Source organism: Cibotium barometz, chromosome 16 (genome assembly GCF_041138505.1).
Source record: "Cibotium barometz isolate CiBa-2024 chromosome 16, ASM4113850v1, whole genome shotgun sequence".
NCBI lineage: Eukaryota > Viridiplantae > Streptophyta > Polypodiopsida > Cyatheales > Cibotiaceae > Cibotium > Cibotium barometz.
The window spans coordinates 16230635-16302723 of NC_141061.1; the positions used below are offsets into that span (position 1 = coordinate 16230635).

Genomic DNA, 72089 nt, shown 5'->3' on the forward strand with positions numbered 1-72089 from the left:
GTATGCACATTGAGGTCACTGGGGTTGTGACATTTGAGTGTAGTACAGTACTACTACACTCAAATGTCACTGGTTGTGACATTTGAGTGTAGTACAGTACCGCTACAGAAAAAATACAGCAGTTTGTGCAGGACAAACCAGAGTGTTGTTCCTGGTAAATTTGTGTGTCTGGCAAGATAACAAATGATGGCATAAACTAGATTGTTGCTGAGAAGCTTGACAAGAACAACTTCCATGCTTGGAGGTTCAGGTTGAAAAATTTCCTGATGGTGGGGAAAGGGTTACTGGGACTACATAGAAGGTGAGCATGAAGAGGCACCGGAGATACCAGAGATCAATCCAACTACTGTAGATGTGAAAGAGTTCAAGGATTGGAACCAAGGAGCCAAAAAAGTTATGTATTGGCTCTCTATCACTATACAGGACACCATGATTGGGCACATACAGGATGTCAAGTCCCCTAAGGAGGCATGGGACACCTTAGTAAAACTCTATGAAACGAATACCAAGGCACGAAAGATACAGTTGAAGAATGAACTTCATACTGTGGAGAAAAAGAGTATGTTTGTGAATGACTATGCATTGAAGATTAAGGGTATTGTGGAATCCCTTGCATCTATTGGTGTTTCAGTAGGTGATGATGATAAGATGGAAGTCTGTCTACGTGGTCTCAGGCCACAATACAAGGCGTTCAAGACGTCTATTCAGACTTGGGAAAACATTCCCAATTTCACAGATTTGGTGTCTATGTTGACTATAGAAGAGGAGCTTGGGTGAAGACCAACAGTCTTCACAAAACAAAAACAGTTTCAGAGCAACAGGCCTTCTACACAAGTTCAAGAAGAGGACGAGGTAGAGGAGGCCGTGGACGCGGCCAAGGAGGTGGCCGAACAGGTAATCAAAATTATGGCCAGTAGAGCAGCAACAACAACAGTCCCAGAATTCACAACAACAACAACACGTAGGTGGAAGAGGCCAATTCAGAGGCAAGGGGAGTCAAAGAGGTCATGGAAATTGGCAAAGGCAGTATAATGATACACGTGGATGCTTTTATTGTGGTAAGCATGGACATGTGTAGGCATATTGTTATAAGAAGCAGGCCGACATGCAAAATGGGAAATTGTAGCAAAACAACTATGCATCCTCGAGTAGAAACATTGAGGATAATGAAAGGTTGTTTGTTATGCAACATGTCGTTAATGCCATATCTGAAAATGTTGAAGCAGCACATATAGATGATGTATGGTACGTTGATTCAGGTGCTTCGAACCACATGACAAGTCATGGGGAGTGGTTCAAGGAGATGAAAAACCTTGAAAGACCAGGTTTTGTGGAAACATGGGATGACACTGCTCATCCAATTGCCCATGTTGGAGATGTGCCATTGTCTATGCAGGATGGCAAAGTGAAGTACCTTGCAGATGTACTTCATGTTCCGAACATAACAAAGAATCTGGTTTCAGTTGGCCAGATGATTGAGCAGGGTTTGTAGGTTTGGTTTAACCCTAATGGTTGTTATGTTGAAGACTTTAAAGACAAGTGCAGGTTGGTTGCAAAAGGCAACAGAGTGGGCAGAATGTTTACATTGAATGTAAACATGCCTAAAGTGAGTGTTGCGATATTTGCAAATGGTTCAGGAATTGTTGCAGACACATACATTTGGCATAAAAGAATTGGACATGTGAATGTGCAGAGAATGAAATCTATGCAAACTAAAGGAATTGTGACAGGGCTGTTAAAGTTTAAAGTTGAAGGCATGCAGAAAATATGTGAAGCATGCCAATTTGGAAAGCAAACAAAGCATGTATTTCCACGTAACAGAAATGTGAGTAGAAATGCACTAGATGTTGTGCATTGAGATGTATGGGGTCCTACAAAGACCATGTCTATGGGAGGCTACATGTATTATATGTGACATTTATTGATGACCACACAAGGAAAGTGTGGGTATACTTCATGAAGGAGAAGAGTGAGGTGTTCACTCATTTTCAGAATTTCAGAGTTATGGTTGAAAAGCAAACAGGGAAACATGTAAAGTGCCTAAGGTTAGATGGAGGGGGAGAGTACTTCTCCAATGAGTTCTCTAAATTTTTGTAGAAGAATGGTATTCAGAGACAGTTTACATGCAAATACACTTCGTAGCAAAATGGAGTTGCTGAGCTGAAAAACAGGCACATTGCTGAGATTGCGCGAGCATTGATGGGAGAGAAGAATATGCCGCATAGCTATTGGGCTAAGGCTATTTCTACGGTAGTTTACATCATGAACATGACTCCAACTGCAACCATACATGATGTAACTCCAGAGGAGAGAAGAATATGCCACATAGCTATTGGGCTAAGGCTGTTTCTACAGTAGTTTACATCATGAACAGGACTCCAACTGCAACCATACATGATGTAGCTCCAGAGGAGAGGTTTACTGGCAGAAAACTTGATTTGTCTCATCTGAAAGTCTTTGGATGCATTGCATATGTGCATGTGCCAGATGAGCTGAGAACTAAGCTGGATCAAAAAGTTGAAAAATGTGTGTTTATTGGATATTCCCTTGAGCAAAAGGGATACATGTGTTATAACCCTACTACACGTGAGTTGAGGGTAAGCAGGGATGTTGTTTTTAATGAAATGAGCAGCTGGTATGCTACTGAAAAAGAAGCTGTTGGGACTGGTGTGAGTGGAAATGTGGTTGCACAGAATGCAAGAAGTCAACAATCACAGTCTTTGAGTGGACCAGGAGAGTCCTCATCTAGTGGTTCAGTTTGATAGACCATGGAGTGGCAGGCTGCGTCATAATACCGGTCTTGCAAATGTGATTAGTACATCACATAAAGGCAAAGAGAAAGTGGTTGAGCCCCTTAGTATGCCTGACATTTCTGCAGGGCATTCTCATGTTGATGGAGAGTCTAGTGGCTCAGAGATGAGTCTTGATGAGGATCTTGGGATACTAGCTATGAGCACACCTCTGGTGTAAAGAAGGCTATGGAAGCCCATGAATGCAAAGCTACGAAGATCTCGGAGAGTGAAGAATCCTATGCAGAGGTTTACCTATGATGGTTATGTGGCACATCACTATGCATACATGGCAAAAGTTGTGCAGGTTGTAGAGCCCACATGCATTGATGAGGCTATTGGAAATGTGTGTTGGGAGAAAGCTATGGATGAGGAGATGGATGCACTATATGGAAATGAGACTTGGGATTTAGTGCAATTGCTTGCAGGCAAGAAAGCCATTGGATGCAAGTGGGTGTACAAAGTAAAACATAACAGTGATGGAAGCATAAGCACGTACAAGGCTAGATTGGTAGCCAAAGGATATGCGCACATATGGCATTGATTATGAGGAAACTTTCAGCCCAGTTGCCAAGATGGCAACAGTAAGAGTTGTGATAACAGTGGCTGCCTCAAAGCAATGGTCTTTACATCAGATTGATGTAAAGAATGCATTCTTGCATGGGGATTTACAAGAAGAGGTGTATATCTTAAAACAAGCACCAAGAGCATGGTCAGACAAGATTCCTAAATATCTTGTCACTATTGGCTTTCATGTAGCCAATGCAGATTTCTCACTGTATGTGAGACACAGAGAGGTTGTGCTTGTTGTCATCTATGTAGATGACCTGATCATAACGGGGGACCATGATGTAGAGATCTTCGATGTAAAGATCTTGCTTAGATAGAAGTTTGAGATGAAGGATCTGGGGGAGCAAAGTTTTTTGGGCATTGAGGTGATTAGGTCACCACATGGTATTTGATTACTGCAGAGACAGTATGGCTTGGACATGTTGTCCAAGTATGGTATGATAGGCTGTAAGCCTATTTCAGTGCCATTGGATCAGAATGGCAAGTTGAGAGCAGATTCAGTAGAGATTTTGGAGGATCCTACTATGTATAGGCGCATAGTAGGAAGCTTGATCTATATGACAATCACTAGGCTAGATTTGAGCTATGCTGTTGGGTTGGTGAGTCAATTTATGCAGGTTCCTCAGAAGCCGCATTTGGATGCATTGAGACACATACTGAGGTATGTGAGGTCTACTTTGCATTGTGGACTATTTTATGAAACTGGGATAGAGATATGTGTACATGGGTACACAAATGCTGATTGGGCTGGTAGTATCTCAGATAGAAGATCTACTAGTGGCTTCATGTTTTCTTCGGGGAGTGCTGCTGTGACTTGGAGCAGCAAGAAGCAGCCTATGGTTGCTCTATCCACAGTATAGAGCCGAGTATAGAGGTGCTGCTATAGCAGCATGTGAGGTAGCTTGGTTGAGAAAGCTACTTTGTAGATTTGGGTCTATCAGTGGATAGAAAAGTTATCATTTTCTGTGACAACATTAGCAGTATACAGTTGGCTAGAACTCAGTTTTTCATGCTCACACGAAGCATATAGAGGTCCACTACCATTCTGTCAGAGAGAAGGTTTTGGCAAGAGACGTTGACCTTGTTTATGTCAGCACACAGGATCAGGTCGTTGACATCTTCACCAAAGCATTGGGTACAAAGAAGCTCCGCAGATTCAGGGCTTCGCTTGGTGTATATGAGATGGAGTTGAGCTTGAGGAGTGTTGAGATATCAAGCTCATCTAGTGAGGCGGTAGACACTGATCACCCGCTTGGGGGATAGGCCCCACACTTACACTAGTGGCATGGTTGGTGAGATCATGGGTAATATGCGGCCAGCGGGATGATAGGCTATGTGACAGCCATTCTAGAGACTGGCATAGTTATAGTGCCAACTCATTTAATTGGGTTCACACTATAGAGAACCCTAGTATGTATTTGGTTGAGTACCTTTTCATATAGTGTGTACTCTTATCTTTGTATATGGTGTGTTGAGTGTTGTGTGAAGAAGAAGAAGCTTTTCAGCCTCGCACCTTGTGTGTTCTCTTTTAGGGTTTTGTGAGTGTGTGTGTGCTCTTGCAAGAGCTCAAGCTCTCTTCTCCCCTGCATCTTTTCAGAAAGAGAGATAAAAATATCTCATTTTTGAATTAAAAATGCAAGGTAATGATGAAAAAAAGGCACCTCCTACATGATCCCTTTCCCTCCTTACTGAGTTGTAAAAATTTGATTTTTTTTACTAATAAACCTTAATTTTTAACTAGTAAACTCGGTACTTGGTCAACTCTTCATCTTATGGGAGCATTTACTCATTTTTGGGAGATTTTCTTTTATTCTTTGTATTTTTATCATCCCAACACTTGGATTAATCCTATTGGCCCTTTGGAACCTTATTTGGACCTTAATTAAAAATTTCTGAAAATGTGGACCCTTAAGCTGTCTTTTATACACATATTCAATTAAATTCTAATGCACATTGGAAAATTCTTTTTGAACTTTTGTTTCAGGGGAATTCATCTTAGATATTAGAAGAAACTTTGTTTCAAAAATATCTCAATTTTGTATTACCTCTCCCTAGAACATTTTCTCTCTCTAGGCCAAAAACAAGGAAAAACAATATTTTCTTATATTCAAAAAAAGGGGATGATTACAGAAACTGAAGGGGAGTTCTTACAACTTTACATCTCCAAATCTAGAGGGAGGAATTTTACAATAGCTAGCCCACAAGTTAGGGTCTATAGGTATAATCCTTCTGAAATTTAGCTAACATTTAGGTTTCCTCAAGGGAGTTGCCTCTACACAAGACCTTTGAAGAACAACTATAGTTCACTTAGGTCCTTTTAACAAGAAACTGAGCCAACATTTAGGTTTCCTCAAGGGAACTGCCTCTACACAAGACCTTTGTACAGCTATAGTTCACTTATGTCCTTTAACAAAAAGCTCTAATATGACCCTTTTCTTAATCACTGTTAAGGAAACCCTATGCTAATGTGTTGTGGGAAGTTGCCTATCCATCGAGCTTGAAATAGGCTCAAGAGCTCCACCATAGCTGCTTGTCACCCCCATCCTCCCGCACTTGTTTGTCACATCGAGGCGGTTAATCTAATCCGAGTGATGCAAGCTCTCTTGCAAAATTCCTATGGGATCTCCACAAAAGAGGATCGCTTTGGTAGCCTAATCACTCAAGTAAGAGGGAGAGGGAAGCAAGAGGGAAGCATAAGAGAACAAGTGATTAGCACTAATCACTCCCAAAACCAAACCCTAAGAACACCACACATGCTAGATTAGAGTTGCAAGAGAGAGGGACAGAGAGCACTCCACTTCTATTGCACAAATGGGAGAATGAGTTACAAACAAGAGAAATTAGTTTTTCCCACTAGGCTGCCCCCACCAAGAGTAAGTGACCCGAGGCACCCAAAACATAGTTATAAGGCTTTTCTCTATGGTTTGGCCAACTGACCAAGATCATCTTGTCTATCCATTGAAGCTCAATACTTGGGAGCATCTTTAGAGCGTTTCCCTCATTAAATGATGAGATTTACAATATATAGTTCCGGTGCCCATTACATAAGTGTGCGGACATAGTTGTCGTAGGAATGTGTTAACCAATATGTGTTTAACATACTCCCCTTCCTAAAGCCGATCGCATCCTCTCATGATCGGTGATGGGGTTTTCAAGGCACGCAGGGATGTGTCGCACTTGGTTGGTTCTCCTATCTCTTTGGAAATGAGAGGGGGTGGGTGAGTTAGTAAGATGGAAAGAAGTTAGTGGAGTACTGTCGATTAAGTATCCAGCTAGTCTAATGGGTTCTTATGACTGCTTTTTTGTATGTGCCCAATAGTACTCTTTTTGTGTGTTTTTTTTTTTGCCTTTGCGAGACGGGACATCCTCATTAGAGGAGTCAAAGTACTTGAATGAGTAGACTAGCATGGAATACTTAATGACCAATATCCAAGTGGGAGGTGGTATTATTAAGGAAGGGTTAGTAAAACAATGGTGTTAGTAAGCAAGTGGCAAGGGGGGAAAGCCGAAAGGACAAGTAGGCAACACGCATGGAGATTGTTTGCACTTCAAAATGTTGTATGTCAATGGTGATGTACATGAAGCTCTAGCATCTTTGTCAAGACACCGTGATGGTGGGTATCTTGGCTCCCATGGAGGTATCGATTTATGATGTTCTCTCTGTTTATTTTGTGGTTTGTCTTCTTCTATCGTTGAAGCTCTGGGATCCTGTGTTCATAGGAGTGGTAATCGATGGCAAAGATCCATACATGTAGAGCCAAAGAAGAAGTTAAGGATAGGAATGATTAGGCAAAAAGCATAGTTATTTGAGTACAGCAGGGGTGATTAAGACAATCCACGCGATGGGTCATACGATTGACCAAGCTTGCGCCCACCATGGTCCCCCCATCCAGAGATGTACCTGGATGGCTATCAATAATGAACCTTTGTGCGGTGTGCATGCGTAGGACAAGCCAAGTGAGATTTGCAGGTGTTGTGCATGGGCGAGGGCAAAAGGTGTGCATGCATAGGACAAGCCAAGTGAGATTTGCAGGTGTTGTGCATGGGTGAGGGCAAAAGGTGTGCCCGTGGTCCTAATCACCTGGGGACTTTTTTTTAATGTGTTTATTGGTCAAGCCCCCTAAGTAGGGTTTTGTACTGAGTGGCTCATTTGGAGACATGTGTGAACTTACCTTTGAGTGGTTGGGTAAGCTCAACCATTTGTAGCACTGCCCCTTGGTTTGGTGACAAGGTCGAGGGGTGAGGTGGAGCTTCATGGACGAGGCTCCATTGCGGAAAAGGGGTTGGAAATTTGAGCTTTTGAGTGCCCATGGGTGGGTGTGAGCAAGTCCGTAGGATTTTGTCAAGGAGGAGGGGACTTGCCTGCCCCCATTGGTTGCCAAACCATCTTTGTCAATGGGACAGGTACTAGCGTGGGGGGTGTGGTTTGGGTTAATTGTTGAGGGGTTTTCCTTGGGAGCCAAATGATCGAATTGTCATCATGGAAGCCTTGGGTTTCTAAGAGACATTTAGACACCCAATGCTATCTAAAGATGAAGATCCGTGGTTGGCAAGGCTTTCAGCTTTTTTGTCGATGAGGCTTTGAGCTATAATTTGGTTGTCAACATAGAGAATAAGCTTTTGATTGTGGCTTTGGGAGCCACAGGTATGTGTTGCCTTCATGGAAGCCTTGAGCTTTAAGCACATTGGTAGGCACCCAACATTGTTGGCTTCGTTGTGATTGGGGCTACCTAACCAGCAACCACAGGGCCTTTTTGGGGAGTGGCTATGGGGGATGAGCATATGCGACATGCATGGGTAGCCAGAGGCGAGTATTGCCTTCATAGTAGCTTTGTGCTCGTAACAGGTGGTCGACGGGGATGAGCCAACGTTGAAGCTTTAACTTAGGGTTGGTTTTTGTTAGCTTAGTTGGTTTTGTGCGTTTGGGTTTGAGAGATGGCCATTTAGGGATCCATAGTTCTGTGTAGCCATCGTAGAATCCTTGAGCGACAGGAAGATTCTTAGGCACCCACCATTGATTGTCATTATAAAGATTGAGGTCGAGGTGCTTGCAGTGTGGGTGGTCAAGGTTGTAGAGTTGAGGGGAAATGTTGAGGACGAGAAGATTCTTGGGCACCCACCATTGATTGTCAGAGGTTGGGGTGCTTGCAGTGTGGGTGGTCAAGGCTGTAGAGTTGAGGGGCAATGTTGACAAACGAGGCTTGATTGTCATTGGTGGATGGTGTCGACAGTGGCCGATCTACCAACTGTGGTGAGGCATAGGGTGTGGGCCCACCAGGGGAGACTGTCATGGATGAGGATGGGGCATGAGGGGGAAGGGCAGTCAAGGGCGAGGGTGTATCTTCTTAATCCCATTGTTAATCACCCTTTAACCCTCTTCTTTGCCCTCTAATTACTCCTAATTGGTGAGGAGTTTAAGCATGGGGATTTGATGGCTGAATAATCTCACTAATTAGGTCTCTAATTAACCCACTCAAAAGAGAAAAAATTAGGTAAAAGAGACCAAATCAGTACTAATTCTTGCTAATTAAGGCCTAATGGGAGTGGACTAAACATAGATTTAGGTCAAGGCAAGTGTTAAAAACACTAATGTCACTCCAATTAGTCTAATTACAAGCAAATAGGCTCAATTTTTTTGGTTTTTAAGTCCACTAATCACATTAACAAGTAGATTAGTGATAATCAGTAAAAATTAAAAGACAGTTTATGGTTTTTTAAGGCTTTTTGATGGATTAGGGTTCTATCTAACAATGCTTACCTACCTATGCAAAGTAATTAAGCAAAAGAAATAAGATTAAGATAAAAATTAAGAAAAATAATTTAGGTTTAAGCAAAAACCCTCTTGGTTAGGCTCTCTAATAACCCAAATCTCAAGTTTTTTCACTCAAACAAATAGTAATCCTACTCTAAACACAAAGGTTTTTTAAACAAATAGTAATCCTACTCTAAACACAAAGGTATAGACATGAATCACAAAAAAAACCTTGCAAAACATCAAAATATCAAAAAATCGCATGCCAAAGAGCTTACCTATACCAGGCTTTGGAGACTTTGGCGAATTCAAATCAAAGATGGTGTAGACAAGTAGTATATTGGCCGTCCCTAGCAGTGGTGCCAAAGATGTTAAGGAAACCCTACCCCAACATGTCATGGTGGGAAGTTGCCTATCTGTCGAGCTTGAGCTCCACTGTATAGCCGCTCATCTCACAGCCATCCTCCCGCACTCATTATTACACCGAGGCGGTTTCTCTAATCCAAGGGGTGATGCAAACTCTCTCGCAAAGATCGTATGGGATCTCCACACAAGAGGATCTTGTTGGTAGCCTAATCACTCAAGTAAGAGGGAAAGAGAGGAAGCAAGAGGGAAGCATAAGAGAACAAGTGATTAGCACTAATCACTCCCAAACCCTAACCCCTAAGCACTAATCACTCCCAAACCCTAACCCTAAGCACACCACGTGACTGAGAGAACACTCTACTTCTATTGCACAAATGGGAGAATGAGTTACAAACAAGAGAAATTGGCTTTTATCGTTCCAAGTCTTTTCCCACTAGGTCGCCCAACAGTAAGTGACCCCCCTGGGTGCCCAAAACATAGTTACAAGGCTTTTCTCTATGGTTTGGTTAACTGACCAATATCCAGTTGTTTGTCCATCAAAGCTCAATACATAGGAGCATCTTTAGGGCATTTCCCTCATCAAATGATGGGATTTATAATATATAGTGCCGACTCCCATTACATAAGTGTGCGGACATAATTGTCGTAGGAATGTATTAACTAATATGTGATTAACACTCACAACAATAATACTTTTGAAACTGATCCAACATTTAGCTTTCCTCAACAAGGGAGGTGCCTCTACATAAGACCTTTGAATAGCTATAGTTCACTTAGGTCCTTTTAACAAAAAGCTCTAATATGACCCCTCTTTCACACTCACAGTAGGAAATTATAGGGGGTTTTTCCACATTATGGCCTTAGTATAAAACTTCTGAAAATATTTGGACAATAAACTTTGATATATTACATGATTATATTCTGAATGAGTATTTTTTAAGATATCCATCGAAGATTAACCACACTTTATGGTTTCTATCCCAACTTGTACTTACCCAAAAAAAAATCTCTTGTTCAAGGTCCGAACAGAGTTCTATTTTCACATATGGGTTCCTAGGAATAAACATTTTTTCCATTTAGACAAAATTTTAAGGTGTAACTTTCTCTGTGGGCTTTGTAAATGAAGGAATATTTTCTCTTAATTCTTCAATAATTTATGGAATAATTAGAGAACATGTATGGATAAATTACATGACCTTAAAATAATTCAATGTGGACAATTCAGAATCCCACTCCTACTATGTGGTCCCTGTTTATAAGTTAAAATTATTAAAAACCTCATTCATTCAAAGTTCGATTTTGTAAAATTTCCCCTTTGAGTCCTTGGGATCAAAAAAAACTTTCCATTCAAAAAATAAAATAAAATGCAATTCTTTTTCTAGGTTGATTTTCACTCTCTATATTCTTACTTGATAAATGAGAACTTTGACTACAACGAAACGTCTCGGGAGGTATCTTATAGGTTTAGTCATCTACCACCCAACCATGCAAACTAACACCATATTAAATAAAATTAGAAAATCTCATTCCCAAATTGGCCGATTGTTTTAGTTTGTTAAGGTTTTTCTTCTTTCCCAACATGAAATGGGAAATAAGGCCACTCAATCTATAGAATCGTGTAGTAAAAAAATGTTCAAATCAACAATGTTTTTATAGAACTTGTCTCCTAGGATAGTAAGGGAAACATTACCAAACAAGATTTAGTTTCAAACAAGCACTTAAAAAATCCAAGGTTAGATAAGTATAATAATAGGATGTTAAGAATGTCCCAACGATGGCCATTCTACATCTACCATGCGTACCAAATTTTAGAATGACCCTAGGGCCATTCTACCATGCACACTCTTTCTTGAATGTAGCATAAAGGACATGATGGAATGGCTCTAGGGCTATTCTATATCCAATGTAGAAAAAGGGTATAGAATGGTACTAGGGCCATTTTACCATGCGCATTATTTTTCTTGTAAATTGCAAGGGGTTCTAGAATGTCCATAGGGTCATTCTACCATGGGAATTGTGTTCTAGTAAAGCCCAAGATGTGTAGAATGGCCCTAGGGCCATTCTATAATGCTAGAAAACAAGACACGTAAAACATGATCATCATTCACCCAAAATGTTAGAATGTGTCCAACGTTGTACATGGTCTCAAATGAGCAAACAATTATAGAGAATCACGACAGATATAAATTCCTTATGTATATGTACAAATCTCCATCAAGCATCTTTATGTTTCTTGACAAGTAAACATCCATTACACATACTTTGTCTCTCGATCATGAAAAATGCTCAAAATGATGTTACATTACTCTACATAATAAGCTACATTGTTTTATTGTACTTACATTGAACCTTTTGTAAAGAGCTCTTATATTGAAATCAAAGTCACGAGTCTCCTTAGAGTAGGCTGCACACCAACTTAGATTTTAATCCAATAAAATACCACAAAAAGTACACTAAAGTTTAAGAAAATGCTTGCCACAAAGGTTTAAGGTCGTTGGTGATCATAACTTACTTTAATAAACTCATTAAGAGAGATGTTGTCATTGGCATTTGTCATTAAACTATTTATTGCTCTTTTATTTGTGAAATTGTTGACTATGAAGTTTTTTGCCTTGTTATGCTAAGTAGATCGCTCGTAGGATGACATGAGACCCTCACTATGATCGGGGTGGTAGATAGTTACAGATTTGCATGCAATCCTTTTGTGGATGATAGTGCTATAGAGGATTAGTGGAACCATGACTTTACTTTCTTGGCCATTTGATATTTTGCACGTAGGATTTTTTTGCCTATGAAAAGCATTTATGAGACTTTTTTGTCCTCATACTCTATGGCTACGTGCCATATACTACCTATCTATAGCGAGTTCTTTCATGACACGTTTCTTTATATCTTTCTTGTAAGTGGACATGATTTAATGGTTGTGATTTGGACGTCTTTATGATGCTTCATGGCTTTTGAAAACCAATTTGTGGAAGTGTTTTATTTGTTGAGTTGCTAGTGTTTGTACCATATGCTACGTATCTATGGAACATTCCTCTATGGCTTTGTTACAAGAGAACATACTTTTGTGGTTGTGATTTAGATCCCTTTTTGATGCTTCATGGCTATTAAAAACCAATTTGTTGTATTGGAAATTGGTTTCAACTTGTTTAAAAAAGTCACTTTTGTGGATCACTTATTAGTGACCTAAATTCAGTATTATGGGTTTCTTGCATGGGAAGCAAAATTTGAAGCCAATGGTTCATCCATCAATGTCTTGTCCATAGCAAAATCCTTGTTTTCACAAAAATCAAGCATAGGATTACTAGTTTATTGGAACTTAGATTTCACAAAGCATCAAGCCTAGGATAATTAGAGGATAATTAGTTAATTAGAAAACTAGTTTGGAAATATTGCTCATGGAAAATTCACAAAGCATCAAGCCTAGGATAGTTAGTTAATTAGAAAACTAGTTTGGAAATATTGCTCATGGAAGTTTCTTGGAGAACTAGGTGAAAGTTTGGATTAGAAATTGATAGGTGACTTCGTAGCGAACACCATCTCCACCCATGTACATGTTACCCTGGTCATTGACTAGAGGTGCTCTATCAAGCTCTAAGAAAAAGTCTGCAATCTTAACAAGATACCGTTGTTGTGGATTCCTAAAGATCTCAGCTCCTTGAGCATTCGTGTAGACATATTGAAGTCTCACATTGAGTGGTAACCCCATGATGTCGGCTTCAAATGGATTAAAAGATCTTGTGGGTGTCCTATTTGGGGCTAAGGGATGACTATTTGACAACCCTAGATTGTCCATAGACAATGAGCTAGTTGTCCTTGAAAGGGTATCAGATTGGGATTCGAAAAAGGTTTCAGCAATATCTGCCAAATTTCCTACCGATTGGGTCTCACTTTCCTGCGTAGGCACTCTAGAAGGTGTCCTAGACCCTATGGCAGTGTCTATATGACGTCCCGCAACAAGTGCATAAGGTCAAATTTTAAGGTTTTTTTTTGAAAAAAAATCCAAAAATTTTCAAGTCGGCTCAAACTTTACTAGAACCCATTTTAAACCCCCTTGAACACATTAGGCCAAAAAAATAGCGTATTTTTCAGGATCAAAAATCGCCTAAAATTTACCAGTTTTCCATACTGAACTCACTATGGGAAAATGGTTCCGGGATCAAAATTTCGACGATGGGTGTTTTCTAACTCCTCTCGAAAAGTTAGAAAACCTCCCAATTTTTCGCGGGCAGAAAATGAAAAATTTTCCGGACTTTTTTTTTTTGCACCTCTTTATCCGGTGCGGTGGCGATCTTTATGGTGCGGTGTGTGGGTCTCTCCGCACGGTGCGCTATTCACGCCACATAGCCGCCTTCTTTTATTATTATTATTATTTTCTTTTTTGAAGTGCGTGTGGAGTGAATTCAATGCGTGTGCAGCTGTGAGATTTGCAGCAAATTTGAAATGTTCAATCTTCATGTGTGTGTACAGATTTCAGTTTCTCTACAGGTGCAGATTTAACAGAGAACTAAAACGCACAAAATTAAAGATGCAAAAAACTAAACTAAGCTAAGAACAGAAAATAAAATGAACATGCAAAAAATTGAAACTGTAAAAATTAACCTCAGACAGCAAAAATTATCCTCAAACAGAATGACAGAAATGCAAATCAGGCCTCTCTCTTTCGCACACAAATTGAAATTGGTAGGTTTAGCGCCTACCTCCAATCCTTCCCGTGTGTTGAATCCTTGTCCTGACCTTAAGGGAGAGGCGTAGCTAGCCAATCGCACTCAAATTGCAAGACAATAAAGAGAATTTAACAAAAGATTAGTCTTAAATAAGTACCAAAGTTAGTCCCAAAACCTGCTCTCCTATCCAATGGTTTTGCAACCGATTGGAGCTTAACAAGGAGTGGTAGTGTGTGTATGGTGCTCAACTAATGTAGGCACTCGCTCCCTGGCGCAACGGCGAAGAAACAAAACCTTCTTCACATTAGTGTATGAAGTAAGATCCTTGAGAGCAAAGAGTATATTCTTTTCAACGTTTTCCACATGAGAGGATGGGTATAGGTTGAGAGAAAAGAGTGTTACCATATTATAGTAGTGATGTGTGTGAACACACTTAGGACCGCCGGGGCACTTTTTCCCTCACTAGGAGGTTTTTTCCCCCGTGCATTGTATATACGCCCATTATCTTCTAGGGCTTGTGATCTTTCATTTTTGGCACTCATAATACACTACTGTGTTGTGCTCAAGCTTTCTCATCTTCTTGAAGTTGTGTGTGCATTCCTGCAACCCTAATTCCAACAATTGGTATCAGAGCAGGCTTCCTCCTCCCGGGCAGCATCACCGGCACCTGCCGCTTCATCTCCTCCGATTGCGACGAGGTTTCACGAGCGACTGCAGGTTAGTATATGCCGTGGGAGGGCCCGTAGGGCTCGGTCATTTCAGAATTTTGATCTGAGGTCATTTCGCCCTCCGTTTTTGCATTCCAAGTACTGCGCAGGCAAAATCGTCCTACTGTGCAGATTTTCTGTCAAGATTAAAATCTGCAGGACAGGTGCCCATTCGTCTGTTTTGGGCTGTGCTACATAGCACAGGTCGATTTTATACAGGTTTACCTCTTACAGACAGCATTTACATCTAGTAGTACAGTCATTGGCCATGGCTGACAACAATGATGTATTCCGCATGTTGGCTGCTGAGGATAAGTTGGATGGCACCAACTATCCATTGTGGGCATATATGATGCGACATGTATTGGTAGCAAAGGGGTTATGGAACATTGTGCAGGGTATTGATGCACGTCCTATTGTGGCTGGGAATGCTGCAAACACATCAGAAACAGGTACTGTTGATGATGGTGCAGGCACAAGTGCTGTAGCAGCTGTTCGAGAACCACCACTTTCAGCAGAGCAGATTCGTTGGGATGGTAGAGATGCGCAGGCTCATGCCTTGATTGCGCTGTCTGTCAAACGTACCATTATCCCACATATTCGCTCCTGCAGGACTTCTAAGGATGCTTGGGATGTACTTGCCACATTGTATCAGGCAAGAAATGAGGCTCGTGTTGCTTATCTCCGAAAACAGTTGGAGAGTGAGCATATGAATGAAGGTGATTCTATGGATAGCTTTTTGACAAAGATCAAGGATTTCAAAGAGCAGCTCATTTCTGCAGATGAAATCCTGTCAGACAGTTCACTTGTGCAGACTGTTTTGAATGGTCTACCAGATTCTTATCAGGGTTTTGCTTCCACTCTTCGCTTGATGATGAAAGGCAATCCCAATGCCTTATCATTTGAGGAGTTAGTTTCTGTTTTGCTGCAAGAAGACCAGTCAAGGCAAAACAGGAATATTATGCGTGTCGCAGATCAAGCTTTCGTTGCTAGTCAGAGAAGCGGGAAAGGTAAAGCTGGCTTTTCTTCTAGTAAGCAGAAATCTGCAAATGCTGCGCAACCAAAGAAGGAAGACAAAGATGAGAAGAAGGGTGACAAACAGAAAACATTTTGCAAGTACTGTAAGGGAAATGATCATGTCATCAAAGCGTGTCCTAAGCTGGCTGCGAAAGAGGCTAAGAAGAAAGAGGCTGGTATGGCTGTTGCAGATGCCTCTCCTTCTAACAATGAATCTGCTAATGTTGTGCTAGATACAGAATGGGCATTCAATGCGCAGTGCAGTTATGACCCATCTTTGCATGACACATGTATGTCTGCAGTAGATTCAGATGTATGGTACTTTGACAGTGGTGCCACTAAGCATATCACCTCGCAGCGCAGTTTATTCACTTTCCTTGAGTCTGCTCCCACAGGGAATACTGTCACTTGTGCCAATAACTCCTCTTATCCCGTTAAAGGAGTTGGACAGATTGTGCTGAATGTTGCAAATGGCAACACCTTTACACTTTTTGATGCATTGTATGTGCCAGGGATCAAAAAGAATCTGCTGTCAGTCTTCGCATTTGCCAAAACAGGTTTGGTTGTAAAATTTGTGGATGACAGATGTACTGTTCATGATCTCTCTTGTGGTGACATCATTGTAGCATCTGGTTCACTATGTCGAGGGCTGTATAAGCTCAATATGGATGGCAAATGTGTAAAGGATTCAGCATGTGCTATTATGGATACGCAGGCTATTTCAAATGCAAAACTGTGGCATGCACGTTTTGGTCATCTGAATTTTGCAAGTTTGCTGCACCTGCAGAAATCTGAAATGGTGTCTTCTTTGCCTAAGCTTGAGGCACCTGTCAAGCATGTTTGTGAGGGCTGCATATTGGGTAAAATGCAGCGTGCTTCCTTTCCCAAAGATGGATCAGTGAGAGCTGAACGCAGATTGCAGCTTGTTCACAGTGATGTTTGTGGTCCCATGCAAACTCCATCATTTGGAAACTACCTTTACTTCGTGACTTTCATTGATGATTTTACCAGGCATGCATGGGTATATCCTTTGAAGGCAAAGTCCGAAGTGTTTTTGTGCTTCAAACAGTTTTTGGTTATGGCTGAAAATGTGTCAGAAAGTAAGATGGGCACCCTTCGTTCAGATCGAGGGGGGGAGTATATGTCTTCAGAATTTAATGCATTTCTGGCTGAGCGTGGGATAAAACACCAATGTACAGTGCCGTATACACCACAGCAAAATGGTGTGGCTGAGAGAAAAAACAGGTCTCTCATGGAAATGGCAAGATGTATGGTTAAGAGTCAAAGTCTACCACATGGTTTTTGGCTTGAGGCTGTCATGTGTGCCACTTATGTACTAAACAGGTGTCCCACCAAAGCATTACAGGTTGTCACTCCATATGAGGCTTGGCATGGCCGCAAGCCATCTGTTGGCCATTTACGTGTTTTTGGTTGCCTGGCATATGCATTAGTGCCTGTGCAACATCGCAGAAAATTGGATGACAAAGCTGTCAAATGTATTTTTGTTGGATATAGTGCTGAGAGCAAAGGCTATCGTTTGTATCATCCACAGACAAAGCGCATTTTGGTTAGCCGTGATGTTGTATTTGTGGAAGATGCAGTTCAGCCCTTGGTTTCATGTACTAAGGAGACAGATATCAGCTCACGTGATGTCTATGATACATTGTTGCCTCTTTTCAGTGGTGCACAGTCAAGTGCAATACCTCATGAGGCAGTTTTTCAGCCTATGCAGGTTTTAAATGATGGCACAGATCAGCCTATATCTGATGCAGATGTGCATGATGCACTTGAGGATGAGAGACAAGAGATTGAGGGATCTAGGAATATGCCTAGATGGCTGGTGCAGACTTTGCGTGACAGCAAGTTGGATGCCCCTTTGTCTAGTCGCACTCGTTCTGGCTCTCATGGTGCCTCTTATGCGTCAGATTGTTATGCATTGGCTGTTTCTAGTATGTGCGATGAAAGTGAGCCTGTTTCATTTGATGAGGCACAAAGTTCAGAAAATTGGATGGCTGCTATGCAAGCAGAATACGATGCTATTATGAAGAATGGTACATGGTCTTTATGTGACTTGCCCCCTGGCAAGAAGGCCATTGGCACTAAGTGGGTTTACAAATTGAAGCGTAAGCCTGATGGCACAGTGGATCGCCATAAGGCTAGGCTTGTTGCAAAAGGTTATGCTCAAGAGAAGGGCATTGATTTTGATGAGACTTTTGCTCCCACATGTCGTATGACCACTGTTCGTAGCATCTGTGCATTAGCAGCTCATAATGGTTGGAATGTACATCAGCTGGACATAAAGACTGCGTTCTTAAATGGAGATTTGCATGAGGAGGTGTATGTATCGCAGCCTCGTGGTTTTGTTCAAAGAGGGCAGGAAAACAAAGTGTGCAGATTAAAAAAGGCTTTATATGGTTTAAAGCAAGCTCCACGAGCTTGGTATGAAAAAATACATGCATATTTGACTGCACATGGGTTTCAGAATAGTCCAACAGAAAGCACTTTGTATGCTAAACGTGTGGATGGTGTACATCTAATCATTGCTCTCTATGTCGATCCATATTATAGTAGTGATGTGTGTGAACACACTTAGGACCGCCGGGGCACTTTTTCCCTCACTAGGAGGTTTTTTCCCCCGTGCATTGTATATACGCCCATTATCTTCTAGGGCTTGTGATCTTTCATTTTTGGCACTCATAATACACTACTGTGTTGTGCTCAAGCTTTCTCATCTTCTTGAAGTTGTGTGTGCATTCCTGCAACCCTAATTCCAACAAAGAGCATATTCTTTTTAACGTGTTCCACATGAAAGGATGGGTATAGGTTGAGGTGTACAAGTAGAAGCATCTATTTCCCTTTCCTAGCTTGTGCATGGGTTTTCTAGTTGTACTCATGACTTTGTGTCTCTAGATTCGGGTAGACTTAGTTTAATAATCCTCTTAATAATATGTTGTGATAGGCATGTTACAATGCATACACGTTGATGAAATCTTCTTTTCTCTGAAAATGTTCCTTTTAGGTACTTCAAGGATGCTCATGGTCTTGGTAGTAGAGAACTGGAATGCTACTAGTGATGGTCTCGAAGAAGAAAGAGAAGATGAAGAAAACTATGTGGCTATGGTAGAAAAGACAACCCAATATCCTTGGATAGTAATGATGAAGAAGATTCTTGTCTCCACTACATCGTCAAATTTTATACCATCTGGAAGAAAATCCACCTATAAAGCCTATTGTCGAGTCTCATGATTTTGTGCATTTCCCATCTAGTTGAAAAGATAAGAGGAGGTCGTTTTTATGTAATGTGTTGTATTCTGTCATTTGACATTGCTTTTGGGCTTTGGTCTAAGGACATCTGTACATAGTATATAAGGTTTTCCATGTTCATCTCCAAAAATTAGGTATTATATTCTTTGTTGAATTTAATTTTCTTTCATATTTGCTAAATTTAATGTTGTAGACTTTAATTTCAGAAGTTTTTATAATTTAAAGAATTCTGAATGTGAGATTTTTTAATTAAACAAAAAAAATATTAGACCTTACCAATAAAACCTCTGGCTTTAATTAGGACCTTACACTAAGTGTGAATAGGAGACCGTCACAAAATTAATTAATTCCTAAGAGTGAATAGGATATACCATATGGAGAGATCAGGCCTATGCTGGCATATACACACAAGCCTTATGTAGCCACCCATAAGTCAAGCTTGCAAGAATTATAATTTCATTTCTAGGTGCCTTTTGTTTCATTTAAAGAAAGATCTTTAACTCTACTTTGCTTTTTGTACAATGATGGTGCAAATTTGAAATGAAATTGCCTTTTCTTTAACTCTACTTTACTTTTTGTACAATGATGGAGGCAATTTTTCAAAGTAAGACAAGAACATCTCACTTGTTTTGTATGGAATGGGATGGAGTCAAAGGTGGTAGGTAGTGCAAAGTCAAAACCCACATTATGTTGTTGACTTTAACATGTGTTCCTAAAAGCACCTCTAGTGTATTTTCCTTGGGTTGAGATTCAAATTGGCATTAGAAAACATATTTTTCAACCAATCAAAATAAGGACAACTCTTAAATCTATCTGGTATGCTAGTTTATAACTAGAATAAATGAAAAAATCATTCCTTAAAATAAGGGCTACGTAATACTCACTCCGTTACAAATACACTAGTTTGCCATTTTTCTCCACCATTGATAAATAAAAGAATCATTCCTGAAAATAAGGACTACTTAATATATATTCATTCGGTAAGAAATACACTAGTTTGCCATTGTTTTTCCAGCACTGAAGTTGCTTGAAGTTAAAGGGAAACGGCTAGATTTTGGACCGAAGGCCTCTCACCCCTTTGACTATAAGTAGGCCTATATATAACGAGTGAAGAAATGGCAAACCTCATCTTAGGGCTCGAGCAAAAGATGAACATGGCAGAGCTCCGTGCGATCGTTCTCCTCGTGATGCTTCTCTTGTTTTCAGCCTCTCCAGCAGGTGGGCTGTGCTTTTACAATGCTTTTCTACCCTCCTCTCTCCATATCCATTGATTAATTGTTAAGCTACTTAATCTGTGTGTGTTTTGTTTGCGCGTTCAGGGAAAGCACTGTTTTGCCCAGACTATTGCCTCGAAGTGGCCTACAGCACGTGCGACTCCTCGGGCTCTACGCACTTGGCGGCAGCATGCAATTGCTGCTTTCTCCGGGAGGCTAAGCCCAACGCATCAGGATGCGAACTCCATCTCACCGATGGAAGCGTCCATACGTGCGACTTCTAGCGCGTAATGATTGTCGGCATGTAGTGCCCCCCCCGGCCGTGTCCCCATGGGTGTGGACAAATGTGCATGTATTGCTCTATGTGAATAAAGACACATCAAAGTTTATCATTTTTAAATCCTAAATACAACATTGTAGGTGCTATGGTGGCTACTAAATTAACCCTTATTATAAGACCCCATTGTAGATGCTACGGTGGCGACTAAATTAACCCTTGTTTAAAAAGCATGTTAAGGTAACTACTACACTAGATCCTCTAAAAGCTCAATTGATTTATTTAAAAAAATAGATAGTAGAGCCTTATGTCCCTAACATAAATTCTCTAAGAAGATATTTTGTTTGGATAAGAGGTTTACATAAATAAATAGAATGACAATCTCATAAAAAGTTTACAATTGTTAAACCTAATCTCCCCATCCTCTCTCTCTCTCTCTCTCTCTCTCTCTCTCTCTCTCACACACACACACACACACACACACACGACTCCTCAACATTGTAATCTCTCTCTCTCTCTCTCTCTCTCTCTCTCTCACACACACACACACACACACACACACACACACACACACACACACACACAGCCACAACTCAACATTGTAATTTTACTTATCTAGATTTCCACTCCTATTGGGAGACAAAAACCGAAGCATATGAAGCATAAACATTACTCAGGATTGGGTCCACTTTGCCCTCACACATGAGTGAGTCCAAGCTTCCTCACATTATATTTTAATTGATTATTCTCAAAAATATCTTTTCGAGCTTAAAATATAGCTCTCAATGTCAAAATAGCTTGCTTTTCTTTACATATAAGTCTTTCTCTCAAAATTGGGTGAGAGCCTTTGACCCAATAATATTTACAACCTTTGTATCAAAATTTAAATGTCTACAAGAGAGCTTTCACCCGCTCTATGAAAATAAGTATTCGATGTCAATAAATAATATGGATGCTACCCAAAATAGATTGAATGATGGGCCAACACAAAGAAATAATTATTCGTTGACACCCAAAGTCAAGCATCTCAAAATATGTATGAGCACCACCAAATTGCTTCTATTATCTAAACCAAGGATCTATACTTGTATCAAATATGCCAATCAATTAATTAACTGATTAAATACCAATGTAAATATCCACATAAAATCCAAATATAATCAAGATGATGCAACCAATACCACATGTACATATAGAGTGGAGTCACTTGCATACCATCAAGGTGAATTATAGTCGCTCAAATTTAGAAAGGTGTCCTGATCTAAACCCACCTAGGATTATCCACCATAAATAATGGAAAATGTAAAAAATAAAGTCAATGTATATGCTCAAGGGACCCAAGGTCCATGTGCTTTTGGCCTATACCCATACATGTGCGTGTGCATATATAATTACTTCATTATAAATCATCCCCTTCTATAATAATTTTGTCCTCAAAATCGAAGGGTGTTCGTGCACAAAAGACACACAAATGCTATATACAAAAGCTATATACAAAAGCTAAAAATCACATCCAAAACTGAATGTCAATATCTCCCATCTTGGATTAAATAGAAATGAATGTAGATGAAGCTAACAATACATCCTCTGAGTCCAAAGTGAAGCCAAGGAGTTGCATGACCCCCAGGGTCAAATGGAAAGGATAATAGAATCCCATCACAATGATGAAGGTAATCATGCAGATACTCTATTTGCATCATTTGCATGTATATCTTGATAATTTAAAGAATGAAAGAATAATTTAGCAGATATGTGTATCTGCTGGTTGGATTCCATCCTGCAAGGCCTCTCTGTCTTCATCATGGGGTTAAATTGATTTGCTCTCATATCCCTTAGCTGCATTTCTTTGTGTAGTTCGACTTGCCTCGTATCCCTTAGTTGAATTTCTTTGTGTAGTTCGACAAACTTCTTTTTTGATTGAGTCTATAAGCTGATCCGATTTTTCTTGTTGCTTGCTAGCTTCTTCCTTGATGGCCTTCAACTCATGTTGGGTTGTGTGAAATTAGGAGGTAAACTTGGAGTTTTCTTCTTTTAGACTGCACAGTTATGTGTAATTTCTTTGCGTTGATGGTTTTTTTTTTGTTGTGCTCTACTCTACTGTGCCTGACTTCTGTCGGGACCTTATCTTTGGGGAGGTTTTCTTCTCTATGGTTTGCTCTTCTAGCTAAACTAGCTTTGCTTTTTGCTTGTCTAGCTTTGTATAGGCCTTCGTGAGTGCCTTGTCTGTGTTTTAAAGCACTTCTTCTGCTTTGTTCTCATCTTGTCACACTGACATTTGTTTCTCTAAGATAATGATTTGCTCTTTCAGCTGGTCTGCTTGAGGGAATCACCTAAAAATATATAAGTATACAACGTGAGTTCAAATGAAGGGTTTTTTTAATTCAAAATTTTAAGCTAAATTTACAAAAATTACAGAAGAGGTTTTTTAAATCGATTTTGAAAAAATAATCGTAAGTCCATAAAGAAAAAGGGGTCACTTTATTCATGAAAAATTCACAGGTAAGGGGTTTTTAAAATAGAATACACGTGATACATGGGGTCTCTTAGTAGTACATTCCGGAAGCTAGTCTAGTGACATTTGATCTATGGCATGCATAGTACAAACTATTATTGTCTTTATGGGCTCCACTCCTGTCGTACTGGCTCTTTTTCCTTGTGGCTAGTTTCAGCTTTGTTTTTTGTTGTTCATTTTCTAGCTACCTTTTAAGTGTTGCTATCTATTTTTTTTGGTCCAACAACACTACTGATCCACTGATCCTTCTCCTATATTGCCTTTGGCTCACAACTATTTCTAGAGTAGTTCGAGCTTGATCTCTAGTTCGAGCTTGATCACAACTATTTCTGGAGTAGTTCGAGCTTGATCTCTAGTTCCTTTTTCTCGTTCGAGCTACTCTACTAGCTTTTGTACTTTATTCTCAGCAGCTCCTTCATCTACGTGCTCATCTATTTGTGCATTTCCTCTCTAGTGCCGGTGACTATGGAGGTGGTGGTGGTTTCTACAACTAAGCTTCCTCGTGGCTGTGTGGACGTTGGCTTAATTCAAATTGGCTTCCTCTAAAAAAGATTGTGTGGTGTAATCTTTATGGATAAGATTTTGAAAAAGTCAATGATAAGTTTTAGAAATTTGTTCTGAGTGGGTTTTGACCTGGAAAAAGAGCAAAATTGTTCCTTATTGGCCAATATATATATATATATATATGTATGTATGTATGTATGTATACCATTTCCTGTGCAATTTGATGAACAAGGTTGCCCATCAAAAGGCAACCCCTGAGTGCATTGGAGTCAAAGGTGGTAGGTAGTGCGAAGGAAAACATTTTAATAAGAAAAGCTTTTTATGTTACGTTTGGAGTGAAACTATAAGATCCCCGTCCCCACCGTGCAACGGATTCGGGGTGCTAGCAGCGGAAGTAGCACATCTTGCGCGGGGCAGGGTCCCACCGTGCAACGGATTCGGGTGCTAGCAGCGGAAGTAGCACATCTTGCACGGGGCAGGGTCCCACACTCGGGGCCTCGCCCACGGATATCCGGACAGGTATCTAATTCCTCGGTTCTTCCAAGACCAAACTTGGAAAAACTTCCCTTGCCCGAACAAGTGCCTAATTCCTCGGTTCTTCCAAAACCGAGAACTTGGAAAAACTTCCCTTGCTCGGAAAGAACAGGCGATTCCTCCAGGATAAATTTTTCTCTAAGGTAGTCAAGGTCATTACTGACCAAACTGATCCGACCGAACCTAAAGTCACTTGGTCAGATTAAGGAAGAAACTTGCACTTGGATCATAGAGATCAACACTTTTTTCCCCATCGAGAGGCATAGCCATTGATTCTTTTTTCCATAGAGCAATTATTATCCGGGATTTACTTCATCTGGCATACTACAATAGAAATTGAGTCTCGTTTTACGGATCCATCAGTCCAGCCTAACCCCATCCAGTCCCATGGGTTAGCCAACCGCCCACAACCAATGTAGTGATGGGATCCAATTTAGAATTTGGTTAGGTTTTGTCCTGGGTACCAGGGAAAAGAGTTCCTAGGCCCCCTAGCCAGATTTTCAAACAAATTTAACTCTAGTCACACCATTTACACACCCAATATGAAATTGCCTTTTTCCCACTATATTTAAATCAGTCATTTAATGAAATCATAGTGTTACTGATCATAAACTTCCAAGTATCCGGTTGAATCTTAATTTCCAATCATTCCTTCATTGGAGTATCTACGGCATCATTGACAACCAGAACGCTCATCACCACCTGTTCACTCAGGGGCCTTTTTGATAGTTCCTAGCTTATAGTACCCGGCAAATATTCACTTATAAAAATCAAGATGGAATCCTCGTTGAAGATCAGCAAGATCAACCAATAGATCCATATAAGAGAGCTTTGGACTCATCAGTTGAGGATCAGCAAGGTCAATCAACCAGATCCATATAAGAGAGCTTTGGACTCATCAGTTGAGGATCAGCAAGGTCAATCAACCAGATCCATACTCGGTTTCAGAAAACAATTGTTACTCCTTGTTCCAATATCTTCCACGACGCACGTGTAGGTATCTTCGGTGACCCATAGCCTGAGCACCGTATGGTCAGCACCCTCTAGGATCGCAGGTCACCTAGCGCTTCACTCATAGGCGGCTTCCTCGGTCCCTCATCCACCGTACCAGAAGCTCACCATTTAAATCAAACCGAGCCTGGTCTAGACCTCGGGCGACCTTGTTACGCGAGACGTCCTCTGTTGACTCTCCATCAGCTGTTGCAACTTTATTAGGTAGGTCTCCACCATGACCACATTCTCAAGACAGTCAAAATGCTTCCCCAGCATTCTTGACATAGAATAGTCATTTACAAACAGTTCACAAATACAATTTCTATAATAAACTCTCGTCTTTCCATATTGTTCCACATCAATCCATATTACTTAACCCAAATCCAAATCATATGCGTATCTATTCTTAACCAGATACATCATTTTTCATCCCATCACATCAGATTCATTCACTTCACATAACATCCATTCCTCTCTTTATTAAATTACATTACGTCTCATCACATCCATTTCTCATTACATCTCATTCATTCACATTTTATATCATTCATTCACATTCTGATTCACATGACATCTCATCTCATCCATTCGCTCATATCGACGCCATATCCATTCACATACATATTCACATTCATTATTCCACATACACATATACATCCACATTCATACATCCACATCCACATCTACATCCATACATCCATTTTCACATCCACATTCATACATCCACATCCACATCCACATTCATACATCCATACATCCATATTCATACATCCACATCCACATTCTCATTCGCACATCCACATCCACATTCACATTAACATTCGTATTCTTATTCACATTCACACATCCATTCTCATCCTATCATCACATCCCATACACATCTTATCACATCCCATATACATCTTATCACATCCTTTTACATCTCATACTCATCTTATCACATCCATTCTTATCTCATCACATCCCCTACACATCTTATCACATCCTATCACATCACATACACATTTTATCACATCCCATTTTCATGCTATTACCATTTAATAGCTTTTTCCAAATTGATATCGATAATAGGACTTTTTTCTAAATTACTGCCAATTGCTTGGCCTAAATTAAAGATTCTTTTCTGAGGACTATTTCTATATTGCTTCTCAATTCCTCAATTTAATTATATTCAATATTCTTCTTTTGAGTAAACGAATTCATGGGATTTATAGAGTATAATTCTACCCATATTTCCTCTTATGGTAAAATAATCATAAATCGAATTTATACTAAAAATTCCTCTTCCTCCCATTTAATTTCTAGGATCCCAATTACCATGGGAATTCCTCTTTTCCCATCAAATATTTCTTATAAAATAAATTCATTTAAAATATCCATTATTTCAATATGCTAGAATTTTCTCTTTGTCCATCTAAATGATGGGATTCCAAATGTCGTAAGGATTCCTCTTTTGACATTTAAATGTTTCTCATAAATAAATAAATTTATCTAAAAATTCATTTTTGAAATTAAATGAATTATCCCATAACTCCAATATGATAGGAAATTCTCTTTTTCCCATCCAATGATGGAATTCCAAATGTAATGGAAATTCCTCTTTTAACATTTAATTACTTCTCATAGATAAATAAATTTATCTAAAAATTTATTTTTGAAATTAAATGAATTATCTCATAATTCCAATATGATAGGAAATTCTCTTTTCGCATCCAATGATGGAATTCCAAATGTAATGGGAATTTCTCTTTTAACATTTAATTACTTCTCATAGATAAATAAATTTATCTAAAAATTCATCTTTGAAATTAAATGAATTATCCCATAATTCTAGTATGATAGGAAATTCTCTTTTTCCCATCCAGTGATGGAATTCCAAATGTAATGGGAATTCCTCTTTTAACATTTAATTACTTCTCATAGATAAATAAATTTATCTAAAAATTTATCTTTGAAAATTAAATGAATTATCCCATAATTCCAATATGATAAGAAATTCTCTTTTCCCATCCAATGATGGAATTCCAAATGTATTGGGAATTCCTCTTTTAACATTTAATTACTTCTCATAGATGAATAAATTTATCTAAAAATTCATCTTTGAAAATTAAATGAATTATCTCGTAATTCCAATATGATAAGAAATTCTCTTTTCCCATCCAATCATGGAATTCCAATGTAATGGAAATTCCTCTTTTAACATTTAATTATTTCTCATAGATAAATAAATTTATCTAAAAATTCATTAATTATGCATAAACCTAAAAACTAATATTTCTATGATTACAATGAAAATCAATCAGTTTATCTAGGATGATAATTCCTAGAATATGGTCGGAAGTCCTCTTTTCATACTTTGAATGAAAATGTTTTATGTGTAATTTTTACAAAAATCTCGCCATAGCTCCGCTGCTGCTATTACTGATAAATCTCAATTTATTCTAAAAGAATGAACTTTAATATTATGGATATGATTAGAATGATCCCTAATTGGATCATTAACCCATTATGGATTGAATCATAAATTTTCATGAAATAACTAACTTAAAAGCATAAAAAAGCCATTTATTTGGCCTCCAATTAAACAAGCATAGAATTTCTTCTTGGATTAGGGGAAAGCTTCATGAGAAGCTTCATTTGGATTGAGAATAGGTCATGGGAATGACCATTCTTCTAGTGAGAGAGAGAAATTACATAAAAAGCATTAAAATTAAGCATAAATGAAAATTTATGTATTTCCTTACTACCATTCATCAATTAACTTCAATAGCATTAAAAAGCCATTCCCATTAAGCTTCTCAAGCTTGAGAGGGGTTGAGAAGAGAAAAACATTGAGAAATTATAGAAAAAGATCAAATTGCTTGATTCTTTGATCACGGTAGAGGCCCCCAACCAATCAATTGGTTTGGTATGTTGATGGAGCTACCAATGGAGATTGAAGAAGGAGGGAAGCTCCAATTTCTTCAATTTGGAGAGAATTTTAGAGAATAGTAAAAATTATCATTATTTCAACATAATTTTGGCATAGTATAATTCTCCTATTTTTTTACAAAGGGTTCAGGTTTTATTTATAGGAGAGGGAGGCTCTAACCAAGGCCAACTAATTTCTATAATTTTCTAGATTCAGTTTGGTTGAATTTGGACTAGATTTGGACCTAGTTTGGTTCCTTTTTTATTCGGTTTGATCCAAGAGAGAGGAGAGATAAAAATATCACATTATTTTTGAGTTTAAAACTCATTCAAGCATGTGAAGTAGGCGCCTCCTTGAAGGGACTCCCCTTCCTTACACATGTGTCAAAATGGAATCATTATACCCAAAATATCTCATTTTTTTAGTAATACTCATAGTTTTTTACTAATAACCCTTGTACATAGTCAAGTCTTCATCTTATGTGAGCATTTACTCATTTTTGGGTATTTTTCTTTTACAAATTAGATTTATCTCCTCCCCACACATGGATTGATCTTATTGGCCCATAGGAACCTTAATTGGACCATAATCCATTTTTTTTGAAAATCTAGACCCTTAGGCTAAGGTCCTTTATGTTGAAATTAGGGCATTGTGATGAGCTATGGTGGATCAAACACTAGAATCAACATCATTAACAAAGTGATTAGCAAATAATTAGTGAGTAATTAACAAATAGATTAAGATGTAATTAGTGGATAATTAACAAATAAATTAAGATATAATTAGTGGATAATTAACAAATAGATTAAGATATAATTAGTGGGTAATTAATAAATAGATTAAGATATAGTGGGTAATTAACAAATAGATTAATGTAGGCATGGATACTCAAAAACCAAAAAATTCTCATTAGGGCAATGCCTCAATTTATAGAGTTTACATCCAAGCATCTAATCCCACTGATTTCTCCTTGATTCACTCCACCTCTTTTTCATGATTCTCTCCACCTCTTCACTTTTCCCAGAATATCTCCCATAATATCTCCACACTTCCTAAATCTTCTCATGCTACCCTTTATTCTCTCCCAGTAGATTCTTCTCACCTTTTCACAGGTTCTTTCACATTTACACATCCTCTTTTACAGCCTCTAACCAAGAGCTTGTTCTCGCACACACCCTATTCACTTGTATTTTTAACACCTCCCCTCAAGTGAATACTCCTAGTATACCTAGACCCTATACCAAGTTAGTCTCCCCTTACTTGATAGTCTGCGACGTGTCTAGCACACCTCCCCTCAAGTTATCTTAGCACACCTGGACCCTATATCAAGTTTCTCTCTTACTTGATAGCCTGCGACCAATGCCTCGAGTCCCTAAACTCATAGTCCTTGGCACTCTCTCTCTCTATGTGTCCAAGGCTTACTATAGTTGCCCGTGACCTTGACTAAAGTGCTCACACATACATCTATCTACCATGTGGCCTACATCATCGGTGGCTCAGAGGTGGTTTTACTTTGTTGGGGTAGGTTACATTGGGTTGTGGGATCTCTCTCTCTCTCTCTCTCAGAGATTTACACATACATCTATCTACCATGTGGCCTACATCATCGGTGGCTTAGAGGTGGTTTTACTTTGTTGGGGCAGGTTACATTGGGTTGTGGGGTCTCTCTCTCTCTCTCTCTCTCAGAGATTTTCACATGGCTCCTCACTATTTGGAGCCTCACATCTTCTCTTGTCTTCAGTCTTCTTATCGTGGTGGTAGCTTCTCTCCACGTGTCCATGTCTTCCTCTTCTTTCAGTCTTCTTGGGGCAGCTTCTCTTCACGTGTCCATGTCTTCCTCTTCTTTCAGTCTTCTTGGGGCAGCTTCTCTTCTCATGTCCACGTCTTCCTTCAATGCTTCCTTTAGATCTTCTTGGTGTGGATCTTCCTCTTGGAAGGAGATGTTCTTCTTCTTTCATGGCTAGGGCCATGAGCTTGTCCTCGTCAGGTCTTCTTGCTCCATGTGAGCAACATGTTTCAATGTTTTTCTAACAGTTCCTTTGGGCTTTTGATGTTCATCTTGTGTCATTATGCAATGCAAACCCAAATTTATGCGGGAGGTCTTACCTCTTGCCTTATTCTGGACAAGGGTAGTGTCTGATCCCATTTTTACATTGATGTAATGTGCCCAATACATAATGCGTATAGCATTCATTCTTATGCACATTCCAAATGCAACTTTGGCTGTGCATAATCTTGAATTTGAGTGAGATTTATAGGCATTAACCAAGGGTTAAATTCAAAATGATGATTATCACAAATTTATCAATACAATTTTTCCAGTAATTACATTAAATCAAGGGGGTAACCAATTTGTGCGGAATGGTTGGAGTATCAAACCAACTCCGAATTGCAATCTGAAGTTACAAGGATCTGTATCAGATACCTAATGGTTAATTTGAACCCTCAATTGTACCAAAATATAGTGATTAGCACTGATTAGCAAATTAATTCTCTGGTTTGTGTGCAAAAAACAGAGTATGCGGGGAGTCTAGATCTGGTGCCTTAGACTTCAAATGAGCTCAAATGCTTTCAAAGCCATTAATAGCAATGATTCTAGTAGAGGATTAAGCCAAGAAACACAAGATTTGACCAAATATTGAAAGCTTAATCTCTGTTTTACCAAAGTCACCATTTGTGGAAGTAGAAATATCAAAATCAGCTGAGAAAAATGGCACCTGCTAAAAATGCAATTTCTCCCCGCTCCGTTGGCGGTTTGTGCTTCTTTCTTGATGAGATTGAAGAGCAATGAGATAGCTATCATGTGCTAGAAGGGTTTGACCTAATTTTGTGTGTGCAAGGAGAGGGAGCTCCTCCACTGGTTGGGGGTACAGAGGTGAGTTGAAAAAGGAGGGAAATTATAATTTTCTACTAATCCTAATTAGCAAAATAATTAGCAAGATAATGGGCTCACAAAATGATGGATTCTAGGCATGGCTCTGATACCATGTTGAAATTAGGGCATTGTGATGAGCTATGGTGGATCAAACACTAGAATCAACATCATTAATAAAGTGATTAGTAAATAATTAAGACGTAAGTGGGTAATTAATAAATAGATTAATGTAGGCATGGATACTCAAAAACCAGCAAATTCTCATTAGGGCAATGTCTCAATTTATAGAGTTTACATGCAAGCATCTAATCCCACTGATTTCTCCTTGATTCACTCCACCTCTTTTCCATGATTCTCTCCACATCTTCACTTTTCCCAGAATATCTCCCAGAATATCTCCACACTTTCCAGAATACCTCCACACTTCCTAAATCTTCTCATGCTACCCTTTATTCTCCCCCAGTAGATTCTTCTCACCTTTTCACAGGTTCTTTCACATTCACATATCCTCTTTTACAGCCTCTAAAACCAAGAGCTTGTTCTCGCACACACCCTATTCACTTGTATTTTTAACACTTTATACCCATTTCCAATTAATTCCAATTGCACATTGGAAAGTTCTTGCAAAAATGCTATCCAGATGATGAATTCGAATGTGGTTGATATAATTTTAAAATTTTGGTTGAGAATTGATGAGTTGAATTGGATTTTGATTGGAATAAGATAACTCCTGAATTTTGGTTAAGAAGCATTATGCTGAACAAAAACCTCAATGAGGATGAATAGGATGAGTCCTTGTGATGGTGTTCGTAAACTGGAATGATGATAGTGACTTCAGCAAATCACTATGAGATTTGTGGATTGTGCTATTAGATTGCTACTGGTAACACTTGACCCGGTGGATCAAGATAATTGGATGACAAATTAAGGACTCGTTTGACTAAAATTCCCGTGGTCAGAAGGAAATCTTTTTTCAGTCTAATGGAGCATTATTGTATTAAAAATACGAATGTTATGATCTGAATGAAGTGTTATCTGATGATGAGTTCTATATAAGGGATCTTTATCCCAGGATTCTGTTGGGTTGACCACAATATAAGGAACCCCAGAATCAATTGGATCTTAAGGGAAAGAGTTGTCCTCTAGTTTGCGAGATGAGGACATCTCACGTTTTTTAAGTGGGGTAGAATGTAAGATTCCTCCCTCCAACTTTTTGAGGTGTGCAGGTGTAGGAATCTTCCCTTATGACTTATAATTATTCCCCTCTCTGAAATAAAAGAAAGATTCTGTTTTACCCTGTTTTGACCTAGAGAGAGAAAATGTCTAGTCATGCGAACTTAAAACTAGTCGCACCACTTACACACCCAATATGAAATTGCCTTTTTTACAGAATCAACTGTCTTTAAAACAATCATTTAATGAAACCATAGTGTCACTGATCATAATCCTCAAAATCTTTGGTTAAATCCTAATTTCCAATCATTCCTTCATCAGTGTACCTATGGCATCATTGGCAACCAGAACGCTTACCATACTTTGTGCACTATTGTCAAAATAGCAAGGACTATGCTCAATGGTGAAACTCCCTAAATCCATGGCATATATGGGTAGTCACGGTCCTTGGAATTATAAGGTAAATACCATCATGCCTAGGTGTCAAGAAAGTCAGGGATTCCATACAATTGCGGTACTTCCACCTGAAGACCCAATTACCAATTTAAGAATTTCAGTCAGAATATCAATTTGTATGAATTTCATCACACAATTCCAACCTTTTTTTTGTTATTTCATATATTTTTGACATTTTTGGCTTCTCAGTTGATCCACTTTAGCCAATTTGCTCTGATACCAGCTGTAAGATCCCCGTCCCCACCGCGCAACGGATTCGGGGTGCTAGCAGCGGAAGTAGCACATCTTGTGCGAGGCAGGGTCCCACACTCGGGGCCTCGCCCACGGATATCCGGACAGGTGTCTAATTCCTTGATTCTTCCAAAACCGAACTTGGAAAAACTTCCCTTGCCCGGAAAGCACATGCGATTCCTCCCTAGGATAAAAGTTTTACTCTAACGTAGTCAAGGTCATTTTACTGACCAATCATTGGAGTATCTATGGCATCATTGGCAACCAGAACGCTCACCACCTGTTCACTCAGGGGCCTTTTCGATAGTTCCTAGCTCATAGTACTCGGCAAATATTCACTTATAAAAATCAAGATGGAATCCTCGTTGAAGATCAGCAAGATCAACCAACAGATCCATATAAGAGAGCTATGGACTCATCAGTTGAGGACCAGCAAGGCCAATCAACAAGATCCATACTCGATTTTAGAAAACAACTCTTACTCCTTGTTCCAATATCTTCCACGATGCACGTGTGGGTATCTTCGACCACCCAGAGCCCGAGCACCGTATGGTCAGCACCCTCAAGGATCCTTCGCAGGTCACCTAGCGCTTCACTCATGGGCCGCTTCCTTGGTCCCTCATCCACCGTACCGGAAGCTCACCATTTAAATCGAACCGAGGCTGGTCAAGACCTCCGCAGGCCGACCTTGCTACGCGAGACGTCCTCCATTGACTCTCCGCCGTCAGCTGTTGCAACTTTATTAGGTAGGTCGCCACGACCACATTCTCAAGACAGTCAAAATGCTTCCCCAGCATTCTTGACATAAAACAGTCATTTACAAACAGTTTGCAAATATAGTTTCTATAATGAACTCTTGTCTTTCCATATTGTTCCACATCAATTCATATTACTTAACCCAAATCCAAATCATATGCGTATCCATTCATAACTACATACATCATTTTCCATCCCATCACATCAGATTCATTCCCTTCACATAACATCCATTCCTATCTTTCTTAAATTACATCTCACTACATCCATTTCTCATTACATCTCATCACATCCATTTCTCATTACATCTTATCCATTACATCTCATCACATCCATTTCTCATTACATCTCATTCATTCACATTTTATATCATCTCATCACATCCATTTCTCATTACATCTCATCACATCTCATCACATCCATTTCTTAAATTACATTACATCTCATCACATCCATTTCTCATTACATCTCATTCATTCACATTTTATATCATTCATTCACATTTTGATTCACATGACATCTCATCTCATCCATTCGCTCATATCGACGTCATATCCATTCACATACATATTCGCATTCATTATTCCACATACACATCCACATTCGTACATCCACATCCACATCCACATCCATAGATCCATTTTCACATCCACATTTATACATCCACATCTACATTGACATTCATACATCCACATCCACATCCACATCTACATCCATACATCCATTTTCACATCCACATTCATACATCCACATCCACATCCATACATCCACATCCATATCCACATCCACATCCACATCCACATCCATACATCCACATTCACATCTACATCCATACATCCATTTTCACATCCACATTCATACATCCATATCCACATCCACATCCATACATCCACATCCACATCTACATCCATACATCCATTTTCACATCCACATCCACATTCATACATCCACATTGACATCTACATCCATACATCCATTTTCACATCCACATTCATACATCCACATCCAGATCTACATTCATACATCCACATCCACATCCACATCCATACATCCACATCCACATCCACATCCACATCCACATCTACATCCATACATCCATTTTCACATCCACATTCATACATCCATACATCCACATCCACATCCACATCCACATTCACATCCATACATCCACATTCACATCTACATCCATACATCCACATCCACATCCACATCCATACATCAACATCAACATCCACATCCATACATCCATATCCATACATCCATATCCATACATCCACATCCACATCCACATCCACATTCATACATCCACATCCACATCCACATCCACATCCACATCCACATTCATACATCCACATCCACATCCACATCCACATCCACATCCATACATCCACATCCATACATCCATATCCATACATCTACATCTACATCCATACATCCATATCCACATCCACATTCATACATCCCCATCCCCATCCACATCTACATCCACATCTATACATCCATATCCACATCCATATTCATACATCCACATCCACATCCTCATTCGCACATGCACATCCACATCCACATTAACATTCATATTCTTTTTCACATTCACACATCCATTCTCATCCTATCACAGCCCATACACATCTTATCACATCCCCCCATACACATCTTATCACATCCTTTTACATCTCATACTCATCTTATCACATCCATTCTTATCTCATCACATCCCCTATACATCTTATCACATTACATACAGATTTTATCACATCCCATTTTCATGCTATTACCATTTAATAGCTTTTTTAGCAGATTGATATCGATAATAGAATTTTTTTCTAAATTCTTGCCAATTGCTTGGCCTAAATTGAAGATTCTTTTCTGAGGACTATTTCTATATTTCTTCTCAATTCCTCAATTTAATTATATTTAATATTCTTCTTTTGAGTAAAAGAATTCATGGGATTTTTAGAAACCAATTCTACTCATATTTCCTCTTATGGTAAAAAAATCATAAATCGAATTTATACTAAAAATTCCTCTTCTTCCCATTTAATTTCTAGGATCCCAATTACCATGGGAATTCCTCTTTTCCCATCAAATATTTCTTTTAAAATAAATTCAAGCATTATTTCAAAATGCTAGAATTTTCTTTTTGTCCATCTAAAGGATGGAATTCCAAATGTCATAAGGATTCCTCTTTTGACATTTAAATGTTTCTCATAGATAAATAAATTTATTTAAAAATTTATCTTTGAAATTAAATGAATTATCCCATAATTCCAATATGATAGGAAATTCTCTTTTTCCCATCCAATGATGGAATTCCAAATGTAATGGGAATTCCTCTTTTAACATTTAATTACTTCTCATAGATAAATAAATTTATCTAAAAATTTATTTTTGAAATTAAATGAATTATCCCATAATTCCAATATGATAGGAAATTCTCTTTTCCCATCCAATGATGGAATTCGAAATGTAATGGGAATTCCTCTTTTAACATTTAATTACTCCTCATAGATAAATAAATTTATCTAAAAAACTTGCATGGTGTTTTATCGTTGCATTAGGCCCTTTTTCTACCACGTTCATTTGCCATTTGACATCCAAAACATACACAAAGAAGCGACGAAAGTCAAGCCTAAATATGTCTTGGATTGTGCCACAATAATCATCCATTTTTCCATTAGCTCCCTCAAAGCTACTAATGATACCGCAATCTTGTGTATTCCTCTTTTCATCAATTCTTTGTGTTCAAAAATGCTTGCCTTCACACAATATAGCATTGAACATAGTGCACTGGACCAAAATAGAAGCAATATTTGTGTAAGCAATGTGAATAAATATTAAAAGCAAATCACTTACAACTAATGCAAAACATTAGTTCTATGTACCTTTAACATGCATCCTCATGCATACTCCCATTCTTCCGCCGTGATATGCAGCCCCTCGTCACTCTCTGCTCTCTCCATTTCCTCATGCAACCAATCAACATGGATATCATTCGGAGGTGTTGCTAGATGCTTAGGGTACGCCTTACAAGAGCCATGTTGCCTCCGAAAGAGAGCTCTTTCTGCTTGCCTTTTTGTCTTTGCATCCTCGTATCTTGTAACCCATCTGCTCATCACATCACTATTAAGGATGCAAGTGAAATTGAGATCATCAATCAATGTTCTGTCAATTACTTTACTCTGTCCTTTTCCTTGAGGCACAATAGAGGTCATCCTCAAGTCCTCTTCATTGCTCCATAGTCGTGGCAAAGAGCTATCCACCTGACCAAGAAATTCTGAAATATATACAAGAGACTCTTGTATCAACCAACCCTTGGCCATGCTTCCTTCAGGCCTTGCACTTTGCCTCACAAAGTCTTTTAAGGTCTTCATGAAGCGCTCTAGGAAGAACATCCAACGTGCATGTACAGTGCCACATAAAGCGATTTCGTCCACTAAATGCACAATGAGATGTAGTTGACTTGTGAGAATGGTTCGCGAAAAAGTCTCCTCTACCAAACAAACCACCTCCACTGCCATAACACGCGCATCATCCAACATGGCTAGATCAATTGCTTTGGAACTAACATATCTGAAAAATAAATAAATAGTACGTTATGCCTCATGCACGTTCATTTTGCAAGGTATAATGAAGGGTGATCTGACATGGGTTTTACATACCTCACAAGCTCGCCCATCTTATAAATACATTTTTTCAAACTCTTATTTGCACAATGGTCGATGCTAGTAGGTAGTATGAACTGCGCACATAAGAGCACATGTATGTATGGTTTATGGCATTACAAAATTTGATTTCAACGTACAAGACTTGGAAAACAATTACTTGGAGCATCTTGTGCCAATCGTGGGACTTCAACCCATATAGTTGCTCAATGCCTCTTTTCTTAGTGGTTGTAAAGGCTCCCTTCAATGATCTCATGCATCTAGTGGGAGTACGCAAAGTGGTGATGGCCTGCTTTACCTACTTCTCCTCTTTCTTTGATATAATCCATGGTGCAGGCGGAAGATGAATGTGCCCACCCTCCTCTCGTGGGCCAAGCTTGACGCATACGTCCTGCAACCCGCAAGTCCTCCCGTACGCTAACATTGTCTCGTTTACGAATAACATGTTCCCAAATACCAGATCCCACATTCTTGAAGATGTGCATGGGATGAAGAAGATGGTTGATCTTAAGATGGGTTCAATATGGTAGCCGAAAAAAAATGGAGTACCTACACAAGGGATTGCTCTATGTGACCTTTAATCCAATTAGAGACTACACAAAACAAGATTGAAAAACATTACTATACCTGTTCATGCCATCTGGAGGAAGAATATTTGTAAACTCCCAAATACGCTTCCAATCTTTTGCACGAAGTGTTTGTGGAGGAATGTTACTCTTACTAGCAACATATTTAGGATGATCTGAGGGGAGAAATCAATGATGATTATCGAATATGGTCTTACACAAACCGTCAGCATACTCATGTACCAACGAAGGGCTACAAACAGGACATGCATGTTTACCCGATGTTTTCAAACTTGTTAAAATATAAATAAAAGTTAGAATAATAAAGTTAATATTTATAATTAATATAGCCAATAGTATTAGGGTAGGGAGGTAGAATTCTTACCAGAACAATCGCTGTATCCTGGAAAGTCATGCATTGTCCACATCAACACTACTTTTAAGTCGAAGTGTCGAGAGGAGATAGGCCTACTAATGTCCACCACTGCAACACCTCTCCATAGTTCCTCCAACTCATCAATCAATGGTTCGAGATAAACATCCATATGCTTGACTTTATGTTTCCCTGGAATTAGAAGGGATAACATAAGATGTCCCTTCTTGATCGCCATTTGATGGTGGAAGGTTGTAATTCACCAACACAACTGGCCACACGCTGTATGCGGTGCTTTTGAAACCAAATGGATTCACTCCATCCATACCTAGGCCAAGTCTCAAGTTTCTGGGCTCTGTTTTAAAGCTGGGCCACTCATCTTCAATATGCTTCCAAGTAGGAGTGTCTGCGGGAATTCTCCACATGCCATCATCCGATCGATGTGAGGAATGCCATGACATGAGCTCTGCTATGGATTTGCACTTAAACATGTGTTTGATGCGAGGAATTATAGGAAAGTGTCGCAAGACTTTACGAGGTACATCAAAACTCTTCACATTTGTTCTATACCTTGCTTCACCCCACAAGTGGGACAATGTTGAGCCTCCTTATGCATTCCACGAAAGAGAATGCAATCATTGATGCATGCATGTATGCGATCATAATCCAATCCTCCAAGAGATGTCACATAGCGCCTCGTTATGTCTCTTGAGGTGGGTAGTCTATTTTCCTTTGGAAGCATGTTTGATAATAGCCTGCATCCAATATCATCAATTAGTCCTAAATCCTAAACCTTAAACCACTAATTCAAATTTGCAAGTTAGAATGCTTACTTCAATAATGCATCAGGACTTGCATTGCTTCATCCATAAACTGTTTGTATATTGAGTAGTTCAAGTGAAGCACGTAAAATAGAGAATGTGCACCCTTCAAAAACCGATGTCGATGAAGCCTTGTAAAGATGCTCTTGTTCCATATCATTGTCGTCCATACCTTTGGGATCATCCTTAAAAAGATTCTGCACCATATCATCAAACACTTCCTCTTCCACAACTTCGTGGGGTGCAGGGCTATTGTCCTCCCTTTCCCACTCATCTTTGACAATAGATCCCGAAGCTCCACCATCATCTCATCGACGCTTTGCATGCTCTCGCCGCGCGTAGGGCACCATGTTAGGGTGTGGTACTGCATCCTGCTTCAATTAGAGTTTATATATTACAACTCCATTAATTTAATTTGGATACCATGAGTCATTTGAATACTATCAATTTACATCTACTCACGTCTAAACCTGTTTGATTCCATTCTCCATACATGGAGATGTAATTCAAGGTAATTCGACGTGCTCGTATAATGCATCCTTGACATCGATCACACATACACTTGATCCCTTTGTCCCAACCACACATCGCGATTACGATGACACATTGTCTCATCCTCACCAAAACTGCTTGAGGAGGTTGATGACATATGCACAAACCAGGAAACACAAAATCATAATCAGTTTTTAATGAAAGTATAAAAATCGCGTGTATTAACGCGGCTACATCCTAAAAATCACGTGTATTAACGTGGCTACATCCTAAAAATTGCGTGTATTAACACGGCTACATCCTGAAAATCACGTGTATCCATGCAACTACGTCCTGAAAATCGCGTGTATGAACGTGGCTAGATCCTAAAAATCGCGTGTATAAACGCGGCTGATTCATCATAAACGCAAAAATACACGCGTTTCTACACGCCAGGGCCTGTTCAAACTAAAAACAACCCGCCTTCCCCAAATAAACATTTTCAAAAAATAGATCTGCTCTCCTTCATTGTCGCCTCTTCCAACAGAGCACTAAACCTAAGTGCAAGGAGCAGAGAAGGAGCACACAACACGGGTGAAGGAAACCGACCAAAAAGAAGACTCACTTTTTCAGAGGTGAGTCAGTTTGTCCTTTGCCCTGTCTCTTTCCTCAGATTTGTTTATGCTATTGTCTCTTTCCTTTATGGGTTTGTCTCCGTCCTTCTCCTTCTCTGGTTGCCATCTGGTGAACGATTCTGACAGGGGTGACAGTGTGGGCCTTTTATAAGGACAATTTATCAGAGGTCGGTCGCTTTCAAATTTTTTTTTTCGTAGGTCGCGTGTAGAAACGCGTGTATGTTTGCATGTATCCTGTCTGCACAGACGGTTCACGCGTATATACATGCGTTTCTGGACGGGTGTATACACGCGTTTCTGGACGAGTGTATACACGAGACTGTGTTTCCCCATTCTATGGTCTCTGCAGGCTGATAGGTGGCTTGGATGATGATATTTGTGTGAGTCAAGAGACAGCCCATGATGTATATGAAGATGGTGATATAGTCATGCATGCAATAATGTGTGTGCAACCTTTGAAGATAACCACACAAGATGGATGTTGTGGTGATAGTGATGTAGTTTTTGAAGAGTTGTAGGAGGATAACTCTATAGTTCTAAGTGTTGTTGAAGATGTGAATTCTCTAGATAGTGATGTGAGTTTGATGGTGGAAAATCATATGTGCGCCTAGCTTGCATTTGTGCTTTGATGCAATCATGTATTTACTTTTATTTTTGCAGATTCTTTATGGATATTCCAGGTTCTTCATTTGATCCATTTGCGTACAGCAATTGGCTGATGGAGATGCTAAATCATTTTGGGCACCATCCTGGTCGAGTTGAGCTTACAGAGTACATGTATGCCCATCCCCCTCCTTCCATGCCTGGTGTCTATACCCCTATCGCGAGTATCCAGGGCACTCCACTACCGTCTATGCCTATGAGTCTGATGAGACGGCATGCAGCTTCTCCTCTTCCATGCCCACCGAGGAGACATACCTCGTCCCAGACACACTCACGCACACCCTCCCAAAGCACCGTCACGTCAGGGCTCACAGCCACCATCACGTACTCCCTCAGAGCCACCATCACGTCAGGGCTCACAGCCACCGTCACGTAGACAATCCCCCAGTCGTGACTCCACCCGCAGCAGTAGGAAGAGTGGGAGTGGAGGATGCGGCGGGTGCTTTGGTGGGGAAGGGCACACAGTGAGAGAGGAGATAGAGGGAGAAGAGTTAGAGGAGATAATTCGGAAGAGGAGGAGATGAGAGAGGTGGAGAGAGCGATCTGCTATGATGTGACAGATAGGGGTGGGATAGTGATGGATGCGAGGGGGAAAGAGGTAATGGAGTACATGCGTGGGGTAGTATCAAACTTGTATAGAAATTGTTTTATTAAATTTAAATATCAAAATAGCTGATTAGTTGGGGAGGTGATAGAGGCTGTACATAGTCGGTACCCCAATCCCCCACATGCTACATTCTCGGATGTATGGGGTAGGATGCGAATAAGGGAGATCTTAAGTAATAAAAGATCTCACCTTAAAAAACTCGCGTGCGATGATGGGCTAAATGTAGCTGCGGGTGGCTATCCTGCCGAGAAACCTGCCCCACTACGCACAAACGCCAGTAGAAGGAGGCAAAGAAACGAGCAGAGGGTGGCGTGAAGAGCAAGCAGCATGTAGAGGCACGACGGATCCAGATGGAGACCATTGGATCTTCGCATTTCGAATCTGGCGGTGTCGAGTCATGGGAGGCAGAGTTCGTAAGTATCTTGCCACTTTATTTGATTGTTTACTTAATTCATTGATTCTATGATTGTTTTAATCTTATAAATTGTGTTGATTATGATACAGCGACGGGTTACGGGGAGGAAGCCCACAGCCCACGATACTGAGTATGCTCGCCGGTATAGCAGACTTGACACATGGGCCATCTTCAGAGCCAAGGGACGTATTACGGACGAGCAGTTTGAGATGGCCATGAGACCATACGGTCCGTTGAAAGATCCTGGTATGGGTTCTCACACCCATTACAGTGTGGTTCTCTCATGAAGAGTTGGTGGGACCTCACCTCCTTCAAGTGGGCTTCTAGGCTTCATGCAGATGTGGGCTTCTAGGCTTCATGCAAATGTGGTGACTCATTAAAGGCATTGGTATTGAGGTTAGGGAAGTATGCATCTTGAGAATCCTTTCCTTATTCTTTTTTAGCTCTGCATCTTCTCTCGGTTGTTGTTTAGTGATTATGCCTTGAAGCCGAAGGGTGGGTCTCTATCCTCTTCTTTAGTGTCTTTACTTGCATCCCCAATGTATTTGGCCAAAGTCTTTGGGCTCTCATCCTCTTGAATTGTGATACTTATCAAAGTAATCTTTCTTGTTAAGTTCATCCAATAAAGTCTAGGGCTTCATCCCCTTCCATCATGCTACCAAAGGTGGTGGTAAAGAAGAAGGCATTGGGCCGGCCTTTTTCTCTTCAATTTGTACCACAATTTGGCGCGGTAGAGAACTACAATATTGATTGGGATACAAGTAGTAGCGAATGGACTAGTTTGCAAAACTATAATATTGATTGGGATAGTAGCGAATGGACTAGTTTGCAGAACTTTTTGTAAGTAGCATGCGTGTGAGCAAAACCTTCTCCAAGAACATCATTTTTCATTGTCCATCTTGTCATTTTTTTGAAGGTAGTAGGCTCATCAAATTGATTAGCGTTTCGTACTATCTTCTTTGCATTAGCCTTTGCACATGGATTGTTTAGTAAATTTCACCAAGCTTGGTAGTTTGTTACAATTAGATACACCTAAATATGAAATTTTTGTTGGTAAAATTTGCTAAAGAAAGATATCTCCTTTGAAAATAATCATGTTTACTAGATGCATGTATTCCTTTTGAATATGAAATGTTTATCTCAACGGTTAATATCTCCTTTGAAAATATGCATGTTTTTTGGTGGTTGTTATCTCCTTTGGAAATAATCATGTTTACTAGATGTATGTATTCCATTGGCACTTTGGGACATAGCTCTCTGAACATGTGGAGAGTAAGAGGTTGGTGTGTCCAATGCATATCCTTGATAGATATAAAAAGAATATGGGGGAGAGAGAGAGAGCTTGAGTTCCTTGCAAGTAAACACACACACACACACACACACACAAAAGAGTGCAAGACACAAGAGAGATGGATGGTTGAATTTTATTCTATCTTCTTCTCTTCTCTACAACCATATAACTAAAAGATAAGACTACATACATGAAGGGAAAGTACTCTCATGCAACACACAAAGTGGTCAGTCTATAGTGTGAACCTGACTATTTGAGCTGGCACTATAACTATGCCACCATAACTCTAGTACTCCAAAATGGCTGTCACACAGCTTGTCATCCACTAACGGCATATCGACCATAATCTCACCAACCATGCCAGTGACATAAGTAAAGAAGCTATCACCTAGATGGGTCATCAATATCCACCGTAACACTAGTTGAGCTCGATATCTCAACACTCCCCCTCAAGCTCAACTCCACACATTGCATTCCAAGTAAGTTGCTAAACGTGTGGAGCTTCTCTGTGCCCACTCCCTTCGAAGACGTCAGCCACGTGAGTCCTTTGTGCTCACATATACCAGATCTACATCACCTTCTACAACCTTCTCCCTCACAAAGTGATAATGCACCTCAATGTGCTTTGTTCTAGCATGGTATACTGGGTTACTAGCCAACTGTATGCTACTCATGTTGTCACAATAAATGATAACAACCCTATCCATGGCCTCACCCATATCACCAAGTAGCTTATGAAACCAAGCTACCTCACAAGCTCCCATAGCAGCACCTCTGTACTCAACAAGGTAACTATTGGCTGCTGCTTACTTCTCCAACTCATAACCGTACTCCCAAATGAAAACATAAAACCACTGGTAGATCTCATGTCCAAAACTACCAGCCAAATCAGCATTCGTGTACCCATGTAGGTGTACCTCTATACGAGCCTCATAGAAAAGTCTATAATCAACTGTGGACTTTATGTACTTGAGAATCCTTCTAGCCGCATCCAAGTGTGGCTTCCTAGGGGCCTGCATAAACTAACTCACAAGTCCAACAACATAACTCAAGTATGGCCTAGTAATGGTCATGTAGATCAAGCTACCCACCACTATGCAGCCTCTATGTAGTAGGGTCCTCCAAAATCTCACCTGTATCTGCAGAAAGTTTTGTGTTCTACTTCAATGGCACTAAAATAGGCTTACAACATGTCGTACCATACTTAGCCAACATGTCCAAGCCATATTTTCTCTGTAAAATAACAAAATGCCATGAGGTGATCTGACCACCTCTATGCCCAAGAAATACTGCAACTCACCCGAATTCTTCATCTCATGCTTTTGCTTCAAAACCCTCCTGCACATCATGTATGTCAACATCACTATCACCAGTGATAATCAAGTCATCCACATAGATGACTAATAGCATGATCCCTCTATCTGCCTTTTTCACATAAAGTGGAAAATCTGCATTGGATATCTGAAATCCAATGGTAACAAGATACTCCTTGATCTTTTTTGACCATGCTTTGGGTCCCTACTTTAAGCCATACAAGGCTTTGCATAACCTGCATACAAAATCTGGGTGTGCCTCACGCTCACAACCTGGTGGCTGCATCATGTAAACTTCTTCTTTTTACAAATCACCATGCAAGAAGCCATTCTTTACATCCATTTGATGTAAAGTCCAATCCTTTGCTGCAACCATAGCAATGATAGCTCTCACAGTTGCCATTCTTGCATAACCGGGTGAATGTCTCTTCATAGTCAATGCCATAAGTCTGCGCACAGTCTTTGGCCACCAATGTTGCCTTATATTTGCTCATTGAACCATCAATGTTATGCTTGACTTTATACACCCACTTACATTCAATTGCCTTCTTTTCCTTAGGCAAAGGCACTAACTCCCATGTTGCATTTGTATCCAATGTTGCCATCTTTTCCTTAGGCAAAGGCACTAACTCCCACGTTGCATTTGTATCCAATGTTGCCATCTCCTCATTCATGGCATCTTCCCATTTCTTATTTCCAAGTGCTTGCACAAAAAAATAGGACTCCAATTCTTGTATTTCTTCCATCATATCTCAACCTATAAACAAGGTACCTAACCCTTGTAGATCTACATACACTTAGATCACTGCTAGATTGTGAGATCCCTGTCCCTACCACGCAATGGATTCGGGGTGCTAGCAGCGGAAGTAGCACTTCTTGCGCGGGGCAGGGTCCCACACTCGGGGCCTCGTCCACCACGGATATCCGGACAAGAGACTAATCCGTCGATTTTTCCAAAACTGAACCTGGAAAAACTTTCTTTACCCGGAAAGCACGGGCGATTCCACCAGGATAACTTTTTACTCTAACGCAGTCAAGACCATTACTAATCAAACTGATCCGACTGCATCTATAAAGATACTCGGTCATATCAAGGAAGAAACTTGCACTTGGATCATTGGGATCAATGCTTTTTTCCCCATCAAGAGGCACAGCCGACGGCTTGATGGGCACAACCGTTGATTCCTATCCATAGAACAATTACTATCCGGGATTTACTTTATCTATCGTAAATAACAGAAATTAAGTCTCGATTTATGGATCCATCAGTCCAGCCTAACCCCATCCAGTCCCATGGGTTAGCCAACCGCCCAACCACTGTAGTGATGGGATCCAATTAGGAATTTGGTTAGGTTTTGTCTTGGGTACCAGGGAAAAGAGTTCCCGGGTCCCCTAGCTGGAAGTTCATGCAAACATAAAACTAGTCACACCACTTACACACCAAATATGAAATTGTCTTTTTCTCAGCATCAGCTAACTTTAAAACAATCCTTTAATAAAACCATTATGTCACTGATGACAATCCTCAAAATCTCTGGTTGAATCCATAATTCCAATTATTCATTCATCGGTGTACTTATGGCATTATTGGCAACCAGAACGCTCACCACCTGTTCACTCAGGGGCCTTTTCAATAGTTCCTAGCTCATAGTACCGGCAATATTTTCACATATAAAAATCAAGATGGAATCCTCGTTAAAGATCAGCAAGATCAATCTCAACAGATCCATATAAGAGAGCCATGGACTCATCCGTTGTTGAGGACCAGCAAGGTCAGTCAACCAGATCCATGCCCGGTTTCAGAAAACAACTCTTACTCCTTGTTCTAATATCTTCCCCGACGCATGTGTGGGTATCTTCGGCGACCCAGAGCCCGAGCACCGTATGGTCAGCACCCTCTAGGATCCTTCGCAGGTGACCTAGTGCTTCACTCATAGGCCGCTTCCTTGGTCTCTCATCCACCGAACCGGAAGCTCACCATTTAAATCAAATCGAGGCTAGTCAAGACCTCGGTCGACCTTGCTACGCGAGACGTCCTCCATTGACTCTCCGTCAGCAATTTGCAACTTTATCAGTTAGGTCTCCATGACCTTAATCCATAAGACGGTCAAAATGCTTCCCCAGTATTCTTGACATAAAACAGTCATTTACAAACAGGTCACAAAATACAGTTTCTATATCGAACTCTCGTCTTTCCACATTATCCCTCCTCAGTCCACATTACTTATTCCACATTCCATTCATATGTGTACTCATTCTCATCCATTCACTCATATCGACGACACATTATTTCACATACACATTCATTATTCTACATACACATCCATGTTCGTACATCCACATCATACATCCAATCCCATATCCGCATTCATACATACACATCCATATCCACATCCATACATCCACATCCACATCCACATTCACATCCATACATCCACATCTACATGCATACATCCATTTTCACATCCTCATTCATACATCCACATCCACATACATACATCCACATCCGTATCTACATCCATATATCCACATCCACATCCAAATTCACATTCATACATACACATCTACATGCATACATCCATTTTCACATCCTCATTCATACATCCACATCCACATACATACATCCATACACATCTTATCACATCTTAACTCATCTTATCACATCCTAACTCATCTCATATGCATCTTATCACATCTTATCACATCTCATACACCTCTTATCACATCCTATCACATCTCATACACATCTTATCACATCCTATCACATCTCATATGCCTCTTATCACATCCTATCACATCCTATCACATCTCATATGCCTCTTATCACATCCTATCAAATTTTTCATATCTATTAAGAGAATTCTTATATTTGATATAAGATTTCTCTACACATTTATTTACGCATAAATTCCAATTAAGGAGACTAACACTTTCGAAATAAAAATCAATCTTTTATGCATCTTCTTATGCATAAATTCATTTTAAATGAAAACGACAGTTTTGAATTAAAATTCAATCTTCTATGCATCTTCCTATGCATAAACTCAATTTAGATGAGAATAGACACTTTTGAATTAAAAATCCATCTTTTATGCATCTTCCTATGCATAAATTCAATTTGGATGAGAATAACATTTTTGAATTACAAATCCATTCTTTTATGCATCTTCCTAGATGCATAAATTCAATTTAGATGAGAATGACACTTTTGAATTAAAAATCAATCTTTTATGCATCTTCTTATGCATAAACTCAATTTAGATGAGAATTGACAATTTTGAATTAAAAATCCATCTTTTATGCATCTTCCTATGCATAAATTCAATTTGGATGAGAATAACACTTTTGAATTAAAAATTCATTCTTTTATGCATCTTCCTATGCATAAATTCAATTTAGATGAGAATGACACTTTTGAATTAAAAATCAATCTTTTATGCATCTTCTTATGCATAAATTCAATTTGGTAGGAATTACACTTTTAGAATAAAAGAATTTCTCTTATGCATCTAAGTTATGCATAAAATCCATTTATGATGAAAATCACACTTTTAGTATAAAAAGAATATCTTTTATGCATACCTCTATGCATGAAATCCAATATGATAAAAGTAACACTTTTATAATAAAATAATCAACTTTTATGCATACCTCTATGCATGAAATTCAAATATGATAAAAGTAACACTTTTATAATAAAATAATCAACTTTTATGCATACCTCTATGCATGAAATTCAAATATGATAAAAGTAACACTTTTATAATAAAATAATCAACTTTTATGCATACCTCTATGCATGAAATTCAAATATGATAAAAGTAACACTTTTACATTAAAATAATCAACTTTTATGCATACCTCTATGCATGAAATTCAAATATGATAAAAGTAACACTTTTATATTAAAATAATAATCTTTTATGCATACCTCTATGCATGAAATCCAAATATGATAAAAGTAACACTTTTACATTAATATAATAATCTTTTATGCATACCTCTATGCATGAAATCCAAATCTGATAAAAGTAACACTTTTACAATAAAATAATCATCAATTATGCATAACATAAAAATCAATTTCTCCATGATTACAATAAAATTCTTTCAATTAATCTAGGATGATAATTCCTAGAATATGGTAGGAAGTTCTCTTTTCATGCTTTGAATGAAATTATTTTGTGTGTAATTTTTATAAAAATTTTACCATAGCTCCACTACTATGACTGATAAATCTCAATTTATTTTGAAGGATAAAGCTTATCATTAAGGGAATGATTAGAATGATCCCTAATTGGATTATTAACCCAATAATGGATTGAATCATCAATATTCATGAAATACATAAACTAAAAGCATAGAAAAAAGCCATTAAATTGGCCTCAAGCATAGATTAATCTTGGATTAAGGAAAAGCTTTATGAAAAGCTTCAATTGGATTGAGAATAGGTCATGAGTATGACCATTTCTTGAGTGAGAGAGAGAAACTACATAAAAACCATTAGAATTAAGCATAAATAAAAATTTATGTAATTCTTTACTATCTTTCATCAATTAAACACAATAGCATTCCTCAATATATGTAATTCTTTACTACCATTATCAATTAACTTCAATAGCATTCAAAAATCATTCCAATTAAGCTTCTCAAGCTTGAGAGGGGTTGAGAAAAGAGAAGCATTGAGAAATTATATAAAAGATCAAAATTCACCATTTACCTTACAAATTGCTTGATTCTTTGTTCACAGTAGAGGCCCCAACCAATCAATTGGTTTAGTATGTTGATGGAGCCACCAATGGGGATTGAAGAAAGAGGGAAGCTCCAATTTCATCAATTTGGAGAGAATTTTAGAGAATAGTAAAAATTAGCATTATTTCAGCATAATTCTAATATAGTAAAATTCTCCTATTTTTTTCAAAGGACTCATGTTCTATTTATAGGAGAGGGAGGCTCTAACCTAAGCAAACTGATTTCTAGAATTTTTTAATTTTAGTTTGGTTGAATTTGGACTAGATTTGGATCTAGTTTGGTTTCTTTTTGATTCGGTTTGGTTCCATTTTGATTTGGTTTGGTTCAAGAAAGAGGAGAGATAAAAATATCACATTATTTTTGAGTTTAAAACTCATTCAAGCATGTGAAGTATGCACCTCCTTTAAGGGACTCCCCTTCCTTACATATGTGTCAAAATAGAATCATTATACCCAAAATATCTCATTTTTTTAGTAATACTCATAGTTTCTTACTAATAAACCTTGTACATATTCAACTCTTCATCTTATGTGAGCATTTACTCATTTTTGGGTATCTTCTTTTACAAATTGGATTTATCTCCTCCCCACACATGGATTGATCCTATTGGCCCACAGGAACCTTAATTGGACCATAATCCAAAAATTTCTGAAAATCTAGACCCTTAGGCTAAGGTCCTTTATACCCATTTCCAATTAATTCCAATTGCACATTGGAAAGTTCTTTTTGAATTTCTGTTTCAAGGGAATTCATTTTAATATTATGAGAAATTTTTCTATCTAAAAATATTCAAAATTTGAATATTCTCTCTCTAGAATATTTTCTCTCTCTATGTCAAAACAGGTAGAGACAAGATCTTTTATATTTCTGAAGAGGGGATTGATTACAGGGGAAGATGCTGGACATCTTGAGAGGCTTGGGAGGAATCTTACATTCTCTCCCACTTGAAAAACGCGAGATGTCCTCATCTCGCAAACTAGGGGTAATTTCACAAGATGTACAAATATGAGACTGAGAGAAAATTTAATTAAGATTAACCACCAAGAAAAGTCTCAAAGAGAGTAAGACTCAAGACAAGAACAAAGATTTCAACGTTATTCACTCTTGGAACATATATAGTAAAGATAGAAGAACTTTTTACACTTCCATAAGCTCGTCCATCATATGGTCACAAAAGCAGCACTCACAAGCTCCACACGTATAAGGTAACTCGTCTATGAGAATAATTCGGCCGGTTATTGTAGCACCTATCTCATTGGTATGAGGTGACCTATTAAAAGGACCTCTGAGAGGCAAGCCAAAAACGGGATAAAGGCATATCTTCTGATGAGAGGAAGAAAATACGCTAGTAAGAAGACCCGCTCAGAAAACCCAACATGCCTTGATCTCTTCACGCAATAGTATCGGGGACCTAAACCCAAAGCTTCAATAACCATAGCCAAGCGGACATTGTTACGAAAGTGCTGCTGACCCCATGGTGTTACCCTAGTTATGTCTTGATAGGTCCGCCATTTGGTCTGAGCTACAGAAGTTCCCAAGTGAGGGAAAAGTGAGCGCTCATACAGTTCTATAAAATCCTTCTTCACAGATTCATTTGCATCTTGAAGGTGAGAAATCATCATGGATAAAACCAATTCCTGCTGCCAAGCCATAAAAGAGATTAAGAAAGAAAGGAGATCGATGGAAGTAAGATTATTGCGAGTGACAAGTAAGAGTTACGACTTATATTAAAAAAAAGAACTAGCGTAACCTAGAAGCCAACGGGGTATCTTGCCACTGAAGTTTTTCCGCCTTTCGATGAATTGGGTTTGGCATATTTTTCTTTAGAAGGTTTACATGAAATACATTATGAACTTTGAGATGATGAGGTAGAAAAAGCTCGTAGGCTAAGTCACCTACTTTCTTTGAAATCAGATATGGCCCACAATATCTGGGGCTAACTTCTTATACTTCCCAAGAGATAAAAAACTTCTTTTGGGCCGTACTCGAATGAAGACCATATCTGCTTCTTTGAATTCTCTGACTGTTCTCTTCTTATCTGCATATTGCTTCTGTTGATCTTAGGCAGTCTTTTAACTGAGGACCAAATCCTTGGCATCCAAAACACCGGTTCACACTTCTGAACTCATCATTCTGAATCCTTAAAATAGGTGGGGCTCTTGAGAAAGTATTCTGGGGAAAGGTCTTCCTTCTTAAACAGAATCCTCCTTTATTTTAGAGCGGGAAAATATAAGATCAGAAAGGGAGGTTCTTACTCCTGTATACCTCGAAGGCTGGGGAGAGGAATCTTACATAGATGTCCTCAAAATAGCCCTCGTTCTCCTTACACTAAGATTAACCATAGATGGAATGCCAAGTTCCTTATCAAGGCTCTACTCAGAGCCTCTAGAGTTACCATCCACATATGAGTGAGTAGCTGACAAATCCGGCACAAACGGTGTGATTGTTGCTCTACATGTGGTGTAGCATCAGCACTTCTTACATCTACATCTTTTGTTGCCTTCACTGCTGGTGCATACCAGCTACTCATCTCGTCAAAAACATCTTTCTTACTTGCATCTCACGAGTGGTAGGGTTATAACATCTATAATCTTTCTTCTCCACCATAGCATAACCAATAAAGATGCACTTCTCTGCGTTTGGATCCAACTTTGTTCTCACTTCATCAGGAACATGCACATATGCAGTACACCCAAAGACTTTCAATTGAGACACATCCGATCTTATGCCTGTAAACTTTTGTTGAGGCATCATAGCCCATGAACAACTCCAATGGGTGTCCTATTTATAACGTACACATCAGCTGCTGCTACTGCTTTTGCCCAAAAATAATGTGGCATATTCTTTTCAGTCAAGCATGTGCCACTTCTGCAATGTGGCCGTTTTTTCTTTCTACAACACCATACTATTGTGGAGCGTCTCTTGATTCCCTTCTTCTCAGGAAATCACTGAACTCATTGGAGAAATATTCTCTCCCACCACTGATCTCAGGCATTTATTCACATGCCTTCTTCTTTCTCGACCAAGACTTTAAATCTTTGAAAGTGAGCAAACACCTCACTTTTCTCCTTCGTGAAGTAAACCCACAATTTCCTAGCATTGTAATCAATGAATGTAACATAGCACTTGCAACCTACAACCTGCAATTGTTTCAGTCTTGGTAGGTCACCATACACTGAATGTATGACATCTAATGGCCTTGCACTAACATGCTTTTCATGTGGGAAAGCATGTTTGGCCTGCTTACCAAATAGGCATGCTTCACATACTTTGTCCATACCATTAACCTTAAACTTTGGCAAACCTGCAACAATATTTTGGACCTGCATAGACTTTAGTCATTGTACATTCACATGACCAATGTGCTTGTGCCATATGTCAATATCTGCAATGACACCTATTCCATGCGCAAACATGGCTGCCTTTACTTAAGGCATAGTCACATCCAAAGTAAACATGCTACCATTTATGTTACCCTTCACAACCAAGTGACATTGATTTTTGAAGTCTTCCACAAAACATCCTTAAGGATTAAACCTCACTTGTAGACCCTGCTCAACCATCCTTCCAACAAAAACAAGGTTCTTTGTAATATTTATAACATGAAGTACATATGCAAAGTATTTCATTTTGCCATCCTGAATAGACAATAGCACTTTGCCAACATGCGCAATGGGATGTGTAGTATCATCATCTATTTCTACGTAACCTAGTTTTTCCATTTTTTCCATGTCTCTAAAAAACCACTCAGCATGACTGGTCATGTGGTTAGAGGCACCAGAATCCACATACCATATATCTTGAGATCTTGAAACATCTCATGTTATGGAACTGAGCATGTGTTGCATTACAAACAACTGCTCACTTCTGTTATCACCTCCCTATTAAGTAGATGATACATAGTTGACTTGCTCTGCAACGCTCCACTTTTAATGTCATTCTGCTTTTTATAGCAGTCCTTTGCCATGTGCCCTGGTTTGCCACAATAATAGCACTCTATGCTCTTTGCATTCTGATTTCTTTTCCAACCACCTCGGCCTCTTTGGCTCCCCCTACCTCTAGACTAGCCTCTTCCACCTGTGTGTATGATTGCTGCTGCGCGAATCATTGGACTGTTATTGTCCAGAATTTTTATTTCCTTGTTGTCGGCCACCACCTTGGCCTCGACCACGATCTCTACCTCTCCCTAAATTGGAGTAGAAGGCATCTTATGATGTGTTCTTTCTTTATGAAGAAGAGTCCTCACCTAAATCCTTTTCTTCTATTATCAGCATAGACAGCAAGTTCCGAAAGTTGGGAATATTCTTCCTGACTGCAATCGAGGTCTTGAATGGCTTGTACTCTTTGCCAAGCCCCATTCAAACATACACTCACCAAATCATCATCTTCCACAGATACATTGATGGACCCAAGGGATTCAACAATGCCATTTATATTTAAAGCATACTCATTGATAGACATGCTTTTCTTTTCTAGAGTATGTAGCTCTTTCTTTATCTGCAATTTCCTTGCCTTTGTGTTAGTATGAAACATCTGCACCAAATTTTGCCACGTAATTGCTGGAGTGTTGGCATCCTGTATGTGTATTATCATCGTGTTTGTGACACTAATTGAAAGCCAATACATGACTTTTCTTGCACCTGGTTCCAATCCTTAAACGCCTTTATGTCTGTTGGAGTGGCAATCTCTTCAGACAACTCTGGAGGCTCCTCATTGTCTCCTTCCACATAGTCCCAAAATCCTTTATCCCCATAATGAGATTGGTTATTTTGAACTTCCAAGCATGGATGTTATTCTTGTCTAGCTTCTCACTGACAATTTAATTGATTCCGTCTGACATGTTTTCCTACAATAATCAAATATCTACAACAGATAATTTTTGTATGCAACCTGTAACACAGTAATATCTTTTATGACTACTACAACAGTACTTCAACACAACCTATAGGTCACCAGCTCTGACCAAAGTACATGTACATACACCCAATGCCAACAATACAGGTGCAAACACTCTCCAAACTCCCAAAATGCACTGGTGCACTACAATAATAAGAAATTCTCGAAACTATAAAATACCTTGCAATGATAGAATGAAGACTGAGTGACATGCCTGAAACGCAATTCTAGCTGCAAAACCGTAGTACAAAGTACTATGTACCACAGAAGCACCTCCAAGACTATGAAGACAACTCCTTAATCGAAGATGTGTAGCTCCCGGAGCTACCGGGGGGTGTTGTACCTAAACCAAGAAGGGAAAGAGATGGTGATGCTCTTAACCATGTACCCCTTTCTTCCTTGCGTGTTCTTACCTCTTGCTTGCCTCCTTAGATCTTATACAAGCCGCAGCTCTGACACCATAAAGATAATGTTGGGGAGAGAGAGAGCTTGAGTTCCTTGTTGCAAGACAACACACACACACACACACACACACAAAAAAAAAAGAGTGCAAGACACAAGAGAGATGGATGGCTGAATTTTCTTCTATATTCTTCTCTTCTCTATAACCATATAACTAAAATATAAAAGTACATACATTAAGGGAAAGTACTCCCATACAACATACAAAGTGGTCGGTCTATAGTGTGAACTCGACTATATGAGCTAGCGCTATAGCTATGCCATAACTCTAGTACTCTAAAAGGATTGTCACATAGCTTGTCATACACTGGCAGCATATCGACCATAATCTCACCAGCCATGCGAGTGACATAAGTGTGGAAGCTATCAACTAGTAGGGTCATCAATGTCCATTGTAGCACTAGTTGAGATCTATATCTCAACAAGATAAACATGAGGGATATTGCATGGAGAGCCAGATGAAGGTATAGGCCATGGTGCTACAACACCAAGTTTGTCACGTGCAACCTGTCACCCACCACTTCTAGGATTATCTCTCGACACAGATTTCGAGCTTGTTGGTTATTAAGCTCTTTCTTTCACAAGTTTTTTCTGTAACTCCTCGATGATGCCAAATTTCTTTTTGATCTATGCCGCATACAAGGCATTCGTGTTGCAGCTCATAGCCTCCAAGTGGTTCACCTTAGTTTTGTTGTTTGGCCATTGCATCAAGGACTAAGTTGTTTTCTCTAGCATGCCTATGGATTTATCCTTCTTTTTGAGGATGGATTGCTTTGCTGAAAGTTAGGAAGAGATCTTAAGATTTGAGGTGGCATGACAACTACAGAGAATGTGATAAGAGTTGGGAATTATGTAATATATTGATGTACAAGCCCAAGGGTATACCTCCTCATAAAAAAGGGGGGCCATTTCAAGCAATGAATAATCACTTGCACTTATCTCAAGTTTCTTTATATGTCCAAGTTAATCTATCTTGGAGTCTAATTAGCTTGACTGCAACTTAATTAGCACACACTCATCATTATGAGTTCACTTAGGTATCACCCATCTTAGATTAGTCGTGTTAACTTTGTTGTCATTAGAGTAGGATTAGCACCTCGTTAGGTAATTGATTGTTATTAGGAGAGCTTGATCCATAATATTTAACATGGTATCAGAGCTCAGTTTTGCTCTCCTAACTTAGTTTAGCATTTATGCACATTACTAGCACTAATCTTTATCTCATTAGAATTTCTTAATGTGATTACTATTTTTTAAATTAGGGTCCTTGTCTCTTTTTATCATAGCTTCCTCTTCTTGTTACCTTTGAGATTAGAGAGAGAGAAATGTCTCCAAGGTTAAGAAGAGAGAGTCTTTAAGAAGATTTGTGTGAGTAGCAAGGTGGTGCACATAGAAAAGAGGGAGAAAACTTAATAGAATAAGCTCCCATCACAAGCATCTAGCAAAGCATTGCAGTGTGCAACCGTCAAGAGAAGTAGAAAGCTTCCTTTATTAAGTTTGCAGTGTGCAAACTTAATAGAAGAAGCTCCCATCACAAGCATCTAGCAAAGCATTGCAGTGTGCAACCGTCAAGAGAAGTAGAAAGCTTCTGAGCATAGGAATTTTGGAGGGCCAAACACATAAGCAAGGGCATAATCTCTTCAAACTTTCCAAGAGGACATCATAAAAGACCTTGCATCGTAGAAGTGCACATAATAGAGGCAAGCTGCTTTTGCAGAATTAACAAAAGAGCAATTGCACATAACAGAGGCAAGATACAACTTGGATGGGTGCCCGTAATGGTGTGACGGAGCATTTATGGTGATTCCCGCTTCAAGAGTGTGTGGTAGCTAGTTAGGATGAAGTCCTAAGTGATTTACTTCATGGATATAGTATGAGAGTAGTCATTGTAATAGCATTAGGCCTCTTATGAGCCTAAAGTGCTCGGCCGGCCATAGTTTAAGTGAGTGTGAACACTTATGGCCATGTATATAAGTGAATTTCTCTCATAATACAACAAACTCTCCCATTGTGCAATTGAGTCTTGCTCTTGCTAATCTCTCTACCTAATGCATGCTAGAGTGAGTGTATGTGAGTGAAGTGAGGTGAGAGGAGGGACAAGGACCCATAGTGCAACGCGTCTGTTTGACAACGCTCGCGGGAGACGTGGTGGAATTACTTCTGAAGGAGTTGTAAAGCTTGGAGACCTCAAAGGTTACGAGCTTGGCCATTGGAAAGATCCTCACAACAGTTGCGGTTCATCAGGTAATCTCTTTTTTGGATGTGTTTCAAGAAGGGTTAGGGAGAGCCATAACATTTTTGGTACCATTGCCGAGGATGGAAAAAGCCATCCCTTGGCTTTTTCCATCATTTTGCCTCTAATCTACACATAACCCATTGCCCATTATCTTGAATAATGGGCCTCCATGAAAAAGATGTGGATTTGATAGTGATTTGTGTGAGATTTGGTGTAGAATAGCTCTCTTTTTTGTTTTTTAGATTAATTTGTTGATTTTGTTGTTGTTTTTATGGTTTTTCATGTTCTTAGGGCTTGCACATAGTTTCTATTAGTCTTAGTTTGAATGTTAGCTCTTTTTAGTTTAAACATAGATCTAAGATCATTAATTCTAGTTTGATTGTGTTTTTTGTTGAAATTGTTTGAATTAGAGTGTTAGCAGGCATTAGAAGTAGCTTAATCTTTCAAAAACTTTCTTAAAACCATAAAAAAACCCTTGAATTTAACTAATTTGGACTGGTTTTTGTCATTAAGGGTGATTAATCTTATTTAAGAGACCAAAAATTAGAAAATGTGTTAATTGGGGTCTAAATTGATCATATGAGTAGTCGAAATTGATGTTTTTGAGTGTTTTGAGAGCATCTAGATGTATCAAAATACCTAATCACATCAATTTTTACATCAATTGGAGAAATTTGACTCTCTTTGCTTAAATTTGCCTTAAATAGGAGACTATAATTAAGAGTCTAATTAATTCTCTAATTTAGATTAATTTACACAATTGTTGATGCACAAAGATTAGCATTCCCTTTCTCTATCCAATGATGTGCTCAATTGTGTGAATTAATTAGGGATTAATGGTGAATTAGAGTCCTTGATTAGTGTAAAAGAGGGAGAAATTAGTGAAAGGATTAATCTTGGATTAAACATTAATCATTTACACAACTCATTAAGGCTAATGAGCATTCAATGAGCAGATGAGTTGTCAAAATTATCCATTTTGGGGGTCATTTATGAAGGTTGTTAGAAGGTTGACTGTTTTGATTCCCACTTACTTTTTTGGGAAAATGCCCATACCCCTTTCATTTTAAAATTCAAAAATATCCCCCTCTAAAAAGGGAATTTTGTATTTCCCACTAGACCCAACAAAAAAAAATCGAGTCCTGAATGGAAAAATTCTAGCCCATGAACGGAAAATTTTTGGCCGTGAATGGAAATCTGACCGCACCGTGAAGGGAAAAATTTCAGCTAAACGGAAATCCGGCCGTGAACAGAAATCCGGTTGTGAACGGAAATCCAACCGTGAACAGAAATCCGGTTGTGAACGAAAAAATTTCGATCGTGAACGGAAATTTTCGACTGTGAATAGAAATCTTCCGACCGTAAACGAAAATCCGACCGTGTGAACGAAAAAATTTCGGTGTCGTGAAAGTTCAAACATGAAAAAAATAAATAAATAATAATCAAATTTAATATTTCGTGGAGTCCGGTTCATGGCATGAACCATTTTCTGCAATTTCACGAAACTAGAGTTCACGTGAAAAAATAAATAAAAATAATTCAAATTTAATATTCCATGGGATCCAGTTCACGGGCCGAAAAAAGTGCATGCTAGTAACTTCCTAGATGGAAAATAGGTTTTAGGACCTCCTCTTCTATCTGGGAAGTTCCTAATATATGCTTTTCTTTGACGTGAACCGGACCCCACAGAATATTAAATTTGATTTTTTTTTGTGTGAACTCTAGTTCTGTGAAAGTGTAGAAAATGGTTCACGCCATGAAAATCGGACTCCATAGAATATTAAATTGGATTTTATTTTATTTTTGTTCACGTTTGAACTTTCACGCGGTCGGAATTTTTTCGTTCATGACCGGATTTCCGTTCATGAGCGACGACCAAAATTTTTCCGTTCACGGTCGGATTTTTTTTGGGTCTAATGGAAAATATGAATTTCTCTTTTTAGAGGGGGATTTTTTGAATTTAAAATGAAAGGGCTATGGGCATTTTTCCCAAAAAAGCAAATGGGAATAAAAAAAGTCAACCTTCTAATGACACCCCTTACACCCTTCATAAATGACCCCCAAAATGGACAATTTAGATAACTCATGAGCATCTACTCATTGAATCATTAGCCTTAAAGAGTTGTGTAAAAATGTGATTAAGAATTAATCCAAGATTAATCATTTCACCACTAATCAAGGACTCTAAGTAACCATCAATCCCTAATTAATTCACCATCAAATCCACATCTTTTTTATGGAAAACTATTAATCAAGATAATGGGCAATGGGTTATGCGAGCGTAGATTAGAGGCAAAACGATGAAAAAAGCTAAGGAATGGATCCCCGACAACGGCACCAAAAATGTTATGGCGGCTCACCCTAACCCTTCTTGAAACACATCCAAAACGAGACTACCTAATGAATCGTAACTATCGTGTGAGGATCTTTCTAATGGCCAAGCTCGTAACCCTTGAGGTCTCCAAGCTCTACAACTCCTTGAGAAGAAATTCCACCGCGTCTCTCGTCGAGCGTTGTCACACCTCCGCGTTGCACTATGGGTCCTCGTCCCTCCTCTCACCTCACTTCACTCACATACACTCACTAGCATGCATTAGGGAGAGAGATTAGCAAGAGGATTAGCAAGAGCAAGACTCAATTACACAATGGGAGAGTATGTTGTATTATGAGAGAAATTCACTTATATATATGGCCATAAGTGTTCACACTCACTTCAACTATGGCCGGCCGGCACTTTAGGCTCATAAGAAGCCTAATGCTATTACAATGACTACTCTCATATTATATCCATTAAGTACATCACTTAGGACTTCATCCTAACTTGCTACCATATGCTCACAGGAATTGCCATAAATACTCCGTCACACCATTACGGGCGCCCATCCAAGTTGTAGCTTTGGACACTATTACTTCATATCTTGAATGTATGACCCTTTGGTGTATCTACCTTGATGTAAGATAATGGTGGTAGCTCTTGTTAATCCCAGAATTGGATTAACAATAGATTAACAATAAATAAAGAAGGAAGCACATCACTCCACTGCTACTATTTGCTAAGAAACACACAATCTGAACAATTGAACATCAACTCTGGAAGTTGGAGACTAGAGGCTTGTAAGTAACAAAATTGGCATCTCTCAACCAACAAATCGAGGTCGGGGACACACCATGTACAACAAGAAGCATCCATGAGCATATCATCAAGGGTGAGTGGAAGAATCAGAGGCAAATCCGTGCTCCTAAAACAAAGGAGAGAGGGTAAGCAGTATCAGCTCTAGAGCATTATTCACTAGCGCGCGACGAGCAACTCAAGCGATATTAGCATAATAGTAGATCGTAGAGCACGTGGCATTGTGAGAACCAAAGCACAAATTCTCCATCGTATAACTTGAAAGATAATGTTGAGTTATTAAAAATAATATAACAAAAATAAATAAAAAACTTCTAACGTTTGATAAACCTTACTCTTGGTTAAGAGGCTGTTCACACGGGCATCTTATTTTTACTTAAAAATCATCACACCAAGACAACAATCATCATGGACATGGGCACCATTGAAACCATTATCAAACAAAGCTTTGCACATGTTCATCATGGGGAAATCATCAAATCAATGCAATAGTAAGAATATTGTCCATCAAATCAATGCAATAGTAAGAATATTGTCCATCACATCATAAAAGATTCTTGAATATGTTGTAAGCGGCCAAATGAGCAGGCAATCAAAAACCCTCTCAATACCTATCTCTTAAGCAAACATTTTCTTGTGAAAAAGTCACACTTCTTATAAAAAGTGCTTGTAACTAGCCTCTAGGAACGAAGATGTACTTGGACGTTTATCCCCCCTCACTAGAACCAAAGTAGCATTAGTAGGGAAGTGCCAAAGTAGCACATGGGCCAAAGTTGCTCATAGCACATAGGGGAATGTATAAAGGTTTAAAAACCAAAAAAAAAATCCAAAATCATTTTGTGACCCTACTCTTACAAGAGACCTCTAGACTTCAAAGATAGGTCAAGTCTCTATCAAGGGGGGGGATATCACTCTTAGAGATGACCTCTAGGCCTCAAAGATAGGTCAAGTCACCATCAAGGGGGGGTGTTGAGATTTGAGGTGACATGAGAGCTAGAGAGAATGGGATAAAAGTTGACAATTATCCCACATTAATGTACAAGCCCAAGGGTGTACATCCTCATATACAAGGGGGCCATTTGACCACATACTATTATTGTATTTTTGATTGGGCCCATGTCTTGGATTGCTGGCAAAGAAGGCATCCCTTGACCCCACGAGTTCATATTTTTTAGCCTTGAGCTGCCTAATGTGTTCTTATAGAATTGACACTTGTTGGGAATCCTTTGCAACCTTCTAAGATTGTATCACATGCATTTGTGAGAGCTATGTAGAATAGTGTTGAATAATCAAATCAACACACCTAGCTTAGATGCTAAGAAATAATTTTGGTAGCATGCAGGCTCTCTTGTACTTCAAATTATTGATGAGATGACTATAAAAATTGCTCTCTGGTTTTTATAAAATTCTAGTTAGATTGTCGATGTGGCCAGTGTGTTGGATTGGCATGGGTCCCAAAAATTATAAGATTCCTACTAATGCATGTGTAAGTGTAATATAGACATGCCTAGGGATGCATTTAGATGCATAAAACATGTGGTACAAGAGCACTCTATGAGGGTCCATGGGTTGTTTCATGATGAGGGTTTTACCTTGGGTACTTTGTAAATTTGATGTCATAGTCTTGTGGTGTGAGAAAGGATTAAACAGAGAAATCTTAGGCGATGGGTTGTACACTAGGCCAAGCAGAGAAAGGTTTCCCTTCCATCATCTCACTATGCCCCCATCCAGAAATGTACCTGAGAGGTTCTTAGAATAGAGATTTTACTTAAGGATTTTCTATGATTAGTGCATGAGTGGGACATAATTCTTTACTCCCTTGACCTAGACTTGGACTTGACCTTTATGCCTATTGCATCCCACATAGGCAACTCAACTTCACAATTATTCTTGCCTCTCCCCACAGCACAAGCAACTTGACTTTGAGGACATTGTGAATGACACAATGTGATGTGCTTAGGATTTACAAGTAGGCTCTTTTTGGCCTTTTGTATTGACTCTTATCCCTTAGCATGTACTGGCCTTCAATGACTTGTCATTGTGGTGGGATACACATTTGTCTTTTCTCTGTGCTTTGTGTTTCTATTGGGTGAGCAAAAACTTCTTATGTCGCATGATTTGACATGTGGTTGTGACAACAACCTCTTTACATATAGGATTTCAAACCATGTAAGAATTTAAGACTTGAGGGTCTTAGGGCTTCTCATAGGTGAGGTTTGCTCGTCACAACCAACACTTCTTCTAATGGGATCTATTTCATAGGAATATCTAAGTAAGAGGTTGAGGGGAGCTATTCCAATTCTCCCTTAGCACATATCTCTTCTACCTTGGCCTTTTCTTTGTTGATCTATTTAGGTATCCATACCTACTTTGGAACTACCTGTTAGTGTATTCCCTTTGATCGATGATGATTTTTGATGCACTTTAGTTTACATACGCTACTGGTGGTAACTTTGAGTTGGATTCATCTTTGGAACCCATATTAATCTTTGTTTCGTTGGTCTTTTAAGGAGAATTTTATAGTTATCCATCCTTGTGTAGTTGGATTATTCTTCAGTTTTTGTGGCTTATCTTTGTTGGTGTTGAAATAATACACTAAAATATCATGTAACATTAGGGATATGGTCATATGGTTTGATGGTCTCTCAATGGTTTATAAGCCTTAATTGGCACAAGATTTATGGGCATGAACACGCCTCTAGGAAAGCCATAGTTTGTGTGGAAGGGATATTAGGTTGCACTCCATTCAATGGTTGCTCTTTTTGATGCAACTTTTAGATTAGGTGGATGTGATTATCTCTTAATCACTTTTATACCAAGCCTATAAATAGGTTTCCATCCAATCAATATTGATAAGTCTTTCTCTACTCTCTATATTGTTATACAAAAAACATGAGAAAAAAATATCCTATCTGTGCAGGGTGGTCTATCTACTCATCATTATTCCCATCGCCTCCTTCCCCTTCCTCATCTTCATAGGCAAGCCTCTTTCAAAATTCCTTGCATAAATATAGGCATAACATAGGCTACATGATTTCACTAAAGGAACAAACCATTATACTTATGTAGTTGACATGTGTCCTAATCAATTTGATGCCCCGACTTCTTAAGCAATGCAATTGTTCCATGCCTCCATGCATAGTCGTACTCATCTCGTGTATAGGCACATCTAGTTACTTCCTTCAACATATTCATGAAAGAAAATTGAGCATATATGCATACAAGGCTATGCATAAATACATGGTTTAAATAGAGTTTCTAATCTATTTTTTCATTAAAAATGCATTTATTCTCTAATTGTGTCTCAATAGAGGGTAGTTTTAGTTTAATAAGTTATTTATTCTCTAATTGTGTCTCAATAGAGGGTAGTTTTAGTTTAATTAAATCCTAATTAAGAAACTCTAAACATAATAATCTCTAATAAGAGTATTTACTCATGATTAATTTTTAATTATATGAGTATATCTTTATTGACAAAGCCTTGATTTAGGTGAGACTATGCTTAATTCATTTTATTTCTCAAATTAAATGAGTAAATCTTTATTAGAGAAGCTTAAGAATGACCTCAATCTTACTCTAAGTGGATATGCCATTCTTAGAGATAATGTGTTCAAGAATTACACTGTGATGCACAATGAAATGACACTTTTTGGGGTTAGGAGAAGTTTGATACAACCTACATAGCTCAAAGATAGTAACATGGGTAGAGAGGATTGATCTCAAGGCTGGTATTGCCTCAAACTTTGGATGTGCCTAGGTTGTGTATGATTGAAAAAATCTCTAATATGTCTATGACATCAGAAGGGGACAACAACCATATTGCACCTCTAAGTAGTATGAAGAGCAGTTTATGCACAAGTGGTACACCTGTTATCCTCTAGATGGTAGAGGTCCTAAGTTTGATGTAAAAGCTACAAAAGACCATAGTCCCACAAGGATGTAGACAAGGCATGACAAGCTAGATTTTGACTTGTATCTAAATCTCAATTACGAGATTTGGATTGGTGTCCAAATCTCACCATAGAATGAAGATTTAGATACAAGTCCAAATCTCCTCCTACCTCATTTGAGATTTGAATATAAGTATCTTTTCTTTATACCTTTTGTTAATATCTTTTTAGCTTGCATCAATTTATGGAGATATAAAGATAAATATATATAATAAGTCCATATTAAAATTTTATGTTATTAAGCATATATATTAAAAACTAAGCTTAATATTAAGTAGTGGGTATATTAAAAAAATATTATATGAATTAAAATATCTATTATGAAATATAAATATATAAATATATATATAAACTATGTATACACATAGTTAATGTTTTTTTAAATAAATGTTATGGACCATTCCAGTCTCTCTTAGAAACACATTCCATAAATGTTATGGACCATTGCAGTCTCTCTCAGAAACACATTCATAACAAATGCAAGAACAACACTTAGCCTACAACTTCTTAGATGGTTTCTTTGGCTATAACCAAGTGTCTATTGTACTTGACAATCTAGCACACAACCACATTTACTAAAGGTAAGTTTACCTATTAGGTTGTGCCCTTTGAATTGACTAATGTCCTAGCAACATTTTAGCACCTTATATGCAAAACTTTCAAGGACAATCTGCATAGGGTCATTTTCCTATCGAGAGTTATTCCCTTTGGACTAACTAATGATGACTAGCAAAATTTTAGCAGCTCATGTGCACAACTTTCAAGGACTATCTATAGAAATGATTTGAATTTTTCATTGATGTGCTCATTTCAAAGTGGAAGGACCACCTTACTTGCTTAATAAAAGTATTGCAAAGGTGTCGATTGTATTGAATATATTTAAACCCATTGAAATGCCAATTTTAGGTAAAGCATGGGGTTATACTCAGGAACATTGCTCTTGATTAATCATGTGTGCTTAACCCCCCTGATCACTCTTCATCTACATTAATCATGGTTTTCTGGCTGCGTTTTCTTCTACACAGGCAAGCATTGGAGTTTTGGCTACAGATCCTTTTGATTAGGATCTTGCTTAAGCTATCATGAATTCCAACATGAAATGAAAGCCTTTTTCTTCATTGTGCTAAACCTCAGTCTAATCATTTCACTGTTTTTAGGTTTGATTACCAAAACCCTAATATTTTGCCTTGTGGGTATTCTTCCCTTCTACCCCTTGTCACACTGGAGGATTGATTCCTCTCCACACACAAAATCTTTGGCCAAGATAATATTTTGGCCTTCTTCTCAGCATAAGGGCGCATTGGCGCAATGGTGAAAAATGCAAGAAATGAGAGGGGGAGTTCTAAAAATTAGAACGTCCCTATGTTTTTTGGGTAAAACAATCCAACGTGCCAAGGGGGACAAATCGGGTCAATTCCTCTCACCCTTGGGGTTTTTCAACCATGGCGAATATCAATGGACATCATCCGTTTTGCAAATAGTGGAATGCCCACAATAGTATTCTTTGATAGTACCTTGATTAACACTTGACAAAATAGGCTAATCACATGTGTATGGGCTTGAGCCTCATCTAGACACATTGAGTGGTGGCTAGAAGGATTTCACTCATGATTTGGTGGAAGGGCTTCAATTTGATGCTCCAAAGAGCCTCTTTTTTTTTGCCTCTAGAAACATTGAGTTTTCTCACTAGTTTGTGATTAATAATGCATTAATCACTAAGGATATAAAATAATCAATGAATATTAATCATGCCTTTTTCACATGAGTCATCCAATGCAAAGTATATTGAACAAAGGAAAAAGGTCAAAAGATTTAAAGCCAAATCAAAACCCTATTATTATTCTCATGCAAAGAAGATGGGGTTCTTAGATTTTCTTGCTACTACACACATGCATTTGTTTGGAGAAGGTGGTTTTTAATCTTGTGTTTTGATCTCTTTGTAAGGGTTCTAGACACTCCCCTTGGACTAATTTTCCAAGTGGTAAGACATACCCACATCATGTCTAACTCATTCAAGTCGGATAAGTTTGAGGGAAATGGTTTCCACACATGACAAACAAAAAACACGTTTACTTTGATGATAAGTTTAAGGGAAATGGTTTACACACATGGAAAATCAAAATTAAGTTGAGGAAGGGACTCTGGGGTGTACTGTTACCAACTTGCCTATACTCACACTCATGGATGTTAAAACATCTTTGATAGAAGATTTTATCAGAGGCAAGCAAAGGCAAGGCAACATGGAAGGGACTTTCTTGAACAAAGGAGGATTTATGAAGTTTGGTTCAATATCTCCCTTTAGAGGTTCATATAAAAAATTTATTTTTCTACAAAGTCTTCCAACTTTTATGGAAAACTAGGGCATGAAGAGAAGGATTATTTCTTCATAAAAAAAGAAAAAATTGCACTTCTTGTAGATGAAGATAACTCAAATGAAGGAGAAGTAGAGGAGAAAGAAGTAGAGACCTAATTAGAGGTCAACTTTGCTCAAGAGATGACTCGGCTTTCTAGACTAGATAGAGCCTAGCCTTACATGTTTGTCACTCCTCTATCCTAAGTGAAATGTGATCATAACTATTGAGAATAATGGATTAAGATCTCCTAATGACAAGACATCTACCTAATCATTACCATGACATTCAGTCAAGCCTAAAGCTTGCATATGGATCTCGCAGGATAAGTGTATCTCTTTTCATGCTTTCACATGTGTTTATTGTTATTTTCAAAGTAGGCAAGTTCCATCGCACCCCAACAATGTGGATAAGCAAAGATGGGGCCTTTGAAGCTCTAGATACATTTCTAAATTTCTAAAAGGCGATTGGATCACCAAGGTGGCAGAACATCAGGGCGATGTAATAAGACACCAAGATGAATTATCTTGGATACATAAAGATACTTGAGATAAGTGTAAGTGATTTGTTCATTGCTTGAAATGGCCCCCTTTTATATGAGGAGGTACACCCTTGGGATTTCATATCAATGTGGGATAATTCTCAACTTTTACTCTTATCACATTCTCTCTAGATCTCATGTCACATTCTCTCTAGATCTCATGTCACCACAAATCTCAACACCCCGCCTTGAGGGTGACTTTACCTATCTTTGAGGCCTAGAGGGCATCTCTAAGAGTGAGGTCCCCACCTTGATAGAAGTGAACAAAACTCATAATGATTGTGTGCTAATAAAAATGCACTCAAGTACAATTAGACACCAAGATGAATTATCTTGGATACATAAGGATACTTGAGATAAGTGTAAGTGATTTGTTCATTGCTTGAAATGGCCCCCTTTTATATGAGGCGATACATCCTTGGGCTTGCACATCAATGTGGGATAATTCTCAACTCTTACTTTTATCACATTCTCTCTAGCTCTCATGTCACCTCAAATCTTAACACCCCGCGTTGATGGTGACTTTACCTATCTTTGAGGCCTAGAATCTCTCTAAGAGTGAGGTCCCCCCCTGGACAGATACTTGACCTATCTCTGAGGCCTAGAGGTCTCTTCTAAGAGTAGGGTTACAAATTTTGACTATTTTGTCTACCTTGGCTACATCATCATCAGTTCCAAAGGATAGGACATATAGTGTTTTTTAGGATAGTTTTTGAAAGATCCCTGCCCCCTCCGTGCAACGAATTCGAGGGTTCTAGTAGCGAAAGTAGCACTTCTTGCGCAGGATAGAGCCTCTCACTCGGGGCCTCGCCCACAGATATCTAGAGGAGAGACTAATCCCTCGGTTAACCAAACCCGAAAAAACTTCCCTCGCCTAGCAGACATAGGCGATTCCTCCATGATATTTTATTCTAACGTAGTCAAGGTCATCACTAACCAAACTAATTTGACTGAACCCGTAAGTCTCATGGTCAGATCAAGGAAGAGACTTGCACTTGGATCATAGAGTCCAATGCTTTTTCCTCATCAAGAGGCACAGCCCTTGATTCTTTTCCATAGAACAAAGGTTATTCAGGTTTTTACTTCAACTATCGTAACTTAACAGAATTGAGTCTCATTTTAGGGCTCCATTAGTCCAGCCTAACCCCATCCAATCCCATGGGTTAGCCAACTGCCCAACCAGTGATAGGATCCATTTAGGAATTTGGTTATGTTTTGCTCTACGTACCAGGGAAAAGAGTTCCCAGGCCCCCTAGCCGGTGCTTCAAGCAAAGTTCAAGATAGTCACACCACTTACACACCCAATATGAAATTGCCTTTTTCATAGATTCAGCTGTCTTTAAAATAATCTTTTAATGAAACCATAGTAACACTAATCATAATCCTCCAAAATATCTAGCTTGAATTCTAATTTCCAATCATTCCTTCATCGGTGTACCTATGGCATCATTGGTACCAAAACGCTCACCCCCTGCTCACTCAGTAGAGCCTTTTCGATAGTTCCTAGCTCATAGTGCACGGAAATATAATCAAGTATTACATTCATTTCTTCCCCAACGTACCTATGGCATCATTGGCAACCAAAACGCTGCTCACTCAGGGGCCTTTTTGATAGTTCCTAGCTCATAGTACCTAGAAATAATATCACATAAGAAAGATCCAGATGGACTCTCCATTGAAGATCAGCAAGATCAACCAATAGATCCATATAAAAGAGTCATGGACTCATCCATTGAGGACCAGCAAGGCCAATAAACCAGATCTATGCCCGAGTTTAGAAAACAACTCTAACACCTTGTTCCATTTTCCTCCTCGATGCACGTGTGGGTATCTTTGACGACCCAGAGTCCGAGCACCGTATGGTCAGCACCCTCTAGGCTCCTTTTCACAGGTCACCTAGCACTTCACTCATAGCCTGCTTCCTTGATCCCTCATCCACTGTATTGGAAGCTCACCATTTAAATCGAATCGAGTCTGGTCACCTTGCTACGCGAGACATCCTCCATTGACTCTCTGGCAACTGTTGCTGCAACTTTATCACTTAGGTTTCCACGACCTTATTCATAAGATGTTCAAAATGCTTCCACAACATTCTTGACAGAAAATAGTCATTCAAAAATAGGTCATAAATACAGTTTCTAACGAACTCTCATCTTTCCACATTGTTCCACATCATTTCTCGTTATTCCACATTCTTCTAAATAAATTCACTTTGCTTATTCCTTATCTAGTCATATCTATTCCCATCATCCAGTCATATCTATTCCCATCATCCTTCATCCAATCACATCATATTACATCTATCCACATCACATCACATTCATCCACATCACATCACATTCATCCATATCACATCTCATTGCATCCATTTACATCTATTCAGATCCTCATCACATCATGTCACATCCATCCTCATCACATCTCATCCATTCACATCATCACATCACATCACATCCATTCACATCACATCTCATTCACTCACATCTACCACGATCCACATCACATCCATTCACATCTTATCTTATCCATTCACATCAATCCCAATCCACATCACATCTCATCCATTCACATCTACCTAGATCCACATCACATCACATTCATCCACCTTATATCCCATCCATCCATTCACATTACATCACATCCATTTATATTCATTCAGATCCACATCTCATCACATCACATCTCATCCATTCATGTCTACCCAGTTCCATATCACATCCATTCACATCACATCACATCCATTCAGATATCATCACATTCACTCACATCTCATCACATCTATTCACATCTCATCACACCCATTCACATCCCATCACATCCCATTCACATCCCATCACACCCATTCTCATCCAACCATCACATTCATTGCATCCACATCACATCACATACATTCCATCCACATCTATCCATATAACATCAAATTCATTCCATCCATATCACATCACATTCATTCCATCCACATCACATCACATACATTCCATCCACATCTATCCATATCACATTAAATTCATTCCATCCATATCACATCACATTCATTCCATCCACATCACATTACATTCATTCCATCCACATCCATCCATTCATTCACATTCACATCTATCCACATCCATCCATTCATTCACATCCACATCTATCCACATCCATCCATTCATTCACATCCATATCTATCCAAATCCATCCATTCATTCACATCAATACAAATCTATCCACATCCATCCATTCATTCACATGCACATCTATCACTTCACATCTCATTCTCATCCATTTACATCACATCTCACCCATTCACATATCATCACATCTCATCAAATTCACATCCACATCCATTTACATCACATCACATCTCATCCACATCTCATCACATTCACATCCACATCCATTTATACATTACATCACATCTCATCACATTCACATCCACATCCATTTACATCACATCACATCCACTCACATCTCCTCACATCACATTCACATCTCCTCTTATCACATTCACATCTCATCTAATCAAATCGTATCCATTTACATCCCATCACGTTCATTTATATATTGTATTTTCATTCCTTAAATATCATTAATGAGAACTAATTCTAAACTTTTGTTTACTCATTGGATTCTCGATCCTCCCAGCAGAGATTCTAAATTCCCTTTTCTGAATAAGAATTATCCAAGTTTTCTAGATGGATATTTTCATATTCTTTCTCAAATTTCACAATTAAAATATATTCAATATTTTTCATTTCAAGTAAAAGATTCATGGGATTTACAAAAATCAATTCTATCCATATTTTCCAATAAAATTAATAATGCTCAAAATTTCACTTTTGAATTATGCCAAAACTTTCTCTTTTACCATTTAATTTTGTAAGATTCCACCCCAGCCTCTCAAAATGTCCAGCATATTCCTCTGTAATCAATTCCCTCTTCAGAAATGTAAGAGATCTTGTCTCTGGCTATTTTGACATAGAGAGAGAAAATATTCTAGAGAGAATATTCAGATTTTGAATATTTTTAGATAGAAAAATTTCTCATATTATTAAAATGAATTCCCCTGAAACAGAAATTCAAAAAGAACTTTCCAATGTGCAATTGGAATTTATTGGAAATGGGTATAAAGGACCTTAAGTCTAAGGGTCTAGACTTTCAGAAATTTTTGGATTATGGTCCAATTAAGGTTCCTATGGGCCAATAGCATCAATCCATGTGTAGGGAGGAGATAAATCCAATTTTTAAAAGAAGATACCCAAAAATGAGTAAATGCTCATATAAGATGAAGAGTTGACTATGTACAAGGTTTATTAGTAAGAAACTATGAGTAATATAAAAAATATGAGATATTTTGGGTATCCAAAAATGAGTAAATGCTCACATAAGATGAAGAGTTGAAAACGTACAAGGTTTATTAGTAAAAAACTATGAGCAATATTAAAAATATGAGATATTTTGGGTATCCAAAAATGAGTAAATGCTCACATAAGATGAAGAGTTGAAAATGTACAAGGTTTATTAGTAAAAAACTGAGCAATATTAAAAATATGAGATATTTTGGGTATAATGATTCCATTTTTGACACATATGTAAGGAAGGAGAGTCCATTAAAGGAGGTGCATATTTCACATGCTTGAATGAGTTTTAAACTCATAAAAATTGTGATATTTTTATCTCTCCTCTCTCTTGAATCAAACCAAATCAAAATGGAACCAAACCGAATAAAAAAGGAACCAAACTAGATCCAAATCTAGTCCAAATTCAACCAAATTGAATCTAGAAAATTCTAGAATTCAGTTAGCCTTGGTTAGAGCTTCCCTCTCCTATAAATATAACATGAGTCCTTTGAAAAAAGGAGAAGAATTTTACTATACTAAAACTATGCTGAAATAATGCTAATTCCTACTATTCTCTAAAATTCTCTCCAAATTGAAGAAATTGGAGCTTCCCTCTTTCTTCAATCCCCATTGGTGACTCCATCAACATGCTAAACCAATTGATTGGTTGGGGGTCTCTACTGTGAACAAAGAATCAAGCAATTTGTAAGGTAAATGGTGAATTTTGATCTTTTCTATAATTTCTCAATGCTTCTCTCTTCTCAACCCCTCTCAAGCTTGAGAAGCTTAATTGGAATGGTTTTTGAATGCTATTGAAGTTAATGGTAGTGAAGAGTTACATAATTTGATGAATGCTATTGAAGTTAATTGATTAATGGTTTTTATATAATTTCTCTCTCTCACTCAAGAAATGGTCATACTCATGACCCATTCTCAATCCAAATGAAGCTTTTCATAAAGCTTTTCCTTAATCCAAGATTAATCTATGCTTGAGGCCAAATTAATGGCTTTTTTCTATGCTTTTAGTCTATGTATTTCATGAATATTGATGATTCAATCCA

The 72089-nt window shown here is 38.6% G+C and overlaps 1 protein-coding gene across 1 annotated transcript; it reads left to right on the top strand.

Annotated features, from left to right (window-relative positions):
- Positions 1-20205: 20205 nt before the first annotated feature.
- Positions 20206-20743, top strand: LOC147630425 (uncharacterized). The gene is made up of 2 exons (XM_086809993.1): positions 20206-20353; positions 20455-20743. The coding sequence occupies exons 1-2, from the start codon at positions 20251-20253 to the stop codon at positions 20631-20633; spliced, it is 282 nt and encodes a 93-aa protein (XP_086666119.1). The 5' UTR covers positions 20206-20250; the 3' UTR covers positions 20634-20743.
- Positions 20744-72089: the final 51346 nt, after the last annotated feature.

Excerpts from the sequence above, each read along its gene's own strand:
- LOC147630425 (XM_086809993.1), top strand. The coding sequence starts at position 20,251 with ATGGCAAACCTCATCTTAGGGCTCGAGCAAAAGATGAACATGGCAGAG. Across the intron at positions 20,354-20,454 it reads GTTTTCAGCCTCTCCAGCAG|GGAAAGCACTGTTTTGCCCA; the intron begins GTGGGCTGTGCT and ends TTGCGCGTTCAG.